Source organism: Anguilla anguilla, chromosome 4 (assembly GCF_013347855.1).
Source record: "Anguilla anguilla isolate fAngAng1 chromosome 4, fAngAng1.pri, whole genome shotgun sequence".
NCBI lineage: Eukaryota > Metazoa > Chordata > Actinopteri > Anguilliformes > Anguillidae > Anguilla > Anguilla anguilla.
Window position 1 is genome coordinate 26,128,234 of NC_049204.1, and position 72,089 is coordinate 26,200,322.

At 41.0% G+C, this 72,089-nt stretch overlaps 5 protein-coding genes and 1 long non-coding RNA gene across 7 annotated transcripts in view; 4 read left to right on the forward strand and 2 right to left on the reverse strand.

Annotated features, from left to right (window-relative positions):
* Window positions 1-655: 655 nt before the first annotated feature.
* On the reverse strand, window positions 656-24,065 carry cdk8 (cyclin-dependent kinase 8). 2 transcript variants are annotated; one of them, XM_035415891.1, is made up of 13 exons: window positions 23,607-24,065; window positions 14,355-14,430; window positions 12,114-12,224; window positions 11,799-11,939; window positions 11,435-11,492; window positions 11,208-11,339; window positions 10,258-10,401; window positions 8,520-8,589; window positions 5,501-5,573; window positions 5,241-5,338; window positions 2,941-3,019; window positions 2,589-2,687; window positions 656-1,500 (listed from the first exon to the last, which is right to left on the reverse strand). In XM_035415891.1, exons 1-13 carry the CDS (start codon window positions 23,732-23,734, stop codon window positions 1,375-1,377), a joined length of 1,335 nt encoding a protein of 444 aa, XP_035271782.1. In that variant the 5' UTR covers window positions 23,735-24,065; the 3' UTR covers window positions 656-1,374. The 2 variants fall into 2 exon arrangements, with proteins under 2 accessions (XP_035271782.1, XP_035271780.1); XM_035415889.1 differs by having other exon boundaries at window positions 2,529-2,687; window positions 23,607-24,064.
* A 3,348-nt stretch (window positions 24,066-27,413) lies between these two features.
* On the forward strand, window positions 27,414-43,485 carry gpr12 (G protein-coupled receptor 12). The gene is made up of 2 exons (XM_035412406.1): window positions 27,414-27,782; window positions 36,695-43,485. Exon 2 carries the CDS (start codon window positions 36,707-36,709, stop codon window positions 37,721-37,723), a length of 1,017 nt encoding a protein of 338 aa, XP_035268297.1. The 5' UTR covers window positions 27,414-27,782; window positions 36,695-36,706; the 3' UTR covers window positions 37,724-43,485.
* Window positions 43,486-48,164: 4,679 nt separating this feature from the next.
* Window positions 48,165-52,111, forward strand: rpl21 (ribosomal protein L21). Its single transcript, XM_035416222.1, has 6 exons — window positions 48,165-48,294; window positions 48,929-49,007; window positions 49,158-49,219; window positions 49,668-49,780; window positions 50,032-50,182; window positions 51,993-52,111. Exons 2-6 carry the CDS (start codon window positions 48,941-48,943, stop codon window positions 52,080-52,082), a joined length of 483 nt encoding a protein of 160 aa, XP_035272113.1. The 5' UTR covers window positions 48,165-48,294; window positions 48,929-48,940; the 3' UTR covers window positions 52,083-52,111.
* A 5,870-nt stretch (window positions 52,112-57,981) lies between these two features.
* LOC118224684 lies at window positions 57,982-59,766 on the reverse strand. Its single transcript, XR_004764682.1, has 2 exons — window positions 59,282-59,766; window positions 57,982-59,116 (listed from the first exon to the last, which is right to left on the reverse strand). It is a non-coding gene; the product is annotated as an uncharacterized LOC118224684 (long non-coding RNA).
* A 477-nt stretch (window positions 59,767-60,243) lies between these two features.
* On the forward strand, window positions 60,244-65,609 carry si:ch211-140b10.6. The gene is made up of 3 exons (XM_035412303.1): window positions 60,244-60,388; window positions 62,171-62,245; window positions 64,876-65,609. Exons 1-3 carry the CDS (start codon window positions 60,363-60,365, stop codon window positions 65,198-65,200), a joined length of 426 nt encoding a protein of 141 aa, XP_035268194.1. The 5' UTR covers window positions 60,244-60,362; the 3' UTR covers window positions 65,201-65,609.
* Window positions 65,610-71,135: 5,526 nt separating this feature from the next.
* Window positions 71,136-72,089, forward strand: part of pdx1 (pancreatic and duodenal homeobox 1) — an 8,334-nt gene continuing 7,380 nt past the window's right edge. Inside the window, exon 1 of the mRNA XM_035413436.1 lies at window positions 71,136-71,635. Within this exon, the coding sequence (XP_035269327.1) occupies window positions 71,257-71,635 (379 nt within the window). The 5' untranslated portion in view covers window positions 71,136-71,256. The remainder of the gene's footprint in view (window positions 71,636-72,089) is intronic.

The following is a 72,089-nucleotide window of genomic DNA, read 5'->3' on the forward strand; positions in this document are numbered from 1 at the left end:
ACTTCCTGGGAAGATTAAAATTTGTTAAAATAAAAAATATTTAGTTCTCATCTGTCAGAAAGACTTACATTGTCATCAAATTAGTTATTAAAATGAATCAAAGGTTATCATGAAAGTTGTATTATCTTGAGACCAGACTGGTATATTGTAAATGTAGACAAGCAGGTGTGAGAGAGTATCTCCAGAGAAAAGGTCACAACTCCCCTTTATACAGTAAACAAATGTGTCACATGACATAGAGGGGCAGGGGTGTCTCAGTGGCACAACGTACTGTGAATATATATATATATATATATATATATATATATAATGAAACCCTGAACCACTGTATTTACTATTTCTCTATTATAATTATAATCACATTTTGGTTTTTTTAATTAATTTTTTCTTTCTGACTGTTAAGTTGTTATACTGAACTATCAAGTCTTAGCTCTGGCGATACAATTCAAGAGACCATTTTGTTATTTTGTTCCTGGAGGTAAGCAGATTGCCCTTGTGTCAGCATAGAGGGAAATGCATCTCATTCTTTCACCCACACAGTCAAGAGACGGACACACTCAGACTTAATCTTACACTCTCTCGCCACATACATACTCACACACACACACAAATGCACACTTGCTCAAACACACCACCAAGCCACATATACCTCCAATTTCGTGAACTGACCATTTCAATTTTTATTGTCAGGATACTTGCTTCATCCATGTAAAACATTTCAGTACAGTACAATGCATGGTATATCTGGGTTTCCTGTGGTTGTTTCTGTGGCTCTATGGCTAGGCCAATAGTGGCACTCCTAACAAAAGAGTGCAGTACTCAGTAATCACCCAGTAATATCAACTCCAACAGGGACTGAGTGCTGTCATCCATACAGGTAGAGGGACAGGGACTCCATCACTGTTGCCCACAAGATAGCAGCTTCATTCTCCATAATGCCGAGGGGCTGAAACAAATTAAACAGGGTGGGGGAGTAGAAGAGGGGGAGGGGTGGGGCAGTAAGTTCAGCTGGAGCAGAGCCCTGGGGGTTGCCCAATCAGGTGTTGTTTTGGAGCAATCCAGGGAACCAACAGAGAGTCACCTTGAGGGAAGCAATCTTCAGTACATTTTGTGACGTTTAAAATTTCAAGTACCAGTTACAAGGGTTGATTTAGTCATAGTCCCTGGGACAACGGAACTTTCCCAGCACTCCTTCTCTCTTTATTTTACTTTTTTTCTCCTCCTTTTTTCTAGTTCTAAAATCCCTGTGATAAGGATCAACATTACGGGGCGGGTTTTCTTGCAGAAGGGGCATGCCGTCCTAGCCCCACCCCACCCTCAAAGGAGCAGATCCTTCTCATTATTCCTGGGTGCTGTGTCCTGGTGGAAAGGGCCTCAATATCTGTGTGTCTGATGGGAGAACTGTGGGGGCTGCTGGGAGGTAGACGAGTACACCATGCTGCTCTGGGGCAGTGCTGTGCTTGGTCCGGGGTTCTGGTAGGCAGCATGTGGATTGGAGCGCTGCAACAGAGAGAGCAACCAATCAGGACTTGGTAACCAAACCAATGGATGAATAAGCACGCAGAAACCAACTAGCCAATTATGCCAGGAATAATACATGATGAGGTGGTCAGCTATCGAGAAATAATGACCAACGTGGGGGCAAAGAATCGCAGGGTGAATAATTTGACAAATAATCAATAAAAAATATATAGAAAAGTGATTTTATTCGTTCAAACAAATTGAAATGAATATAAAACGAATTTTCAATTGTGTCCGCATAGACAATATAGGACTATCTGGTAGAATTGGCTAATGGGGGTATTTGAGTCAGATACGAGGCAAGTTAGCAATAGTAACAGACTCTTCTTGACATCGATGACATAACACTAACTGGAACAGCTATACACAGAACCGCTGCATTGATAGCAGAAAGATTACTTTTTTTTCCTGTTTTTGCTCAGTCTCTGTATTTTTGGCTAACAGCCACTCTCCTCACACCATCAGTGTCATCAATATTTATTTCTGCCTCGGCATCTGATTCAGCCTCACACCTCATTACATCGCTAACACTTGATTTTGCTTCATCATTGTAAATCTTTGTATGACTTTGTACAAATTCATATGACTGGGCTGTAGCTAACGTTACCTAACGTTACCTAACTGAATATACTGTATAGCTAGTATAGTCAGACAGTAGCCTAATAACTGTAATATCATTTAGATTCAGTTTGCAACACAAGCATGTATACGGCACACTTATTGATTTTCTAAAAGTGACAATAGTCAAATTGACCATAGTGGCACTTCTTTCTGCAGAGTGATATGAAATGAGTTCCATGTTAAAGCACTCCATTACCCATAGCAGCCGTCATTATACTGAAATATTTGACCGCAGAATGCCTGAAATGACCAATTAGAATCGTGCATTGAACAATGCCGTGTAATAATGAATGATAGAACTGGTCAACCTGACATACGAAACTGTAGCGTGGACAAGAATGTGTGTGTGAGTGATTGTGTGTATGAGTATGTGTGTTTGCCCAAACCTGGTAGTCTGAGGTCATGATGAGGCCACTTGAGGTAGTGGTGGGAGGAACCACTCGCACCTTCTTCAGGGGTGGGCCTTGGGCGTGGCTGTTGTCAGGGTTCCCTGTATGCCCTGCCCCATTGGTGTGGTTGTTCCCTGCCTGCTGCTGCTGGTTCTTCTTCAAGGGAGTAAGCATGAACATTCATCAACAGCCCAATGTAGAAACGCAAATACAAAGACACTGGAACACACACATGTACATGCACATGCATATGCATACAAACACTAACTCACTCGCACACTTGTGCACACACACATTCACAGTTCTCAGCTTGTAAACATGGATACAAAAGCACAGGCACACACCTAAATGCGCACATGCAAGCACACACACAAAAATCCATACTCATGCACAAACATACGACTCTTACTTTGTCTGCTTTCTCCTCTGGCTCCTCTTCTGTCAGGAACTCACGCTTAGGATATGGTATCTGACAGCCCGCAAAGACACTATGCAGAAAGGCAAAGGGGGAGGGGGTTAATTCAGATTGTATTTGTCTGTTCTTTGGTATTTAAGTGTTTGGAATGTATTAGTCAAATCAATTCAAATAAACCTTTATTTATACAGCAGCTTTACTGCAACTTTGCAATCCACAGTGATTCACAAAAATTAAGACAAGTGGAAAGATCAATAACAACAGTGTAAAAGAAATGTTGGTAGAACAAAAATTCTAATAAAACTATAATAAAAAATTAAATATATAATAAAAACACCCTCACGGTAGCCTAAAAGGTTTTAAATGTCAACCAATTGTGATGCCCTCATACGCTCAGGCAGAGTTTTCCAAAGGCAAGGACAATAAACACTGAGGCTGCCTTCCCATATTTCTTGGTTCTGGCCTTTGGCACAACAAAAAGGCCACTGCCAGTGAACTGGGGGATCTGCTAGGAACATACTCACAGATTGCAAATTAAAGAAAAAGCCTGCATAAATGAGTGGAGAAGCATAACGAATGCAGATGCTTCCATACAGGTGTACTGCATGATACAATTAAGCAATTAACATTCTATCATGCTCTGTGGCACGTATAAAAATTCTGAGCAGGCCCAGTTGACCTCGATTTTGGATCACGACGACAAGAAGAAACGATCTAAGTAACTTTGAAAGACGGTTCATTATTGGGGCATGGATGACTAAAGTGACATCTGCATTTTGGTCTATGGGAAAGACATCAGTAAATAGGCATGGAAATTGTGATTGAAAGCACACATTCGATGACCGTGATGTTCGTGCATTAGTGAGATATGTAAGGAAAAACAGAAGAGCAACCCTTCTTCAGGTGACTGAGAATGTCAATGCAGGGCTTGATCAGACTGTGTCAGCAAGAACAGTCTGTCGACAACTACATAGAAATGGATATTATAGTAGGGTTGCAGTGTATAAAACCCTCATTACAAAGATGAAAGAACATTCGAGAGTTCAGTGGTGCGAAAACCATAGGCACTGGTCTACAGAGATGTGGACAAAAAGAGATATGGTCAGATAAGTCATCCTTCACCATATTCTTGAAGTGAGTGAATGCATCTGTGGCATACACCAAGAGAGTGGTACAGGCCTGAAGGTATGACCCCTACAGTGAGGGAGTCCAGTGGCTGTTATGCTGTGGGAGGCATTTTCCTTTCCACTTGTCCATATAAAGGAAAGGGATTGCAAATCAATACAACGTTATTCTGCGTGATCACCTTTATCTTATGATGAAACATTTCTATCCTGATGGGAGTGGTCTCTTCCGGGATGACAATGCCCCCATCCATAGGGCACGAGGGGTCACTGAATGGTTTAATAAGCATGAAAATGATCTGAATCATATGCTATGGCCTTCACAGTCACCAGATCTCAACCCAATTGAACACCTATGGAAGATTCTGGACCGACGTGTTCAACAGGGCTCTCCACCACCATCATCAAAACAGCAAATGAGGGAATATCTTTTAGAATAATTGTGTTCCATCCCACCAGTAGAGTTCCAGAGACTTGTGGAATCTATGCCAAGGCATATTTAAGCTGTTCAGGCAGCTTATGGTGGCCCAACACCTTACCAAGACACGTTATGTTGGTTTTTCCTTTAATTTGTTACCCGTCTGTACCACAAAAGCATATCCGATATGTAGTCAGGTGAGTTGAGCTCATTGAGTGAAGACTCTTACAATCCATTTTAAACCTAACAGGCATTACGTATGTATTGTTGTGTCATGCTGCTGTACACTAATGGCGTAGTACTGCATGAACATGCTGTACATTTATGGTGTAATAATGCATTTATGTGATGTATGCTTATGGTGTTTCAAAGCATTGATTTGCTGCATGCGTATGGTGTAATAACGTGTTGATATTGCTGTACGTTTAAGGTAGTGGTTCCCAAAGTAGGGGGTGCAGAGAGACAACATGGGGGCATGGTAAGGGAAGGGGGAAAAAAAGGCAATTTAAAACCAAAAGAAAATTGCATCCAAGCAGAACCAAAATTTCCTATTACCAAAGGGGGGCCTGACTGAATAAGTTTGGGAAGCACAAGTTTAAGGTATGTTAATGTGTGAACGTGCTGCACTCCTAAGGCAAAATAATGTATGAATTTGTTGTATGCTTCCGTTGTAGCAATGTGTTGATGTGCTGCATGATTATGGTGAGGTGCTGTGGTGCAGTGTGGTGGTGTGTCAGGCAGCCGGTACTCACTCAGAAGTGGGGAGTGGTTCCTCCAGAAAGTAGGGGTCCTGCATGGCCTGCTCTGATGTGATCCTGCGAATGGGGTCCATGGTGAGCAGCTTCTGCAGCTGGGACAATATTCACATAACATCATCATAACATCACTGCATTAAATACACATTCTTGGAAGAGGACAGGCATGTAATTGGTAAGAAGCAATTGGGATGTTTATTAGTATAGTTTATTAAGTATAAGTCCAGTTAATGCTGGTGTTTGGTGTGGAAACTCACCAGGTGGAATGCTTTGCTGTCTGGTTTGACTTTGTGTTTCTCCATGTACTTTGTGAGGCTGCAGTTGGTGTACCTGATGGGAACATTTAAAAACCCTGCAGAATGAGTCTCTCTCTCTCACATGCACACAAAGCATGCGTGTGCGCGCAGGCACGCACACAGAAAAACACACAAACAAAAACACTGGGGAGGGGGCAGTTTCTCCTGTATACTTGGACAATGGTTACTAGCAGCCACACCACCTTGTCGCATTTTTGAATTTTCATGTAAAACTGCTAATGCTACGCAGGGCAGGGCTTGGGTAGAAATTGTATGGATTGGTAGGCAGGTACAATGAAGTTCTTACAGGAAGAGGTGTTGGCAGAGAAAAGGGAGGCACACTGCCCTCTGGATTAAAGAAAAAGAAAAATCCAGTGCAGTTATGGGCATTGTGCTGGACTCTGCCTTGTGCCCTGATGTTGGACCACTACTTGTTTTATGCCATCTCCTACCATGCCACTTCCAATCTCCCTCCTCTGAAAACTAGCTATACATCACTGCTACTGTATGCATCTATCTGCATTCCTTCCAGCAGTTAGAGCCGCACATACTATTCTCCAGCCCAAGAACCAGCACTATCAATGTTTGTCTGTTAACCTAGAAATATTACAATTGTGAGGAAAACCATAAGACAACCATAAGTTAAAACATTATTACTGATGTTTAAAATTGAACTTGACATCACCGCTTGCATTAAAAGTAGACCCTGGAATGGGACATAAAACCAAAATGAGCAGGGTGACTACATCACAGATTGCTATAAACCATTGGTAACCGAAAGCTGTGAATCACCCCTTTCGCATTTCACTCTGTGGCAGCAGTAAAAGACCCGGCGTAACGTTATCTATGATTTTTGTCATTTCTTGTAAAATATTATTATTCTTGAGAACTTCTGAGAATTGCTAAGGCATATATTTGCAGATTGACATAGCTGATACTGATTTCTAGACCAAGTCAGAAGAGGAGAACGACAGCATTGATTCTCTCTCTTTATCTTTATCTACTGAACACAGATAAGATTTCTTCGTCGATCTGCATGTGTTACTACTCAAAATATTTTAGTTATATACGTTATTTTTGAAATTGAGTGAGTTTAAATAGGTTTATAATGCGGATATTTCACACTGTAACGTAAGCGTTCGTTGGTAGCTTCAGCAGGGTTTGTGTTTCATGCACCGCATGTGATGTGATCTGGAACATTGCCAGAACGTGGTGGACGATTTAATATTGTCCCATCCCCATACAAGAAAACATTACATACTGTACAGAGTACAGAAAAACATACGAGAGCTAATGATTACACATTTAGTTACTATAAGGGGCTCCATTTTTCACAAGCAATTTTGAAATACAGTATTTTAAACAATTTTAAATTTATTCATTTATCCATCCATCCATTTTCTAACTGCTTGATCCAGATCAGGGACATGGCACCAAGGCAAGCAGAGCAGCCCAGACGTCCCTCTCCCCGGCAACTTCCGCCCACCCATCCCGGTGGATCCTAAAACAATCCCAGGCCAGCCAGGGGATATAATCGCTCCAGTGTGCCCTAGGTCTGCCCCTGGTTCTCCTTATCTGCCGCCGTGCCCACTGCACCTCCAAAGGCGCCCAGGAGGCATCCTTCTCAGATGCCCGAACCACCTCAACTGACTCCTTTCAATGCAGAGGTGCAGCGGCTCTACTTTGAGATCCTCCCAGACAACTGAGCTCCTCACTCTGGCAAGAAGATTAAGCCCTGACACCCTATGGAGGAACCCCATTTCAGCTGCTTGTATTTGCGATCTCACTCTTTCAGTCACTACCCATAGCTGGGGGACGGGTATAACGGAAGATTTGCCTTTCGGCTCAGCTCCTTCACCACCACCGTTCGATACAACGCCCGTATTACTGCGGCCACTGCACCTAGACAGTGGTCAATCTCAGAATTCCTTTTTCTCCTCTCTCGTTAATAAGATGCCGAGATACTTGAACTCCTCCACATGGGGTAGTTGCTCCCCCTTACTAGAAGCCATGGCCACAGACTTGGAGGTGCTCCTCATCCCAACCACGTCACACTCAGCTGCAAACCGTTCAAGTGCGCATCGAAGGTCTAGTATACAGTCTACAGTATAATTGGGCTAAGAGGACGACATCATCCACAAACAACTGAGATGTCCCCGAACTGGACACACTCCATACCTCGGCTGTGCCTTGAAATTCTGTCCATGAATACCACAAACTGGAGGGGAGACAAAGCGCACCCTTGGCGGAGTCCGACACCCACTTTGAACGAACTTTACTTAATGCCGAGAATGCAAACACAGCTTTCGCTCCGTGTATACAGGGACCGACTGGAACACAACAGCGACCCTGGCACTCCACACTCCTGCAGCACCTACCACATGACACCCCAGGGCAAACAGTCATATGCCTTCTCCAAATCCACAAAAAACACGTAGACTGAATAGGCAAACTCCCATGCCCCCTCAAATATCTGTGAGAGGGTAAAAAGCTGGTCTGCTGTACCGTGGCCTGGACGAAACCCGCTTTGTTCCTCCTGTATCTGCAGTACAACTATTGGTCATGGCCTCCTTTCCAGCACCTTGGCATAGACTTTCCCAGGGAGGCTGAGGAATGCGATTCTCCCATAACACACTCTCCTGTCTTTATTTATTGTTATTTTTATTCTTTAAATCAGTCCAAAATGGACAAATCAGCTTTTTAGCCCTCAAAAAATATCGGCAACAGCCTTAAAAAATCCATATCGGTCAACCTCTACTAATCATCCTCCATAAATCTGATATGCAACACAATCTCTTGCATTTTTACCCTCTTTGATTCTGTTGGTTAACTGCAAATAAGATTAGAGTCCTCAATTGACCCATCAGGTTAAATAAATAAAATTAGAACCAGGAGGACATTGACCAGGATTAGGAACAGGATCAAGATTAAAAATCCCCTCCTCCAAATCCACTGTTCAGCACTGTAGCAAGAGACCTACGTGTTTCTCCTGAAATCTTTCATCAGGGTTGAGTGCTCTGGCATCTTCTTTATGTCCTCCCAGTCTTTATCTAATATACAAAAAGGGAATGAGGAAAAGAGTGAGGGAGTGAGGAGAAAAGGGGGACAGAGAGAAAAAAGAAAGAAAGAAAAGACTGGAAAGAAACACTGGAACATGAAAGACTTCATCTACACCTGTAAAACATCTATGATCTATGATCTATGATTAATGCCTTCATTAAAATTTTCATTTGGAAAGAAGATCTGATTGTGGAAGGTGATCATTTGCGAACATGCATACACGAAAAGACGACACACTCATTTGACATGAAGACTTTCAGAAAACAGTATATAGAAACTGGAGAGGGTAGGAGGGGCCAGGCAGTGAAGTCAAGGACATAATGGGAAACAGCCTCTACTGCACATGTTAAGTGGAAAAGTGCTTTCTGCCCATTGAACTGATTTTACAACCTAAGAAAACCTCATTGGACAATTTTTTGTAATCATAAATTTCACACAATAAAATGTCCAGAGTTCAACTCCTGAGTCCACTCTTGACTTAACACTGAATATTTTACTGTGCATTATGTGTAGCGGTTTAAAACACCTTGTAACCTCAATGGCCATGTTCATTCAGACGCTGGTGTCAAACAGTAACATTAAGTATTTATTGCTTTAATCTGTCATTGATTCAAGGTGCAGCAAGCTAACCAGATCTAACTGAAGACATTAGCGGGATAATTAGCAAGAAAATGTTTTTGTTATTATTGTTGGTTGTTACTCACTAGCTAGACATTAGACAGCTGACTATCTTACAGAGCTAGGTTACTGCAAAAAAATTTTTTATTCAGACTGGAAAATGATAACTCGAAACACAACATTAAACCCAGTCAACATTTAACAAATACAACTGTCTGTCAAAAAATAGGTGGCGCCCACAAGTGGCCAATTGTGGGACGCGGGAGTGGTGTCAGGCTAATCTAAGCTAACTTATCTAGCAAACAAACTTAGCCAACAAACTTAGCGTAACTTAGCAGTTGACACTAGCTAAAAGTTACTGCAGCAACCATTACACTGTGCAAGAGGGACAAAATGACCTAATTCACGTGATGTGTCATGTTAGCCAGTGAGAGAAAAAACTATTTGGAAAAAGCACCGTTTTGAGAAGTTCTGTGGCAATAGCAACCAGGGTCAGGGTAAAGCTATCCTACTGAGCACCAGTAATGTTAGCAAAACTGCAGATAACAAGCTAATGTTAGCTAACCAAAAGTAGATTTGCCAGAAAAAAATCTACATTTTCATATGAAATGTAACTATCATTAATCGAGTTTCAAAATACCATCACCAAAAGTTTTACTTTGTCTTCAGTCTGATATTTCTTTCACTTTTATGGGGAGCTCCAATGTTTTGCACTCAAAGCACAGTCATGTACAGAACAGGCTTACTTCCAGGGCTGCACAGCTTAGGTTGGCTGAGTTTCTGCTTTCCTGTCTTGTCTATGATCTTCATTCCACATGAGTAATTAAACTGTACACGTCTTCCTTAAGCAGGAGCAATTGACGTGTGAAAGTCTTCATATGAAATGAGTATGTTTTCATTCCATGTGTGCATGTTTCCAGAGCAAACCCTCATTCTGAAAGCATGCATTCACTCCAAATGTGAATCCTAATAAAGGCATCCATCACCCCCATACTATCTTTGATTACACCTGTCAATGAACTTGGCTCTGATGGCCATACCTGCAGGAAATCCCATGACATTGAATATGCGGTCCAGCTGGTCATGGTGGTAAGGATTGCTGGTCTTTATGTCCTCCTGTCGACAGTGGAATATGGGCTCAGATGTCAGGAGCTCCGCAAAAATACAGCCAATCGCCCAGATATCTGCGGACAAAGAGTTTGATTTTTTTTTTTTTTTTAAACAAAAAAAAAAACGTTTTGTACTTTAACAAAATAGAGAACATCTGATTAGGGATGAGTATGTGTACTGGATTGATAAAAATACATCGTATTATTGGATTCTAAAGACTTTCCAAAAATACACTGGCAGGTATTTTTTACATAGTCTTTAAAAACTGGAGAAATACCAGAGGACTGCAAGCAAGGTAATATAATACCAATATACAAGAAAGGGGACCGTACTGCTCCAGGAAACTACAGGCCTGTCAGTTTAACTAGCATCCCATGTAAAATACTGGAATCTATCATTAGAGACAAGTTGGAATTGTTTCTTGAAAATACCAACATCCTAAGGGATAGACAGCATGTTTTTTGCAAGGGAAGGTCATGCCTGACAAACCTTTTGGTATGCTTCCAAGTGTTATGACTATAACAAAGCTTATGATATTATACACTTAGATTTCCAAAAAGCATTCAATAATGCACCATAAAAAACAAATGAGCAAAAAAGTCAGTAGGCATTGCAGGATGTGTGTAGGCATTGTGGGATTCAGAATTCGCTTTGGATTTGGCTGAATCTTGAAGCACTGGATTTGGTATCTGAACGAAACCTAAGACTGAAGATTCGGTGCATCCCTACTTCCAACATACATATCCTCCCATTCTTTCAAAACCCCAAAACCCTACCTCAATACAACTCCCCATACACACACACACACACACACACACACACACACACACACTCAATGGTCTAAACATATCTCTGACATTTCCCCCATCACTCCACTCACCGATGGCTTTGGTGTAGTGTCTGGCACCCAGCAGCAGCTCCGGGGCTCTGTACCAGAAGGTCACCACCACAGGGTCCAGGTCTGCTAATGGCTTCAGTGGCGAGTTAAAGAGCCGAGCAAAGCCCATGTCCGCTGCAGAAGAAACAGAAAGTCAGCACAGAGAGACAGGAAGACAGGACAGAATTGTACAGGGGAAGAACGGGAGTAGTGTGGTTATGGTTGAGTACCTATCTTGACACGCCCCCTCTCTGGCCCTTCCCCCATTACTAGAATGTTGGCAGGCTTCTATGGAGAAAAATAACATGTACAACATGTTACAGCAGTTACTCATCTCACAAAATCACACACAGACAGCATCTGGTACACACAAAATCACACACAGACAGTATCTTACACACAAATATATATGCATGCATACACACACAACCAGACAGACAAACACACATACACGCACACACACACACACAAACAGACAGACAGACACACACACACACACACACACACACACACAGGTTCCTGTTAGTGAGGGTGTGTGTGGCATTCCTCACTCACACTGTGACCGTGAGCACAACATGAGGTAGCATGTCTTACTAGGTCACGGTGCAGGACCCAGTTGGCATGCAGGTAATGGATGCCATCCAGGATTTGGTACAGCAGAGATTTCACCATCCCCCTTGGGAGCTGCAGGGGCTTCTTATTGGCCTTGGAGGCTCTGTGGAATTTTATAATATGCTGCAGAGACAAGCATGACACAGTCAGGATTCAGTGTGTGTGTGTGTGTGTGTGTGTGTCTGTGTGTGTCTGTGTGTTTTTCTGTCTGTGTGTATGTGTAGTGTACAGGGTGTCAGCGTATGCAAGCATGCGCATGTATGTGTGAATAGCGTACATTGTATGTATGCGTCTCACCCATAGATCGTGTTCAGCGTAATCGAACAGCAGCCACACCTTGCGGTCAGCATGTGACAGAAAAACCTTCTGCAGTGAGATCACATTTGGATGTTTCAATTCCCGTAGCAGCTGAAACAAAAAACATAAATTTAATATCCATACTACAGATGCAGTATCCCAACCATATAGAAGTACACCCAAGACGCATCAACATTATTTGGATTAATGTTAGCTAGCATTTAGCAAGCATCAGCATTCACCCTACTAACGTTAGCTCAGATAGCTAATGAAAACCAGCTCTTCATTTTTCTCTTTACATAAATTCTGATTAAAAAAAGAAGGCTAGAGGAGGAGGAGGGATAAACTGTGCCACATATAGGTTGCCATAACATTACCATTATAGTAACAGATACGGTTAACAGTTAGGCCGACTTTAACTGAAATTGAGGAAAATCATTGTGTTTAGAAATGAGGGCATTTTGGATATCAGGCACCAATGACTTTAAAGCACTTAACTCAAGTCTAGAATTTATATGACATTATATTATCCTCCAAATAATTCTGATAACATTTTTTCTGTAACCGAGACCATTGCAAAAATTGTTTTAGTTTGGGAACCTTTTGCATTCTGGTAATTTTCTCTCTCGGTCGCCAGTACAGCTTGACAGGAAAAGTGCCGTACAGATTTATTTTTCATCTGGAGATACAGCCAAAGTAAAAATAAATGAATAAATAAAATTGCCCTAAACTGTGGGAAACACTGCGACAAGTAGGTTAAGCTTGACTGCTAAGTGGCTGAATGAAGATTTTCTAATGAGAAGGGTAGTGTAGCATTCACAGGAGTGCTCTGGTTCCCACACTGGGGCAGCGATCCTTTTAGCTTTTCAAAACATGCTTCAACAGTTGAATATAACCAAGGAGATGGTGATTAGGGATAATGCATGTCACATGAAAAAGGCTCTGGAGGTGTGTGGAGTTGCTACCAAGCGCTGCATGGCACACAGCTTGTCGTGAACAAGGGTGTATCGTGCCAACGAACCATCTCCGACTGCATGTCTAACAAGAGAAAGATAGTTGAGAAATTCTAAAACTGGTGAATCCCTAAACCGTATTGTTTTTAAGTCACTCTGTTGTAGATTCTGCCGCATGCATTGGGTCACCGTCCTGTTGGAACATAAATCTTAACCTAAATGCAGATCTTGTGCACACTGAAACAGGTTCTCAAGGATTTGCTTGTATCTGGCTCCATTCCTCTTGCCCTTGGTGGCAACAAGCTTCCCAGTTCTCTCTGCTGAAAAGCAACCGCATAGCATGATGCTGCCTTCACCATGCCTGTAGGGTGCTATGTGGGTGGTGGGCCGAGCTTAGGTTATGCCAAATATAGCGCTTTGCTTTCAGATCAAAGAACTCAACTTTAGTCTCATCAGACCACAAAATCGTCTTCCAGAAGGTCTCAGGGTCTGTCACAAGGCTTCTGGCAAACTCCAGCACGTGAATTAGGCCTAATGTTGGAATTTCCCAGAAGTGACTTCTCCATCTAGTCACTCTCTCAAAGAAGCCAAATCTATGAAGTGCTTAAGAGATTGGGGATCTCTGGGCAGTTTCTCCCATTTCAGCCAATGAGCCTTGCAGCGCTGCAATTGTCAGTGTTGCGGTTGATCTCTTGGTGGCTTCTCTAACAATTGCCCTTTTCATCCCATTGCTCAGTTTTGATAGGATGGACTGATCTTGATAGTGTCTGGATTGTGCCACACCTTCTCCATTTTGATACAACGGACTTTGTTGTGCTCGAAGGATGGGTCAAAGCTTTATTAATCTCATTACAGCTTTCTCCAGCTTTCTGCCTTATAAAAACTGGTCTCAAAGTTCCATGAACCGATTCTTGATCTTTATGACAGTGTGACTAATCTGATCTGCTATTTCAGCTGACCTCCAAAGTCAGTGATATTTATTTTGAAATCATACAACTGAACACAGGTGGATTTGAAACCAACAGATGGACCTCATTAAAACCAAATATACATTTTCAGGTCTTTCTTTGTAATATAATTTGAAGACATCTAACACTATTTCATCTTGACATTATATAATTGTTTATATAGGAGTAGAAAAATACCATTTTTATATTCTCTCATTTAACTTGGCTACACACGTAAAGAGAAATAATCAATGGGGCATGAAAACTTTCCGAAAGCACTGTACACATGCAAAAATGTGAACATACACAAACACACATTCACACAAGAAACACACACTCACTGCGATTTCTCTGCAGGCTGACATTGAGATGCCTGTCCCTTCAATCTGTTTCAGAGCGTAGTCCTTATTATCCTTCCTGTTTAACAAAGAGGGAAAGCAATCAAATATACAATGCATTACATTTATGTGGCAGACGCTTTTATCCAAAGTGGCGTACAATAAGTTCATACCGAAGGTCATTGAAACAACTACAAAACACAAGTCCGATTAGGTACAATACTCATTATGTAACAGTAAGCGTAGGCTAGGCCAGAGAGTAATGTTAAGTCAAACTAGGAGGCATGACAACAAGCTACAACATCAGAATAACGATACAACTGCAATATAAGGGCTGGATGGAGATACATGTAACATGAAAGTGGTACATGAGATATATGTGTAACATGAAAACGCTACAGGAACAAAGTGGTAGGATATAAGTGATAAGAGTGATCCTAGATTGGGAGTGTCCTGCAAAATGGTGAGTGTTAGTCCAGGTATAGTCTGAAGAGATGAGTCTTCAGACCATATCAGAAGATGGATGAATACAAACAATTCACGTGTGGTTAAAGTGCAGATTCATAACTTTTATTAAAGGCTATGTTTATACATTTAAGCCGCTTTTCCACCACATGGTACCGGCTCAACTCGACTCGACTCTACTCGCTTTTGGTACCAGGTACTTAGTTTTCCACTGCAGATAGTACCCCCGTCAATGTAGCTGGTCGTCATAGCGACGCCACGTGAAACTGCCGTGACATCACCTTCAACGCAACACACAAAGGAACAATGGAGGATATCGAAGGGATGGTGTTCTTGATTCTCGGTATGTGGCTGTTTGTCACAGCAAGGAGACTAATTTTGTTTCAGAAGAGGCTGAAGGCAGCAAGACAAAAGACTGCTGAAAAAAACAGGAGAGTTTGGGAAATCCTACATCAGAGCTCAGACGACGAGACGACGCGTCGATTCTAGCAACGATTCCCTCTGACCAATCAGTGGTCTGCAGTGTTTTCACGTCACCTTTTGGTATCGCCTCAGCTCGCGTGGAACCTTGACGGCGGTGATACCAAAAAAGTACCAGGTACCAGGTATTATCCACAACTTTTGCCCGATGGAAAACCAAAAAAGTCGAGTAGAGTTCAGTTGAGCCAGTACCATGCGGTGGAAAAGTGGCTTTAGAAATGTAGAAATTACAGGACTTTTTATACATAAACCCCCCGCAAACACCATAATGTTTGGGACAAATGGCATCACAGGTATTTCTGATCAATCAGGTGTATTAAATTGCTTCTTTAGTACTGCTATAAGAACACTTTTAGTATCTAGTCTTGATTCTAGGCTTTTGATAGCCTTTGAAGTCTATTATTGGCATTGGTCAACATAAGGACCAGAGTTGTGTTAATGAAAGTCACAGAAGGCATTATAAGGCCGAGAAATAAGAAAACAAAAACAGTACAAGACATAGACCAGGCTTACCAAAATCAACTGTTCATTAAGAAGAAAGAGACCACTGGTGAGCTCAGTAATCACAAAAGGGCCTGGTAGGCCAAGGAAGTCCTCTACAATTGATCACTGAAGAATTCTCACCATAAAGAAGGAAAACGCAAAAAACACCTGACCAATAGATCACAAACACTCTTCATGAGGCAGGTATGGATGTTTCATTGGCTAATGTCCGCAGAGGACTTCATGAACAGAACTCCAAACCACTGAAAGATGCAAACCACTAGTTAACCACAAAAACAGGAAGACCAGTACCTAAAAGAGCCAGCAGAGTTCTGTAAAAGGGTGTTGTGGACAGATGAGACCAAGATTCACATGCTTCTGAGTGACGACAAGAGCAAAGTGTGATGTAACTGCTGATAGCAGCCACAGTATTCAGAAGAATCTTATCTGCAAATGACTCCGAACGCATTGGACAGTGCTCCATCTCACAGAAATACAGTGACCCCAAACATATTGCGAAAGCAACAAAGGAGTTTTTCATTGCCTAAAACTGGAAGATTCTTGATTCATCAAAATATGTATTTATTTGGCAAAACATTAAGTGTCACAAATATTCACACCCGTTTCACTTTATGCACCCTCCCTTTGCACAAGGTCATCTTCAGTAGTGTTTTATGAGATTAGTGAACATACTGGGGGGAGGAATCCTTCACCATCCCCCCATACAGAATCTTTCATTCACATCCTTCAAAATACAAAATTTCAATCAGGTTCAAATTTAGAGATACAGATGGCCATTGTTTAACAGTGATGTGGTGTTCAGTAACCATTTTTTGGTTTATTGAAAAATATTAGCAAAAGCAGCTGTATGAAAGAAACCATACAGGGAATGAGTAATTTGCTCAAGAAAGTAATCTGCTCATTTACACCAACAAAGCTGCGCAGGCGGGGCAGGAGAGACGGCCCACTGTGCAAGCTCTGGAGAGGGAATAGCATCATGGAGCAGGGGTAAAACAGCACTCACCCAAGGGAGATACAGTTGCCATCATGAGAAAGTCCTCATGGCACTCTTCAACACCCTGGAGCAGGAGAGATGCAAAAAGCACCAGACCCCCGGGAATCCAACACCAACAATCATATTTGTCAAAGAGGGACAGAAGCCATCAACTACAAAAAGAACCAGGAATAACTTGCCGCAAAAATGCTCACAAATTGGATATGAAGGTGGACCTGGGGGAAGAAAAGCTGCAGTTTCCTTCGGGTAGTTTAAACAGGGCAGGAAAATTAACCTGATGTAGTTCCATGGGAAGATGTCCCTGCAGCCTGATCATGGCCGCAGGGACAAGTGTTAGCAGGTATGGCTGTTCACAGTTGAGATTATGACTGCAGAGGATTCCCTGCACAGCCACTGTGGTGAACAGTGCGGGCGGAAAAGAAGACATCTCTTCGTAGTTTAGGGAGGCAGGAGAAAGAGCCTCTTGCAGGTTGTGGATTTGAAGGGAGAAATTGATGTGGAAGCCAAAAGGAGATGGGCAGTGATGTGGCCACAATTGCTGACCTGCTAACTGGAGGAGATTAAAAATCAAAACGTCCAAATAAAGTTGGACACCATCTGATGACATCAACTCCTGGCCAAGGCAACAGCTAGGAAACCTGTGCTGTTGTTGTAGCATCCTGTGATGTAGGCTATGTAATTATCAATTTTCTGGGTACCCAGTGACTCCCAGGAAAGACTGGATGGCGACCGAGGAAGGTCAGCGATTCGGGAGAGATGACCTCCAGGAAAGGCTGGCATGGGAATGAGGCCTACAAGCTCATGCACAGTACTTGCTAGACTAGGGTACCAAGTAAGCTACAGAAAGTCCATGAGCAATACCCCCAGAAATTCACTTACAACCTGACAAGAAAACGCTTTGGTTCAGAGGAGAAGGTCAACATCAAAACAGCCTAATAGAAAAAAATGGGCGATCCGCTGCCTTCGGAGGGAAATCAAGACATTCAACAAGCAGTTCTAATGAATAGGAATGTCCCGTTTCGACCCTATTTTAAGGATTAGTTGTCTGCTAGGACACACCTCATCTGAATTTGATCCTCTGTGACACTACAACACTTAATATGCATATAAATTCAAACCAGTAGCGAAACTTCTCCTCCGTAGTTTCTGACTGTGTCTGTACTCCATTAACGCCAACTGTATGAACATGCAGTCACTCCCGTGAACAAGCACTGCCCAATTCGCCACCACGTTGCCTGAACGTAGCCTAACCAGTTTATTTTTTAAACAAAGCAGAAGATGCAGCGACATTATTGCTGTTTCGATTTGAATTTCTTTTTTACATTAAAATGCAGTGTTTTTTCTGCACAGAGAATTCCAAGGTGGCTTACTTGACAAAAATGTGACTGTATGAACAATAAAGCCCTTTTCAAAAGCATTGCGCATACTGCTTTACTATCATTTGAATATGCAGAAGAACTTCAGAGTGGCACTGTAGCTTACTAATAAACCTCGGGGACAAAGTGATGACGAGGAAGCAGGCTTCTGTGCTGCCATAAAGCTCAGTGAAGCTAGTGACAGTAATATGGCTGGGTGTTTGTCACGGAAGTCAGGCACACCAGGAGTATGGTATTTTTTAATATATCGGTCAATGTTTTTTGATTGAAATGTCTTGAACTCACAAGGCCTGAATATACTGCCACCATCATATTCACTAGAGGAAATATATTTACCTCAAGTGTACATTGACATTGTTAAGGATGTGTATAGTGGCTTGCAGTCCATACAGTCAATTTTTTGATTGTCATCAATCAGTGGTTAAAGTGGCTGTGTCTATATGCGCTTCCCAATGCGATTTCCCCCAACTCTGGACAGGGGCACGCAGATGATGTTCAGTTAGCCTCCCATGAAGAGAGAGTAATAAAGAGCATGCTCTCAAACTGACTCTTTTCTTGAGTGGTCAGATTTGGCGGTGAAGGGCTCTAAGTGTGTTGTATTGTATGAGAGGAGTGTGGACAACCGTTGGTAACCCTGAAAATCTGATAAAAACCCTGTGTTCACTGTAGCATCAAATCAGATTTGTGTATATTCTCTTCATGAGACATACACAAACCTTGAAAATAAGTTTAATATAGCCAGTGAATGGAAGGAGCAGGTTAATGACATCATATCCGAGTTGGCAGCATATTATTGATTTTTCCCCATTACCACTGATTATGAAGTTAGCAGCAATATGACAGGTGGCTCTGCATAAAATTCAACACCTTTTCTCTAATGTTCATATTCCATGCAACATACTAAACAAGCTAACAAATAAAACAGCATGTTTAGTGAGGAAATGTTTTGGCCTAAACCCTCGAGACATTATTTTTCATGCTAAACGAGAGGGAGGGTTGAGAGTGCCAAATGTAGAATGGATCTACACTGCAACAAGGCGCTCCCCTTTTGGATGCTGAGCAGTGACCTTCAAACTGTCAGAAAGCTTACTAGAGCCTCATTCTTTCGTGATATGAAGCACCACAATGTTCCTGTAGCTAGCGAATCTGACCCAGGATTTCCGGGCTTCCCGGAGAAATTCCAATGGCAAGATGGATCCACACGCTGCTGGCTTTGGGGCCTGGTCAGTTTGGCCTGACCTAAATGACCTCTGTGTTCAGACAGGAGTTACTGTGAAGTGGGTACACGCTGACTCTGGTACTGTTGCAGTTACAGAGGGCATTATAACTGACCAGCTCACTAGCGTAAGAACAACTGTTGAGTACTGGGACTCAGAGCACCGATTAACATCTCCTAATGCCCGGAGGCTCCTTGTGGACTTACAACGACTCAAACAACAACACTGGACTGGTTTACATTTACATTTCAATCTGCCTTTAACATCCATGGTCTTTCTTTACTGATCTGTCTTTACTGAAACAGTATGCCTGCTCTTCTTAAATTAGCCTAAACAAAATAAATCGCCTTGAGACCTTTACAGCATACGGGTTTCAGTGAGTGTAGCAGAGACAGGCTGACCAGATGTCCAACATTATTTGAAAACGTGTCCTCCGATTAGTCATTTGGTTAATTTTTAAGGTTTTTAAAAATAAAAAAATAAAAAACCCACATACTACTAATTGGTGATACGCGACCAGCAATAGGTTTACATAGAGGTTTGCAACATTCTATTTAACAAATCCACGCACACACCCTCACACAAACACGTGACCTCTTCATTGGCTCATGACCAACCTTCTCACAAAATCCTGTGCAAATCTGTGCAGGTACCAAGGAGGTTAAAAAATAACGTAGTAAAAATAATGCCGAAATTAGATAGCGGCATCTCATCCAATCAGCAGTGTCAATACTGTGTCTGCGCGCAGGTGTGGTTCGACTTCAGTATTTTTGGACGAGCAGACCAAACTACAGAGACCAACAGACCCACAGAGTGGTTTATGCTAGCTGCTGCTGGCAGCTTAAAAAAAAAATTAAAAAAAACTTTAAATCTGCAAAAAACCGGCAAATAAAATCCACCACCAATGCATTAAGCCCATCGCCAATTCCCAATGTGTTCGTCCAATTACCCTAAGTATGGAGCTATACCAGCTACATCATCCTTCTCTCTTCTTAATCATCACAGAACTAGTGCTAATGATACTAAAAGCTGAACACACGGACGGCATTCCAATGAAAAAGTGCAGCATTGTGGAACACCCCAGGCAAGACTAACAGTACCTTTAGAGCAAGGGTAATAAGATGGTTGAATAACTGCTGGAACATGAATTTGTTTCCACTATTCCCTATTTTCATGAGACAGTTCGCAGAGGTACAGTGATATGGTGCTGAACAGCAAGATCAGCATTTCTGTCTCCAAAGCACAAAAACTACCAAACACTGAAAAATGTGACAAAAACAATGAACACCCAACACCATAAATATACGGACACTAAATCTAAATGGCATAAAAATGCTGATAATATATAACCAACATATAGCCTAAACAAGATAAAGAAGCTAACCAACTTAGAAAATAATCGACAAAGTCTAAACATTAAGACACATGCACAGAACATTTAACATACAGAGACGTATCTAAACCAAGAAAAACTAAGTTCCAAAAACACAATCAATAACAGCAATAACCTAGTATCCAACACAAGAAACACAAACAACATGACTTATCAGACTGACAAAATCTGAACAATGCAAAAAAAATTACATGAAGAAAATGCAATGCACAAGTAGCCTAACTTTAACAAGAGCAACACAATCAATTTTGCTATGTAACATTAATAGTACAAGTTCTACCTCAGCTACTGGTACACTAGACTACCATTAAGCAAGTTAAGGTAAGTTAACAAATGTTTGCTAGCCTGTTGAATGTAAGCAAAAAAAAAAGCTCTTTCGCAGATACATATAGGCTACCTCATTCCATGTTCAGCAGGGGTTCCCAAACTCGGTCCTGGGGGCCCCCTGGTTATGCTGGTTTTCATTCCAAGTTCCAACTTGTCACAATCCCAGAATTTTAACAAACTGTTATTTTTGCTTAATTAGGTACTTTCATATTTCACATACTAAGCCACATTACGTCAGAAATAGCAACAGTAAGCATTCCATACTTAATAAAAATCCCATGTTCATACGGTAGGCTACTTATTGTGTTATATTGCAAACAACTGCATAAAAAGAAAAAAAAACTTCAAACTTCAAATTAAAGACTGAGGTGAATCAAAGGGCACCTAATTGGTGAAAGGGTGGACACCTGGTCACTAAAATAAACTATTTGGAAGAAAAAGAAGAATTCAAAAACAAAAGGCAATTGACTGAGTCAAGCCTGCATTAAGTTAATAATTTCAAGAAAAAGTACATGCATACATTATACATGCATTCAACAACCTAATTAGAAGAGTATCGGTTTACCGCTTTCATGTTATCAAAAAAAGTGACCTCTTCATGTAACTGCTTGCAATGTAGCACAATATCAACACAGGAATTTTATTATTTGTGGAATGCAAAGGTATTTCAGACCAAATATGGTTTAAGAGGGTTGATAATCCCAATAAAGAGGAAAAGCACCTAATTGAGGAAAAATTAGCAGCTAGTTAAAATTATGAGATTGCGATTGTGGTTGGAATGAAAACCAGCATACACAGCAGGACCCCAGGACCGGGTTTGGGAATCGCTGATCTCTGGCCAGTTACAAGCACGCCATACTGCAGAAACATATGCCCCTATTATTTAGAGCTAGTGCTGTATACACTCTGCTATCGACATCACATTTTTTATTAAAAAATAATTTAATCTAGGCCCAGTTATGTAGGCCAACACCTCAATCTACATCCATTGCCATTTCTTCTCCATTTAGTCCACATCCTCTAGAGCAGTGGTCTCCAACCCTGGTCCTGGAGAGCTACAGCATCTGCTGGTTTTGGTTTTCACCTTAAAATCAGCACCCAGTTGAGACCCAAGACACTAGGTGAGTTGGGTTAACTGTGTAATCAACTGCTCTAATTGATTCATGAAGTGCAGAGTCACCATGAAAACCAGCAGACCCTGTAGCTCTCCAGGACCAGGGTTGGAGACCACTGCTCTAGAGTATGTCCTGAGTCAGTTATACTCAGCGAGGAGGAGGTACATCTGTCTATAGCAGGTCCTAGCGCATGCAGGTACACCCACACCCTGTAGAGAGGCCCTGCATGTTGCAATCCAGAACTCAGTTAATAGCAACAACCACCACCACATATAGCATATATCTTCATGAAATGGGTCTACAGAACAGCATGTAGGTGTTCATGTCGGTGATTCCAAAACTATGTCCTGGGGACCCACTGTGCATCCGTTACACCCAAATGCTTGATCAATAAAGACAGTTTAAAATGGTCCAAGTGTCTTCTATAATTTCCCCCAAAACTTAGTTTTACATAATGCAGGTTTGGTGTGTCATTTTCTTAGTTTTTAAACTCTTTCATTGTCATTGGTTTAGCTTAAGTAATTGAGTGTCCACTCTTTCAGCAAGGAGTGCCCAAATGCTCCTGCCAGCCTGTAACTGAATTGCTTAAAAATGTAATCACTTTCTACAGGGCTCGTTCCTCATATAGCACATTATAGAGAAAGAAAACATTAGCTGATTATACTGATTCATTGTCCCTAGATGGGACCATGGAACATTTATTCATAGTGAGCACAGCTAGTTCTCATATAGCATGGCCTTAACGAGAGCATGTAGTATTAACTTTCAAATTAACAACAATTATCAGCTTGCTACAATTCAGAGCTAGCTGTAATGGTTGGAATGAAAACCAGCATAACAATGGGTCCATCGAGCCAAGTTTGGGAACCACAGATGTATGCACCATGTAAAGCTTGACAAGTAGGGGCGTGAGTTTATGGCATTATTTTGTTTTTACTTCGTCACACCATTGTGATTAAACCCCTTTCCTGTTATAGCTGGGTCTTGGCAGCAACTGCATCGTAGTTTGTGCCGCGCGACCACCACGGCGTCCCGAGACCGCGACTCCGTGCTTCGCAAAGGACAAACAACAGCGAAGCGAGCTCTCAAGCCTGCTTCTACACGGAATTCAACTGCCATCGCGCAGCAGCTAGACTGATGTCAGCGACACAGGCAGCTTTGTCATGCTCTTCAAGAGCAGAGGCCGGGACACGGCGTAATGCCGTTTAGAATTCCCATCGAATTTCGACCTGTGGTCATTATACTGTGCTCGGTCATTTAGTTACCTCTGATAATACAAGATGGAGAGAATGCGGTCATAAGAGACGTGCAAATGTAGCTTATTTAGTTTTATTAGGGATCATATGAGGGTTCGAAGGCCGTAGCTAGCTTGCTATGAACTCACCCGTCTTTTCTCTTGGCTTTGTACACATGACCGTAGGTCCCTCTCCCAACTTTGCAGCCCTCGTATTCAAACAAGTCTTCCACCCGTTCCCTCTCTCCGGTCAGCTTCACTTTAAAATCATAATCCATTTTCACTGTTGGTTTTTTATATATTTATATTTTCTTTCTTTTCAAAGCTCCGCTTGGGAGGACATTAGACAGCCCTGCGTAGGTGCTATGCGCTGCCGGCCCTCGCGTCGCTTCCACCTCACCCTAGAGTCCACATTTACTGCCGTAGTTAGTCGATGTCGGAGAGAAGCACAGTTGTTTGTCGTCGGTAAGAGACCGGGTGGGAACTAGACGTCTTCCCTCTTTCAACCCTGCACCTCCACAACTGCGCCTCACTCCCTCTCTCTGCCGGTGTCTCACCAGAGAGATAAGCATCCGCGTACGGCAGTGTCGTAAAGCGTCGCACAACTGGTGTACAGTCCGCACCATAGACGGTCCGTACAAAACACCCTGTACTGAAACCATAGAGCGTAGGCTACATAGCAACTGCAGAGGCAGAACGAGCCAGAAGTTGCAGTAACCAGACTAGTTAGGTAAAAACACAAGAGATTAATGTATTGCTGCTAAAATGAGCTGATGTGGCGAATGTAAATTCGTATCATATATGTTTTCTTATACAATTTTATTAGAAGCAGTTACACCAAGTACATTCTGCGTTAAAATTTCCATATAGCTGGCTGTCATGCGAGCTCAGGAGTGAAACTGAAATAATCCGATTTTGCGTGGATCTTGTAGTCTAATTTACTGTAAAACATCTGTTCTATTTTGAACAGGACAGCGCTGCCACCACCTTCGGTAAACCAATATGGTCCTGGTCCTTGGGTGAGAGGATGGCTAGTTACCACACAAGACATTATGCAAACACAACTTTACATTTTTTGCAAGACTTTCATTTAGCAAGGGCAAAGATAACAGACCAACTTTGGAGGCTGCTATTTGAATTAAATGGAAATGATGTCCCGTGTTGATCACTACAAACAAACTAGACGGCTAGATAATCGAAGTTCACAGCAATACAGGGAAACATGCGAATTCATAGCGCTTTGCTAGGAGGCGACACTACAGCATTGATTTGCACCCTTACAATCTATGGTTGCTCCGCATACCAGCAGACTACACTACCCACATACCCCCAAAACCGGAAACCACCAAGGAACGACCGCGTCCAATCTACGTAGACCAGGGGACCAGAGATTGCCATTCTCCGTGAAGCTCTTAAACTCCAGTGGTTACTCGAGGTATTGCATTTAGAAAGCCTCTGGTGCCAAAAAGCACATTTCCAAAATGAAGTCCATTCAAAACTACTTATTTACCCTGGCCAAATTAAAGTTATGCAAAACCACTGTTACATTACATTACAGGCATTTAGCAGACGCTCTTATCCAAAGCAACTTGCATTGCATCCAATTAAACAGCTGGATATATACTGGAGCAATGCAGGTTAAGTACCTTGCTCAAGGGTACAACGGCAGTGTCTTACCAGGGAAAAAAACCTGCGCCCTTTAGGTTAAAATTGGTTTTTTTATTTTTTATTTTTTACTAATGAAGCATGTTAACATTTAACGGTGAACATGACTGTCCATTGCATCCATGTATCCAGACACCTGTCCATAACCCGACTTGACCAGAGATGCAGTGGTACAACAATGTAGCTTTACTGCCATGTGCAGGACTTATCATAAATTCTGGCAGTGCATTTAAATGAATTTGCTGTGGCTGTGCCTATTTACATAACTAGCCTTGTAAATACTATGCTCAACTGAAAAAGTGGCCACGCAGAATTTTGCAACACTGACGGTAATTTGTGGCATACTTAGTAAATATGGCCCTAAGTGTCAAGTTTACACATTTAGCCAAATAGTGTTCAATGCCATCGATGGCATGAAAGAAGCCAAATGATTTGGTGCGTGTGCAAATGTGTGAACTCACCCAAATTGACAGCTGATAACATGTCCTAAAAAAGTGAATGTCAGATATACAGAATGTATAGCAGTTAATCACTTTGGTGAGTCAAAAAAGGCAATGCACTAATGTGTGTAATTTCAATGGATTTAGTACCATTGTAACATAGTGGCTGTGAGATCCAAATCAGGGGTGTCCAATTTATCCTCTTATATTACAGTAATTACTTTAATCAGGTGTCATAGTGCTTGGCTAAAACAAAAATCTGCACCTGCACCAGTCCTTTCTGGATAAAATTAGACTCCTCCGCTCCAAATTAATCAATAGCCACAATAGTGCTTTAGCTCCCCAGCGCTGAGAGTATGATCATTTCAAGCTGAAAAAAATAGAATTGAAAGTTTTTTCTGAAATGATAACACAGAGATGGGTCAAGCCACACCAAAGGAACACAACAGAATATTTATTGTGGGAGTCAAGAAAAGCCTCTATTACATCAACTTACTCAAATTAGATACATCTATTCTTTCTCTAAATGAGTAGGGTGACATGCTTGAGGTTAATTTTTCTTTGGTTGAAGAGTCAAAAATAGTTTGTTATTTGGTTTCTGGAAAGATATTAAAATATAACATGTATGTTCACACAATTGAAAGAAGAGTTCTATTTTTATGCATCTTGTGATTTTTATGTATTGCAGACTATCCAGTTACCAGAGATACTCCGAGCCTACCCTGGTTTCGCTCATAGCCATCCTTTCAGATTGCATCTTTCCTGATTCTCTGGCCCCCTGTCTATATTCCAATGCACACACACAACAAGCATTGTTTATCCTGATTAATTTTCCTGTTGAACTCAATGGAAAAAATATTCAGTAACAGGAGAAACAATGCTTGTAGTATCTACTGCATATCTGGCAGAAGCATGGTGGTTTGAGGCTCATTTAATACCTTGGACCCTTGATGACTTAAAGCCATTTAGCCAACAAATGTGTTCTATACTGTATCAGCATAATTTACAGCTGAATCTAGTCCCACCCCCCAATTCCCATAGAGATCCATTCAAATGCAAAGAGTTTTTGTATCGCTTGTAGGACAACCTGAAAATAAGATATCCAGACTCTGATGATGTTGGTAGGTCACAGGCATCAGGAAGCTATGGCATGCAAATGATATGCAACCAAATACAAAACATGACTCTTTTATTTGACATTATGTTATTTTGAATACTGTATATGTGAATTTCCCTATTTCTAGCTTTTCCCCAAATAGTTCACTGCAGCAAAAGTAAACAAGCAAATTGTGGCACAGGAGGGTTTCAGGAGTGCATTTGTTTAATTCTTGCTAATTTTCTGACCAATGATTTGTTGTTAAGACCAATAAAAGCTTAATATTTAGCCATTTTGGGCTTGGCCCATTTTCTTTGCCCAGGAGTGTATATAGAACCCAAAAGGACCCTTATTTGTATATACTGTAGAACTGAGTTCATATTTTATCAGCACATATTGTAAGTATCATGCTACACTGCACAATCATTACTGAAACTAGGTAATCTCAGATTTTAAAATATGGGACCTTTAAACTCTGAAGCAACAAAATGTGAAAACAGAAAGGGCTGGAATATTTAAGCAAGCCACTATCTTGCAGTTCACTGTAGAGGGGCATTGTAATCAACATGAATGGGTTGGATAGAAGCCAGCAAGGATGTTCATCTGAATGAAATCGAGTGTTAATATTTTGTCAATTTTAAGTAGGAATTGTAAGCACAGATTCACGTTGGCTTGTACAGGCTACACATCATCATTGGTAATTTCAATATCAGAAACACCCCACCCACCCTCGCTCCAGTGTGCAGCATGGGGGTCGCTCTTCTTGACTCTGTCCTTGAGACGCTGGCGCACGCGAGCGTCACCACCACCTTGTCTACCGGCAGGGGATCAGAACTTGCTTCTCAGTCTGGTGGCTTCTATATATTTCTTTCGGTCAGCATCCTCCCACCCCTCTACCCCTCTGCCCCTCCCACAGTCGCAGTCGGCAGTGATGTTCGTGCAGTCGGCGTAGCACTCTCCCTGTACTCCTTATTACAAAGGACTCGTGAACTGTAGCCTACGGCCGCATTATCCCTCTCTCCCTCCGCCCGCTGGCCGCCTGCGTGCACCTGAGAACAACCCTGGCAAGAGCATGGCGAAAGAGCAAGGTCCCGGGTTCAACTGACCCTCCCGTGAGAAACCAAGGTAAACGGAAATATTAATAATTCTCGGCTGAATTAATGAACGTGCCAGATTATTTTTTAGTGCAAATGTGGCAGCTTTAATGATAATACTGGGGATGAATCACGTTTGCGGTTAATGCTAAATGATAAAGATGAGGCGGTAGAGGACGTGTTGCTGCCGAGACGAGCGAGGTATTTTGTTGCGTTATTTTCGGTATGGCGCTGGTGGCAGAGAGGAGGCGGCTATCGTGCGCTGCCTCTGAAATTGGGAGAATTAACACCGAGTCTTTGAGTAAACGTAAATGCTTTCTATATATTGGAGAGAGGGGCTAGTTAAAATGATCTGTTGTCTAAGCCTCATGTAAGCCTCACTCGGGATATATATATTCTTATCGTTAAAGCTGTTGTTTTTTATTTTTCGCTATATGATTTCTTAAATTATGATTGAGTATGATGATGCTGATTACGTTGATAATGTGCATGACTGCATCCATTAATGCTATTAATGTTATGTCATTATTTGCAATATTATCGGCTCACTGGCTTGGGATGCTCTGATTTTTTTTTTGCACAGCTGTATGTGGATCTGTCCATTTGCTCATCATGTTTTGCCTCCTGTGGCTTTTTAAGGCATGTCTGCTTCTGCGGTGTGTGGATCAGTGACGTAGCCCTAGGTATTCATTTTGGGGGGGGGGGGGGGGGCAATTAGCCCGCCTCCGTCAATCGCGCCCACACACACGCGCACACACCTTCCCAAGTCCACTCTATCATGATATTAATTTAGATAAAATGATAAAATTCCACGTTACTACATAGGCTACTGAAATTTAATATTATGCCCATTGCCTAGTGTAGCAAAAGTAGGATATCAGCTAGATCCTTTTTATTTGGTTTGAGGTAACAATTGTGGTTGGGGATTAACCTAATGCATAGCCTGGTCTGAATAAATGCATAGTAAACCCACTGACAATGATCTGTCACTTCTAAATAACAAGCCCATATTTATTTGTTAACAACTTGCAACAGTTGTTTTATAAGTGTTTTATAATTATTTTATACACATGATAATTGCATTTTCTTGGGAAAATGTGTGTGTGACAGCTGAAGTGAGACAGCTGTAGGCTAATCAGATAAAGTTAGGCGCCCATTTCAGTTGTTCTATTACAGTTATAGACTGCAGTATAGACTGTAAAAAGGTATTAATTCAATATTGTGATATGTTGTATTGTTACAATTTTAATTTTAAAGGAAAGAGAGAGGAAAGAGGTCATTCTACAAGAGAGAGGTACAATCAGTGGATCATGAGTATATGGAGACAATAAAGGCAGGCCAGAAACCAAAATTGTGTTTTTTTATGCCAGGACATGGGGTGTATCCAAGTCCACCTTGAAAAAAAGGATTGGTTAGTGGGTACACTTATGCATATTCCAATATACTTTTGGCTGGACTGCAACAAATTTGAAGACAATACCATGTCATCAAAAATGAGCATTCTGCATTGTTTTTTCTAAGCTATGTCTAGGCGGGTTTCCAAAAAGGCCATTTGGAGACTCCAAAAGGACACTTGGTAACCAAATGATATTATGGGTCTTTAGAGGTATAAAATACTATGTAGTGTATACTATATGCTAGTGGAAGACTATTACAGAAACTATCTTGCTTTCCCCCTGCCTGTCACCCCCACACCCTCCACACAAACTCTTTGCTGTCTCAATGCCACCTCTGGCAGCTGCAGGTCTGGAAGATAACTACATTAGCTATATAGTTAACTAATCCATTCATTGTAGTCCATTGATTTAAGTTTTCATCAAATACCCCACCCCCATTAAAGGACAATGTTTTGAAAAACATAGCTAAGAAAATGGTGGGTGTATAAATGACTACAATACACAGAACTTGCTATCTGATGAGCTCCGACATGTTATTAGCCTGATTTTCAAGCACCTATTATCGAAATAGCAAAATGTTTGCACCTGTATATAAAAAGAGCTAGGCGAAATATTGGTCCCACTCTGTACCTAGTTATCTAGAAACAAAATGTCTGTTATCTTCCAGAAGCTGTTGTTTCAGTACCTTTGCTTTTTTCTGTGCCCGGCAAATATATTCAAGTTAGCCCAGTTATAGCATTGGCCGCTAAGGAGACGTGTATTGACCACCCATTGAGATTAGTGCAGCGGCCTTTCTTTTATTCCAGATAGTGTCCACACTAAGACCATAATGTAAGCATGAATTCAACTCTATGGCACTTTAGCTTCCAAAAATAGGTCAATGATCTCATCTACTTGCCAGTTTTGTAACATAACATTTTCACCTGTGCCTTGTGGAAACATCTGAAGCTGACTACACGTATACATTACAAAATATTTACAGCAACACTCAGCCCATTGTTTCTTCTCATCCATCTTAATTAAATGGGTTGAACAATCAATAGACATGTTAAAAAGACATAAAAACATAATTCAGTCATTGCATTAATGGAATTTCAGTATTATAATGGGGGCAGCATGATCATTATAATGGAACTTGTCTTTAGTTGAGATCATATTGTGGAAGTGCCCCTTGTATATTAATATGTTAATATGACTTATTAAATAAGTTAATATGAGAAAACGTGGTCCCAATCTGCATTTCTAGTGATCTGAACATATTCATAGTTGTAATCCAAGTTGCAGGAAGCAAAACAGGTGTTAGGAAAGTTAGGTTTTCTAGTTGTCAACTATTTTAGCCAGTTAGATAGCCATGATTCCAGTTCACAAGATATTGGCGATTAGCACACAATACTTATCTGCTTTTAAAATTGTAGGAGAGTTCATGCATGTTGTCACTGGCTAGATTGTTTACCATTTTTGTCATGTGGTGGCTAACCAAATTTTCATTCTCAGAAATAAATAGTTTATCAATCAAGATGTGATATTGTTGTGTGTATTATTGACGTAGTATGCTAATTTTGGGTCAGGGATAGCTCCTGTATGTGTTATCTGTAGGCTATAGCAGATAGAGACGACATGTACCAGGGCTGGTTAGGGACAGCCACCATTGGGGGGAGAGAAAAGAAGAGCAGAAGAGCAGGGTAGAGAGGTGCTGCCACACGGTCCTGTATGCATTTTCTGAACACTGATACAGAACAAGTTACAACTTATTCAGTTGTTATAGTTTATACAGTCAACTAATTTATTTGAAAATGTTTGTTTGCTGAGATGACTTGGTGTATTGTTAGGTTATGGTTATCACTTTAGTGTAAGAGATGAAGAAATACTGGAAAAATCTCAGGGACACATATGTCCAGAAAAAGAGGGAGGAGAAAGAGAGCAGCAGGATTGGCCAGGCTGGAGGGAAACTGAAGAAAAGGCCAAAGTTAATGGATGCCATGGCTTTCCTTGAACAATCTACTGAATTTCAAAGGTGTGAAAGCTATTACAGGCTAAATGGATCCACTACCTACAGTGCTGAACAGAAATCATATGCAAATGACTATGGATGGTAACTGTCATAATTGTGAAAGCTCGCAGTTAGGCTACAACCTAAGTGTTCAAAACGAACTTTAAATCAATAAAAATGGACAGACAGTAGTAGCCTGTTTTATTATTTTAGTAATACAATTTGAGCATGCTGTTTGTCACATTCTGTTAAAGGCAGAAAGCATGCTCTTTAATTCCCCTCCTGAACTCTCCTTTTGTTTTATTGTAGTGAGAGTTCAGGAGGGAAAAGGTGGCTTTGTTGGCTAGAGACAAGACAAGTGTTAGGGCTAAGACATGACTACGCTGTGCCTTTCTTATCGCTAAACACAGTAACAGAGTGGCATTGCAAGTCTGTTAATTTCTTCTGCTTTTAAATAGAATGCACAGCAGTGAAGATGAGCAGGTGGAGGAGATGCAGGAGTCTGAGACAGGGCCAGGAGTCCAGTTAGATATGTCTGACAGTGAGGGAGAGAGTGTGGCTACTGTAGCTGTCTGGTTCACAGCCTAGATCCTGGCAGGAGATGACCCACAGCAGGGGTCTGCTAGAGGCATGCTTAGAGAGGAAGGAGGCCAAGGAGATAGAGCGAGCCAAGGAAAGGAAATGAAAGATAGAACCTTACTTCCTTTGAGTTTGGCACCAAGCATTCATAGACTCCCTTTGGAAAGGCAGTCAAATTTAAAATGCAGGAGTTTTATTCTCAGCAGCCCCAAATACTTACACGAGAATTTAATTTAAATAACAAGCACAATCATCGAGGTCAACGATTGGCTGAAAGTTACACCTCAGACTTGTGTCTTTACTGCTTCCTGATTACAAAGTCCAATCAGAGCCAGCCAGAGATGTTTTGGCCAATGGGATGCAGCCAAGGAAACGTGTTCCTTGCGCGAAAACTAGAAACAGAGGGTGCTTGTTATTGAGGTCGGCGTATGCCTAAATGAGACGCTCTTGAACTTGATATTATGCGCAAATTTGAATTGGCTTGTATTAGAATAATGCAGTAATTTTAGATAAAATAAAAGGCGTAGTAATTTTCAAAAGGCTGAATTACCTATATCTAGCAACTTTCAAGTCTCATAGAGTGTTTTTCCACACCATTTCAACATGAATAGCAGTGAATGACGTCTGTCTGGACAAAATGTAAACAAACACAATATCTCAAGAAAATGCATTAAAAATACATAAAAGTAAGTTAAATACACAAAGTGTAAGACTGTATTAAAAACAGAACTCTTACTAAGATGTGACCAACAACAACTGATTATTATTTATAGAACATACCTGATTCTACTAATCAAGGTTCTTAGCGAAGACTCTAGTGGCTGATTAGTAGAATCAGGATTGTTCCTGCTTGGTGAAACAAAAGCCGACACCCACACTGATCCTTTATGGATAAGATTGGGGACCCCTTCTCTAAAACCTGAAAGCACCTAATCAAGAAAAATTAAGAGCTTGTTAAAATTTTGGGATTGAAATTGTGGCTGGAACGAAAACCAGCCTTCACAGGGGCCCACAGGACCGAGTTTGAGTTAAGTAATAATAATAGTAAATAATAATAAATAATAATTGAACAAATGAACAAATAATTTCTTACATAGTAATAGCCTAGATCAGTGCATAGAAGCTATAGGTAGGACCACCAGTTTGTCTCCACTACGTCACCTGCAAGGAATTAAACTTGTATTTCAGTTGTCATCCTCCGGAGGTCCCCATAGGCACTCCAATGGCCCAGTCAAGAAACTTATTGTAGAGTTGTAAACTTATTTATTAAAAAAAACAATTAGTTGATCTCATATGGGGAGAGTCAGGCAGGAATCTAGGATCGAGTATCACTGCAGTAACTAACACGCTCCTGCCTGTACTGCATTTAAAATACTGCAGCATGTCCATGGTAGTAAGGAATCAAGCTGAATTTTACATTAGTGTCACTTGTAAACAGCACTGTCAATTGTTGTATGTGCTTAATTAGTGTCAATTACTTTATCAACCTAGATGATTGAGGTGGTGCAATTTGGATAATCATTTGAGAAGTGGTTTGACAAATAGGCCATCATGACCTCTAGCTGGCTAAGGACTGAAGTACAAAGCGAGAAAACAAGGGAAGACAAACTGGTGGCCCTGGCTATAGGTTACCTCAGTCATTTAAAACAATTAAAAAAAATTAGCTGTCTATGTGGATCTTTTACAGAGTGACAGCATTGCTAGACTAGCTGTCAGGGAATTGGCTAGCATGCAGTGTTCTTTTATAGGCAGCTTTATCAACACTTAGCTAAATTAATCTGGGATGAGGAATAACTCTAGTGTAATAACATTCTACACAGAGACGTCAATCAAGGTTATGCTTTAATACATGGTATCATGGAGAGAACACAGAATCTGCAGTTCTCTGAAGAATGCACATTTTATTCAGCAAGCTTTATAACTTACAGTTCTTGAAAAGATGAGAAACAACAATAAATCTTTCTCTAAGGGAACTAATTAAAAATGGGAGGTAACATATTTATATTGTCATCAATCATACGCTGTATTCTCTAGGCTTTAAGTTGCCAGCTGCGGGCTCATTTGAACTGGAAATATGTCAATAAATTTGGCACATTTGGCATCTGTGCCAAAGACCTCCTTTTCTGCCACTGAATATTTCTGCTCAGTAGAGGTCAAGGTGCAGGAAGCAAAAGGTACAGTATGTTTAATATTGAATGGGTGTAGCTGCATGAAAACCCCTTTGGTGCTATAGTCTGGGGCATCTGTGGGATCGTAGGCAGTGACTGGTCAAACAGGGCAAGTGCTGAGCTGTCAGTGATAAGTAATTTGACTCGCTGGAAACTTTTCTGTGCATCAGTAGTCCATGTGAATGTAGGCTTTACATAGCAGGTTTCTCATTGGTCCACGATGGTGGTATGGTTCGGAATAAACCTGGCGTACCACACCGTCAGGCCAAGGAAAGACCTGAGGGATGCAGTGTCACTGGGAGCTGGAGCATCATGATCACAGATGGCGGTGATGTGGTCATCACTCGACTGCAGACCATCCTTGTAGAAACTCTGCTTTTCTTGGTAGAAGTTTAATTTGTCTTTGTTCATTTGTTTTTGTTCCTACAGCCTGTGTAGGGCAGCTTTTCAAGCATGTTTTACTTTATGTTCGGTACAGGCAGAGTACACAATGTCATCCCGATATGACTAGACTCCAGGTAAACCTTTCAGCGCAGCTAACATCCATCTATCCATTATCTATACCCGCTTATGCCTGGTCAGGGTTGTGTGAGGTGCTGGAGCCTATCCCAGAATGCATTGGGTGAGAGGCAGGAATACACCTTAGACAGTTGTGCAACCAACAACAGTTTTTGAAATGCTGTTGGAACAGAGGTTATAACCCAAAAGATACTCGTTTGTATCTGAAAAATCCATTGTGGGTTCAAAAGGCCATCTGGGTCTTGTTTCACAAACCAGGACAAACGAGGTAACTGCACTGAGAAAAATCTGGAACCGTCCCAAATATGTAATACAGATTGAAGTAAAAAGAGCTGTTCAGGGTTTTACTCAGTCCAGGTCTGTGCTGGCCTAATGCAGAGAAATCTGGTTGTATACAATGGCAAGGTCAATAGTTGAAAACATGGTTGCCCCTCTCACCTCGGAGAACATATGTGGATTGAGATATCTCTGATTATGGCTTTGTTGGGCCCCCTGAGGTCGACACATCTGCACTCCTCCTGATGACTTTTGTTGTTTTGGCATGTGTTGACTCTCTCGATGATGTCTGCATCAAGTAGCCATTTCAGCTCTGGCGAAACAGCTTCTCTTACCGAAAATGGTAACCATCTAAGTTTCTGTTGTACAAGCTTTACATCATCATGTGCTTCCACCTTATGCACAAAGTTGGTAGCACAGCCGGTACGTGCAGGTGGAGTGTTTACTTCCATGATGGACTGTTTGGCTGAGGTCAGCACTTTATTAACAGAAATGCACATTTTCAATGCCACTATGAAATCCATGCCCACTAATGGTGTGCCTGTCTGAACAGTGTAAAAGGAAGCTGGAGCTGAGCGTCCGTCATGGTGCACATGTGTATCCAGGCAACCAAGAACAGTGATACTGTCTTTTTATTAGGTCACCAGACGCACATCAGTAGGTTTCAGTGCTATGTCAAGAAAGGATTTCTGATACACCTCCTCTGGCAGTATTGCAACTGATGATCCAGTATCTACAACCAGATTTACTGACTTTTGCATAGTGGCTGGGCCTATGTCAACATCACAGATTATTTTATTTGGAACAGGGCTTGTTATGTATAGTACAGTGAGCTCAAGCACTTAAATCTGCCTGACATGCTTTTGACTAGAATGACATACCTTAGCAAAGTGCTCCATTTCCCTACTTGATTTTCAGATCATATTGACAGCAGGGAATTTGGATGAATAAGCAAAGTGCTTTTCTGAGTCACACCCATAGCATTTTCAGACTGTGTAGGATTTGCACCATTTGCATGTTTGACATGAAACGGTCTTTTCACTTAGAAATGCTAAATCATCCTACTTTGTTAAAACACTGTCTGATTGTGGTGGTAATCCTGCTAAATTGATATTCAAATTCATTCATTTTTTTCCTATCACAGTATTTTAAATTCCCATCAGTCCGGTTTCTGGCCTGATCACAGTACTTTGACTGCAACCTGTAAATCAGTAAATTACATTTTCTGTTTCCTGGACAGGAAAGAGCATTTGCCTTGTTTGTTGACTTGTTAAACGCCTTTGATACGGTAGACCACAAAATTCTTTTAGATAGGCTCAAATCCTTTGGTTTTGATGAAAATGCTTGTAAGTGGTTGGCAGAACACAAGCCATTATGCTTGATGGGCATCGGTCTGCTTTTCTGGAGATCACAAAGCGTGTGCCACAACTGTTTGTTAACCCAGACACTACGTCAGCTACGTCACTGGTGTGGATGTATGTTTTTGTGTGAATTAAAAGGCAATTGCAACGTTTTAGGAGGTTTGGGTGATTTAAAAAAGAAAAAGGTTTTTTTCTTTTTTTTTTTACATTGATGGCACAGTCAGTATGTAAACAAAAGTTCATTAATTATGGCAGAGCCACTCTTCTAATTTCACCATGAGACATCAATGAACATGCCTGCAAGCAAGCTCAATTTTTTGCTGTTTCAAACTCATTTTACTTTGAACTTCCTTTCTTGCATTTGTAACAGCTGCATTGTCTTACAAATTTGTGACTGTTAGTAAATAGTTTATGTATGTGTGCCTTATTTTGGCATGTGTGTTACTGGAGCATGTGTATTTGTGTTTGAGCAAGAGGGTTTGTGAGTGTGTGTACTAAAAAATGTATCTGTTTTTCAGATACGTAACAGAAAGTGTTCATTTTGTGTTCATTTTTCTTTATTCATTTTAAGTTTTTAACCACAGTCATGTTAGAACCTTAGTGCATATGAGGAGTGTGTATGTAATCTGAATCTGCTGTCACTCTCTTCTCAGACGGGGGGCACTATGAGTGAGGAGTCGCCAGTAACCCCCAGCTGGATGACTCCTGACCCCATCTGGGCCAGCACGGGGGCAGTAACTGAGAACATCACCGCAGCAACGTTCTCCCCGGCAGCTGTATCCCCCCAGTCCCCCGAGTGGCTGGTGAACCCCTGGGATGTGGTGCTGTGCACATCAGGAGCGCTGATTGCCTGTGAGAATGGCCTAGTGGTGCTGGTCATCTGGCATAACCCTGCCCTGCGTGCCCCCATGTTCCTGCTCATCGGCAGCCTGGCACTGGCTGACCTCCTGGCTGGCCTGGGCCTCGTCCTGCACTTCTTCTTTGCCTACCTGCTGCACTCCGATCCCACCCAGCTGCTGACAGTGGGGTTGGTGGTAGCATCCTTCTCTGCTTCCATCTTCAGCCTGCTGGCCATCACAATTGATCGTTACCTGTCTCTGTACTATGCCCTCACCTACAACTCTGAGCGCACACTAACCTTCACCTACACCATGCTGGTGCTGCTGTGGGGCGTGTCGCTCTGCCTGGGCTTGTTGCCTGTCACTGGCGTCAATTGCCTGGGAGCAGAGTCTACCTGCAGCGTGGTGCGGCCACTGACCAAGAACAATGTAGCGGTGCTATCGGTCTCCTTCCTGCTGCTGTTCGGCCTAATGCTACAGCTCTACGTGCAGATCTGTAAAATAGTCCTGCACCACGCCCACCAGATTGCACTGCAACACCATTTCCTCACGGCTACGCCCCACTACGTCACCACCCGCAAGGGAGTGTCCACCCTGGCCCTCATCCTGGGCACCTTTGCAGCCTGTTGGATGCCCTTCACCGTCTATTCCCTGGTGGGAGACTATACCTACCCACCCCTCTACACCTATGCCACCCTAGTACCTGCCACCTACAACTCCATCATTAACCCGCTCATCTATGCCTTTCGCAACCAGGAGATTCAGCGGGCGCTGTGGCTGGTCTGCTGTGGATGTGTTCCTGCTAGTGTGGCCCAGCGTGCTCGCACGCCTAGTGACGTCTGATCCAAGTCCAGCTCTAGGCCCCTGCCAGATTTGGCCAGAGAGCTGGCCAGGGTGATCACACTGATACCGAAGAAAGGGAGAGGAGCGAGACAGCATTTGCACCTACTTTGCTGTGTACCCACACAAGGATGAGGGATAAGGGCTGTTCTTCTGGCTAAGCGTCTTCCCCATCCCCACACATGCAACACTTACTCCCACACACCTCCCCCTAACAGACCCTAACTGTAAGGGAGGGAGATGAGCTTTATTGTCTGTATATATTCTGTACATAATTGGCATCTTAGGCTTTTTTGTTCAGCTCTTGCAGTCAGGTATTTCTCCTCTGGCATGCTGAATGAAAAGTGGGGCTGATGGGGGCACCTGGTGCTGCAGGCAGGGTGTGTGCACCCTTCTCATCTCCTGCGTTCAGTACAGTACGTGCTCTGAAAGCTAAGAACCCCATGCTAAAAATAGCCAGCACTCTGCTCTGCACTTCTCATCCCTCCAAAGAGAGGTGCATTGCCCTTCCTGCATGTCTTTACCATTTGAATCACGATCCTCATGTGAGTCCCAATGTATAACATTCAGGAAACTGCTAATTAACACTGGACTAATGTGAGGAAAAAGCATAAAATCCCTTTTTATAATATAAATGTTACACGGCGGTGTGACACCCCTGTGAGGGAGATGTGGCTGTTCCGTGAGTGGACTGTTGGAAAAATAAATTTACGAACACCTTCCCTCTCACGGGTTCCGGGCAAAAACAATAAACTAAAATATCAAAGACAAAAGAAAGTAAAATGGAGCAACAGCTTTTCAGCTCGCCGCTCCTAGCTGGCCAGCTTCTCAGTGGCGGTTAACTTTCTTTGTCACGTGCTCCGACAAACAAAACTGAAACTCGCTCTCTCGGTGTGTACTCCGAGTCTCAGCCCCAAACTGTGGAGAGATTAGTTAACGCAGCCCAGGTGCATGTGCTCTCTCCACCAGTCGGCGTTACCGAGACCAGTCCACTTCCCTGGCGGACCAATGCGGCAATAAATTTGTGCTTATATATGGCGGTTTAGCTACTCACTCCCCCAAAAAACTTGCTTTGTAAAGCTATTTAAGAATACTTAATTGTAGTTTTAGAAACGCAGCTAGTGTAATTGAAGACCAGACAAAAACAGGTGCAAATATTCATGTATTCATCTCTCACATCTGTGATTATTTCAGTGGCGTTCCAAATAGATGCTTTACTGTCTAAAACAATTAACCATTTCTTTCTGTGCATAAAGTGTTTTGTAAAAAGCAGGATTTTATGCATTGAAATTCAGAGATAGGGTGTACTGAATGTATTTTTAATGGGTTTCAGGAATGCGACTTTAGATTTTTGGAACTATTTAGGACACTGAATCCATTGTCTCAAATGCTGCAAAACCCCTGAATGGAGCTGCAAGAGACACGCAATACCCACAGGCTGCACCGTATTCTCACTCTTGCTATGGTTACCAAATTAATAGTTTCACAGTTGGCAGTATCTGGAATGCCTCCCCCAAAAACAAAATGTATATTTTTATTTGTTTTTTTGATGTGTTCTTCAAAGAGCCACTGAGTCAAATGATAGGTAGCAAATTTGCAACAGTAAAATAACATGCTGTCATTTACTGTGACCAAAAAAGGCAGAATGTCAGTACCACCGTGCCTCCATCATGGTGAAGGCACACAGTTAACATTTGCAGTACCCCACCCTACAGCAACCCACACTGTATACCTGGCAACCTTTCATTTTTCAGTTCAATTTGCTCTGTACATTTTCTTAAATGTAATAAAAAGACACTGCCTTATAAGGATATACCCATGAAACTTCCAAATATTAATAGGGGATTTATTACATTACAGGCATTTAACAGATGCAGTTATCCAGAGCAACTTACACAACTTTTTACATTGCATTTACATTGTATCCATTTATACAGCTGGATATATACTAAAGCAATGCAGGTTAAGTACCTTGCTCAAGAGTACAATGTCCGACCTGAGAATTGAACCTGTGACCTTTTATTTTAACACTACACTGCCCGTATCAGTACGTTTCATAATTAATTACTGTTAAAATAAATTAACAGTAAAGATACGACTGAACTAAACAAGAGTGGCACAACTTTTTCGCACCAGAAGAATATCTGGAAAAGTCGTATTTATGAACAACTTGATAAATGTTTTTTATAAAATCAAGGAAAACCTGAAATGTGAATAACTATTTGTAATACTCAGGTCCTGGTGGCTGGGACTAAATTATTTAAATAAACCAAGTATATTCAGAACTTGTTAATATTTAGAACCAGGCAAGATTCAGAAATAGCTGTAATTCAGAATACATTCAGATTCATCCATTCAGCCCAGACACCAGCTATTCCAGTCACTAGCCACACCCCTGCTTCTTGATGGTGGGGAGGGTGGGGTTAACTAGTCTCATCCTCATGGCAAAGGCCAGTTAGCAATAACTATGTGCTGAGTTTGAAATGGACTACAGGATTATCTAACAGCAATAACACCAAAAAATATATACCCCACCCTCTTGCCCTCTCTGTAGAAATAAAGCCCAAGAGCCTTTGCATTCCTAACATCAGAACAATCAGTTCTGCCAGATCCAGAATCTAACACACCACCTGCAAAGTGTGAGGCCGACCCAGAGCTTGGGATTTGGCCGGACCAAGACGTGGAGCTCATAGCGTAGAATCCCGCCATGAGAAGAAAACCCCATATTCTGCTCCCATGAAGGAACATCCCATTATATTCTGCACTATGGATGTACAGTCTGTTTACTTCTGCAAGGGGGAGATAATAACAACAGGCAGCAGATTTCAGCTTGCTACTTTTCACTTCTGTGTGTTTATGTTGGCATGTGCATGCACAGCATTGTTATTATATGGAAGATGTTTGAGTACATGCAAAACATATTGGGAGTTGAGTAGTCATTGGGATCTGTGGAGAATCTGGGTGTGCCTCAAGATTTTTTCCACTCTGTATTAAGCCGATTGGTTAGATATTGCCGCTGTAGAACCCTTCGGCCAATGACTAAAGCCAAGCCAGTGACTGAAACTGGGACCCAATCCCTTGATCCACCATTTTCTGAATGCTAGGTTGACTTCCTGTTGCGCTGAGGAACCTTCCTGTTTCCCCAGAGGAAGGGCTGGGGGTCTTCCAGTTATCCTGAAGAAAGTGGACACCTCCCCCTACCTATCCACCTGGAAAATATTACCTGAATTAACTCACTGCCCTGAATGGTGCATGCGTGATTGCATTTTAGCCTGGTGGGTCTGTGAGTGTGTGGGTTGGGCGGGTCAAGGTGAGGAGAGAACCATCACTTCATGTGTAGAATGTGATGTCACACCTCAGATCGTTCAACAAGAATCTATTTTGTAATATTTTTTTAAATATAGTTTATATTTTTTCCAGCTTGCCTATTAAATTTTGATATTGTAAATGGACACCGAATATACCTTCTGAATGTGAAGTACTGATTATGGAATATTTGTTCCTGTTGATGTGATACTGAGGCCCATTGTCCAATGTAGGTCCTCTCTTCTGTCGAGTTGCAGAGCTGGAAGGGTGTGAGGTTGTCATATATCACTACTCACCAGCAGGGCTTCACTGTCTTTAGCCCACAATGCCCTGCTCTTAGCCAGTAGGTTGTGCAATATTGAGCAGGGTTGTGCATAATTCAGAATTTTTGGATTTGCTCCCATTTAATTCATGAGTTGGAATTTCAGTTGAGTTGGCCACACCTCACAGGAAGTTATAGTGGAATTTGAATTGAAATGACATGAAGTGGAATCAGTCATGCAACAAGAGAACTTCATTACATCTAACATAGTTTACCACAAAATACCAAAAATTATATAATTCATTTCTAGAAATGATTCCCATCTATTTTTGTGTATAATCACAAGTAATAGTTTTTCATTTCTGTACCTATTAAGATTAATGCTGTTTTAAACAGTTGTGTTGTAGACCTCATAGAGAATTCTGTTACATATTTTAAGCCACAATCCCTTTCATTTCCAATTGAATGTTTTACAGACACTTAAGGCATTACTTATTTGCATATTAAGTTCATATGGCATTGTGTGTATTCTTTCATTAGAATGGACATAATCTAGGTAGTCTCAATAAATAAGAAGTTATACCACAATATGATGGATTTGATAAAATAATTTTTGGCCTGAATGCATTTTATTAATCATTTTTATTACATTTAGTAGATAAGTTCCATTCTGTTCTAATATGTAGGATTTACTATCAGGGTGCCAAAGGTATCAATAGAAGTAACTATTTAAAAAAACCACTGAGGCAGTGGGTGATCGCATCCATGCAAGATGAATGTTTCGTACCTTTATGTTTTAGCAGCATTGTGTATGAATTTAATTGAATTTAATTGAGTTTTAATTTCACTTCCTTAATTTAAAATTGAATTGCAATTCATCATCCTGTTTGCTGCCATCAGTTCAAATTCAAGAATTGTTTTGGAGTTAAAGAGGGATTCACAATCTAATTCTGAATGGTGCACAACCCTGGTATTGAAAGGGGACCACTTATTTTGGTCTCCATGGTTACTCCTCAGACATACAGGATGGCCAAGATTGCCTGACCTGAACACAGGTCATCTGAGGAACTTTTTTTTTTCCTTAAATCATAGAACATGCCCTTACAAAAAAATAATGTGTTCAAAAACCTCATGTGAACACCAAACATGTGAACTATAAAAATAATCCCACTTATAAAGTGAGAGTGGGAAAAGGTAACCTATGCTATTTCCAGTCACATGTTTTGTTTTCACATGTCAAAAATGTAGTTCACATTTGAAAAAGTCAAGTCCCATTTAAAAATGTAGAATTTCACAGTTTCATGTCCCAGGTTTTGTTATCGCATGTGGAAATTTACATTCACGTGAGAAAATCCAATCACACAAAAATGTCCAGTGCATGTGACATTTTCTTGTGATTTTCACATGTGAAAACGTTATTTGTTCTTAAGGCTACATGTTTTCTTCTTTATAAAGTAAGGAAGTACTTCCTGTCCAGGCTGCATGCGCCTCGTATTCCTCAAACAACGGTACCCCAGCCTGACTCACACAAGAACAGCAGAGAGGTAACCACCTCAGTCAGGTGCTTTGGTTGGAGTCCTGGGTCTGTGTGCTCTGTAACTCTCTTAGCACAGAAAAATCTACATTTCAATGCGTCTTCTTACTCCAACACAGAAGAAAATTGTCCCACAAAGTCATGCATGTGTGTACGCTTTCACGCATATACATACATGCATACACCCTGTGGGACTGCACTGCCTGAATGACTGTAACTGCCTATGAATTTCACACCCCACTTCCTGGGTTGGGGCTTCCTGAGCAGGCAGAGCCATGTGCTGCTGTGAGCTCCTTGTACAGAGCATGCCCAGTGAGTGTGTTTGTGTGTGTATGTTTTTGGGGATGGGGGGTGGATGGGGGGGGGGGCGCTTCAGTAGCATTGTGTATAAGTGTGTTAAACTGTGAAATGCACTTTACTTTTCAACCAGAAATGGCACAACCGATTACGTATCTGCAAAATAAACTATACGCGATAATCAATGTGTACTAATCAATGTGCACTAATTAACCAAGACATTGTATGACATTGTGCTGATCAGTGATGTATATTTTTTGTGCTCATTGTCATCATTATTATCTCTCTAGTTGACTTGAGAGATCTGGTTAATTTTGTATCAAATAATGTGCTGTGCATTATCAATAAACCTTTTTTTTCCACAAACTCAGTCGTGTTTCAGTTTCTGAGCTATTCACCTTCCATTGAGACTCAAGCTATAATTTCTATGAATTCCATGGAAACCAGCATCTAAGGTGTTCAATTTCCATGGAGACAGATACCAAAGATACACAGTTTCCATGGAGACTGCTACCACAGTTTTATTGTTTCCATGGGCAGTCAGAACGATGCAGACAGTCACTTGACTGATGGAATAGCAGAAACAGTGTGTTCCAGGTATTTAAGGGTGTTATCTGAGCTCACAGTCATACAGACTTCACTGCAGAGACGGACTGTGATGCAAGGTTAGAGGTCACATGGGACAGTTCACATAAGCATAAACTCCCACATATGCACAGTACATCCTGGTTTGTCCTATTGGTAAACTGTCTCCTATTTTAACATTCTGCAGAGAAGGAAAAGGAGTACACTCTGGAATAAACAGTGATGACCCAAAAAACCTGCCAACTTCTGAACCCCACACCTTCAACCCTGACCCACCTCTTGACATTCACCTTATAACACATTCAGTTATCCACATCTTGCTCATTCAACCCATTCACTCATCTGTCCTAATTTTCTCTCACATTCATGTATCTGCTCTCCTTCCCTTAGAACACATTTTCAGTGCTTTCTGGAAGCATCAACAAGGATCTTGGCTTATTTAATCATTCCTGTCAGCTCTCTCTCTACACTGACCTCATTATCAGGTCTCTCTCCACACTATCTCAGCTCAACTCTCCCCCTCCACACTGATATTAGGTCATATGTTAATCCATGCTGATCTCAGGTCAGGTCATCCGAGAGGTAGACTTCACATGTTTTTCTCCAGGCACATTATTGTAATACGCAGTAATATACTGTGTGTACCCTCTAAATCACTCTTATCTATTGAAATGGACTTCAATCATTGTCTAATCAAACAGAAACAAAAGGACCTCATGTCAGAATAAACAGAATAAAGAATGTTTATAACCAAGGCCGAACTTGACCTGCCTCAACCCCAATGTACCCCTTGTCCTGCTCGTGGTATTATGTATTGAGAGATCTCATATATAAAACAGGTTAAACTATACATGTCCTGGATTTTAAAAAACTCCTTGACCACAAGTGTGCAAAATCTAAGGGTGGATATGCAGAACTACTAAAAAATCTATGAAGCAAAAATAAGCAGTGCACCCAGTGCCTCCAAATCTATCCAAAATGTCTGAATTATCCAGTAAATCACAACATAATACGAAATATCTAAGGGTCCAGAAACATATCCAAAATCTCTCCAAAAATGAATAATTATGTCCATTATAAAGCATATAAATGTGCCCCTTACGAAGGTTTAAGATGAAACATTGATATCAGATTAAAAAATAATGCAAAAACATTGTCATACAATGTGGTAAAGTACCTAAATGTGTGATCATTAACTAACGTATGGTTTTCTGGTCTCTCTTACTGTATGTAATGTTTTCTTGTATGGGGATGGTACGACATTAAAAGAATATTCAACTGTCAATCACGTTTTGACAATGTTCCAGCTTTCACGTCACATCCAGTGTATGAAACACAAACCATCAATTTCAAAATGAACGTATATAACCGAAATATTTTGAGCAGTAACACTTCCTTATGGACAATGAAATCTTATCTGTATTCAGTAGATAGAGACAAAGACAAAGAATCATTCTCCTCTTCTGACCTAGTCAAGAAAACAGTATATCAGCTAGGTCTATCAGCGAACATATGCCTAAGCCATGCTCAGAAGTTTGCAAGAATAATCATATTTTCCAAGAAATTATGAAACTCATCGATAATGTTTCACTGGGTGCAGTGTCTTTTACTGCTACCATAAAGTGAATGCATAAGGTGGCGATAATGAGACAAAACATTCAGTTACGCTGAGCTATAAAACGCTATTCCAAAAGTACAATTAGACATATTATACATCATTAGAAAGCTTATTCTGTCACCTATTGGATAAATGAATTGTCAATCAAGCCAGATTGTACTACAAAGGACGACAACACCGTAAACAACATGTTTGGTATTACACACAGCTATTTTGGAAGGTACCCAGGCGTCACAATGAGCGTATATTTCTCAAACGGATTGACCAAGACAATATATGACCATTAAGTCTCGAAAGGGACATCTCTATGCATAAGACTAATGGTGAAGTTGTATATTTATTCCATATTTAGTCTAAGATATTGACAGTAGAATGACATGGTATCGTTCTAGAAAAATTCCATGTTTATTTCAATGTTCAGTGAGCAGCGTTTTTCACAGCATATCTTTGGCTATTGACGGAATACACATTTTTAGAGGTGAAAGAATGTTTTTATGAATGCCCAGGTAGACACTATTGTTCAGTGTGTCATGGGTGGGGTGTGTAGTTGCAGATAAGACTGCAGGAAGGGGGTGCTTGATAAATGGATGACCAGTGGCACTTAGAAACTTAGTTGTCCTGAATCGTCTACTAATAAAGCTAGAACATAGAGTTTGTGTTTTCAACTCATAGTTTGGTTGCAGGAGCACTGAATGTCTGAGTTAAGCAATCTCAGGATGCCAGTGTCATGGCTACTAGGGGATTGCACCAACAAGTTAACAGTAAGTCTGTTAATAAATATGACAATTTGAATGTGTGTGTCAAATAAAAGTGAACATTTGTGTGAATTGTTGAGCTGTGTATGTGTGTGGGTGTGTGTGTGTGTGTGTGTGTGTGAGAGAGAGAGAGAGAGAGAGAGAGTACTTGTACTTGAATGTATTATGGTTCAGTCAGACCACTCATTCTCTGCCAGTTCTTCTTTTAATAACATGCTTATACAATAAAAGATGGGAAAACTAGTAACATTAGGTAGGTAGCTAGCAACCAAATGTTACTAGCATCCCCATCTCCTATAGGTAGTTTCGCCATCTTTTTTGGCTACCACTCTATCCAAATATTTTATCCTTAGTTTGACTAACAAATTAGGTCAAACTTTAATTGATTTTATTCTTATCAATTAAAATGTAGGTGTATTTTATTTTGTAGTTATATAAATACAGAAATATAAATGAGTTTCTCACAAAGATTATATAGATGCAAAAGCAACAGTTGAAATGTTTTATTTTTAGTTACCTGGCAAGGCAGCGTAATGAGTGAGAGCTGAGTCCGAGGTGGGATTTGAACCCCACCTATCGCTGATCCAAAAGTGTCACTGGTAGATGTGTTACCCGCTGCACTTCTATTGAAGAAGACACAGATAATGCTAAGTTTTGCTCTTTTAAATGAATGCACTTCTACATATGTCATTTTGCATGTGCATTTGTTGTTTTTATTGGCTGGTGTACCTCAAATGTCCAATGGGGAGATATATTATTTGTGGGCTTGGAGCATTTGTGATAATGTAATCAGGCAGGAAAAAGTTTGGGGCTTTGTTATGTGGACATGTGAAGTTGTTTGTGAATTCTGTCTGTTGAAATGGGCTCAGAAGGTACAGAAATTGATGTTTTTAAGGGCTGAGAGTCTGTGGTTATTAGGGGCCAAGCACCGAAGGTACAGGGCACCTATTGTAATCGTTAGTATTATTATACTTTCCGCAATGGGAGTCTATGGCAGCCCATAGAACCCATTGATGGTTTTTTATGAAATTTGGCACATTGATAAAGGATAGTCCAATATATCCAGGCAGGTGGCATTAGAGAGCTCATTTTCTGTTTAGGCATAACCACTATGCTGATTTTTTCCAAACTCAGCACATTAGTATAGGGGCACTCCAAATGGACAGGGAGCAAATATGAAGCCGATTGGCCATAAGGTGGCGCTATCATGAGCTAATAGGTGTTTTTTTTTTGTTGATAATTTTGAACAAGCATATCTTCTGCCCCATTTGAGCTACAGTCGTTAAATCTTGGACATATCTGCAACTCGTCAAGGGTAACAAGGACCCATAAGCTCTGCCCATTAGATCTTCCGCAAATTAGACTTTTTTGAAAAATGCTTCAAATGCTTTCTGCCATGGAAGTCTATGGCAGCCACTACAACCGACTGGTCGGTTTTCACAAAACTTTGCAGAATGGTAGAGGATTATGCTGTTCACCCTGCGTTGGACTGGTGTCTTGTTCAGGGGTTTTTCTGATTGCTTATCTGCCTGGTGCCCCTGTAGTGCTTGGCCCCTTCATTGCTGCTTGCAGCTATATTTGTAGTCATTTCTGTAGGGAATCCTGAAAAAGTTCCAAACTTTCAGTGCTGTATAGGTAATAGTAAATATATAAAAATAAATTTAAATATATAATAATAATATGGGGGCATGCCGCCCCACCAAGGCGTAACTTAGCGGGACGACATACGTGCCATCCCAATGGTGATGGATTCACAATCACTGAATGTACCCCTCGATTGTATTCTAATCTGAAGGCACATAACGTTTGACCACAGGCCATTTTCTTCATTCAGACGTCCGTTCCATATCTTTCAGTTCGGTGGTTGAAACGCACCCCGACCACGATGATGGATGGACGTTTTTATATAAAAGTTTTAATGTTACTACAAAATGTATCTGCTTTAAAAGTTTTTTAACAATTCCTTTTCAGCTTGCTCTCCATCTACAGTATTCTCAACCAACGGATTCGTTATAAACAAACAACGACCCGTACTTTTCCTGATCCATTAATTGTTCTTGCAATCTATTTTAATTGTTTTAACTTCATTTCCTTAGTCTATTTTTCAGCATTTTGAGCCAGGCGATTTGAAAGGACTCCTGGATTTACCATAGAGGGAGGAGTTCGGGGGCTTGATCTCTCTTTCCGGCCGACTCACCATCTTGTGTGTAACACAGGGTACGCGCTCCGTCTTTATAGTCTTTCAATTCCGTGCAGTTATTTTCCTTAACGCTTTAAATATTGTACTATTTCATGCTAATAACACACCGCAGTATCGCAAAAGATGATACCTGCAAGTGCTGAAATATGAGTAAAACTGAGATTACAGAGATTAATTATTACAGCCAACCTATCGCTGCATGGCCCTGCATGCGCGCTACAGATATGATGGTCAACAGCCGTTTGAATTTCGTTAATATTATAATAGTTAATTGATAGATGGCAATGTTTTTTGGTATTTGCGTACTAGGCAATGAGCCAATTACTGACCCCGGATGACCACAGGGGTCTCCTGGTGAGGGGATAATTTATTGGAAGCGAAGCTTTCTATTTGTAGCAGTAATCTCATTTTAGCCTACATATTACAGTAAATATAGCGGCAGTACATGAATTGCAATTTAGAATGCATTTTCCTTATATTTTCTGGAACCGTTCAGGTACATTACTTTGTGGTAAGGCAAAAAAGGCAGTGCCATGCTGATAATTTGAATGTGCATTCTCTGAGTTAAGCTTTCACCTCAGAGGATGTCAAGAATGTTTGAAAATACTGCAGATTGGGTGGTGTGTTTACCAGTTTTCTATTGCCCTTCAGTAAACCGGCACCATGACCAACACCAGAGGCAAGAGAAGGGGCACACGGTACATGTTTGCCCGACCCTTCCGTAAGCATGGTGAGTATCAGCACCATACGGTTGCTCTACTACACCTACAGTTAAGGTGCCTGATAAATGTGTTTGTGCTGGAGTATTAACCCAGACTTGGGTGTGGAATAAGCTATGCTGAAAATGTATGGGTTAACAGTGATCCTCTTCGTTCCACAGGCCCTGTTCCCCTGTCTACTTACATGCGTATCTTCAAGAAAGGAGATATTGTCGACATTAAGGTTTGCTTGTTTTTGCCTGTTTCTCCCAAAATGATCTTTTTTTGGGGAGTTTGGTGGGTGCTCTGATGTGTCCAACTATTGTCTTGTTGAACACACTTACACTGCCACAGAAAAATGTGTGCGTGGAAACAAAAAAAAATCTTTGGTATTTCTAATCGGAAAGTGTTCAAATATGTTGAACAAGGACCTTGTTGACTGACAACATTTATACGAAAAATACTTTATCTCTTCTTTGAAGGGGGTTATGGGAACAAATATGAAGCACACTTCAATGAAAGCTTATGATTTGTATCCTCCTAAGTATGCAGCAACATTTTGGGATGCACTCTCACTCTTGGTTCTTGATACAGCACTTGATATGCCTACTACAAACCTCCTAACTATGTCTTATATTATTATAGATCATATACAGATGCGTTTCAGACAACAGCCTATTTGTATTCCACAGGGAACAGGAACCATCCAAAAAGGAATGCCTCACAAATGCTACCATGGCAAGACTGGGCGTGTGTACAATGTTACCCAGCATGCCCTGGGCATCATTGTCAACAAACAGGTCAAGTATGTACACAGAGTAGAGCAGTGATTAGGCAGTTGTTGTCCTGCATGATGTGTTGTTTGATCCCCACTTTCACTTTGCCACAAGGGCAATCCAGTGTTCTTGATGGTCATTCATGTGGGGCAGAATGTCCATCCTTTCACAGCCTAGGCAACCTGAACCAGGGTCTGCACTGGGGCCTGTCTAAGGAGACATATGACCTTGTTGCATTGCTGTGTTCTATGTTGGTGTGACAAGTGAGCTCTCCCTGCAGAGGCAAGATCCTGGCCAAGAGAATCAATGTGCGCATTGAGCACATCAAGCACTCAAAGAGCCGGGACAGTTTCCTGCAGCGTGTCAAGGAGAATGAGAAGAGGAAGATTGAGGCCAAGCAGGCAGGCACCTGGGTGGAGCTGAAACGTCAGGTAAGCTGATCTCACCTGAACTCACAGCCACAGACCTGTATGTGGTCACATTACCCTGTGATCTCTTACACGCTCACAGCTTTACTCAACGTTCACCTGTACTTGTACTCACAGCCATGCACATGTTCATGGCTGCATTCAAAAAGTTAAAAAAAAAATTAACTGCAGTGTGTGGCATGATGCTTATTTGCTGGTTAAAAAAAATATTCTACCGCACTTTAAAAATTTATTTATTTATTTATTTGTTTATTTATATATTTTTTGCTGAGTAAGAAAGAAATTTGCCAGGCTAAACGGTCTGTTTAGAAATGGCCTCAGCTGTGATGTCACAACTGACCTGTGAACCTCCAACCACTTAAAAATATTTAATTAACATTAAAACCCGCCCTTGTTTAGCTTTGTCTCGTAACGTAATGTACACAGTTGTGATTTAGCAATTAGCATCAATTGCCTGCCTTCTCCTGAAGCAATTAACATCATAATCTTGTCAGCTTAAAGCATGTATAGTGTGTATGTAATAATATTTGTCTTGGGTTAGGGTTAGGTTAGCATACATGTCAATCTACTTGCCTAGTATTGAACTGTTTCTGCTACATTCACAAGTGACGGCCTGCTGCTACACGATTCTGACCACCACTGCCAGCAGTGCTTAAAATGATTGATTTCTTATCAATAATCTGGCTGTCATCGCTATTGTGTGCAGCACTGCACTGACAGGAGCTTAGTGGCACATTCCTCAATCATAGCACCTTATCACAAGATTCAACGTCACGCGCCATCCTGCTTCACACAATCGCATTTATAAAATAAGTGCAGGATCTCTATTTTAAGAATGTCCTGGAAAATGCATTTAAAGTGCACAGGTGCGTAAAATCATGCATACAGCCATGCAGTCTCCATAGACGAACATGGTGTGGAAGAACTTGACAGACCTACATGTTTCAAAATGTAGTGGAAAGTCTTCCCAGAAGAATGGAGGCTGTTATAGCAGAAAGGGGGTGACCAACTCCATATTAATGCCCATCATTTTGGAATGCGATGTTCAACAAGCGCATATGGGTGTGATGTTTGGGTGTCCATACTTTTGAGCATGTAGTGTATTGCTAACAGTTAGCTGCTTCATAGGAAACAAGCTAGTTTAATGGCTAAATTATGGGAGTAAATGTATGTGCAGAAATTTGTGCTGGCAGAAACAGAATTTGAATTGCATAATTTGAATTTGCATTTTCCTATTTTAAATTGTAAAAGTCTTCATTGCATTCAGTTTTCATTTATTTTCTAGTTAAATATTCTAACTCAATGTAATTGCAAAATCAGTTCTTAAAATTCAATTTCAGTTTTCTGTTACGCATCCAAATACAATTCGAGATTCTGTCAAACTGCAAACAGCAGTTGGCACCTTAAATGGTGATATTTTTTCTATCTGCATTTGGTATTGTGTGGTGCATGAAGCATATAATGCAGCTTGACACCAACAATTTTTAACCATGATGACCAAAGGCAGAACTTCCTTGTATACTGCCTAAAGGTCCAGGAATCTAGCCACAATAAGACTTCTGGTTTTAGGCTGCTGGTTTGAATTTGCAATTTTTTTATACCAAAATAAAAGTTCTTCTGCTATTGTAAGAGATTAGAATTCTGACCACAGTGACGCCTAATGTTACATTTGCGTATCTTGAACTATGGCAGATGGGTTTGCTTTTTGAATGCACCCCACCACTGGTACGCCCGTACATGCCCACTTTTATCTGCGCTTGCAGCCATAGCTGCAGTTACTTTTCTCATGTTTGTTTGGTGTCTCTGTTTGCAGCCTGCTGCCCCCCGCCCCGCCCACTTTGTCAGCTCCAAGAACAACGAACCCCAGCTGCTAGAGCCAATCCCATACGAGTTCATGGCTTAATATAAACCAATAAAGTCCTTTCACTCACACTGCTGTGTTAATACCTCTGTCTGCACACACACCTCTGATTTTCTGCCTATAAACTGACTGCTTTACCTGTCTGGTCTGCCTGAGGGTTTGCATGTGAGAGGTGGTGGTGTAATGGTAGCAGTAACACTGCTGAAGCACTTAAGCCCTACTTCTGTGTAATAAGATTTACATTGTTTGGGTTCAGAGTATCTCTGCTCTTTTCATATTGGTTGTTGTAACCTTAACCTTTTCCTAGTGTATTCTACAGAGGCAAGCTGATGCAGAACGGAATAAAATGGTACTGCAGTAGTTGGGTAAATGGACTGCATTTATATAGCACCTTTATCCAAAGCGCTTTACAATTGATGCCTCTCATTCGCCAGAGCAGTTAAGGGTTAGGTGTCTTGCTCAAGGACACTTCGACACGCCCAGGGCGGGGTTTGAACGGCAACCCTCCGACTGCCAGACAACCGGTCTTACCTCCTGAGCTGTCGCCCCAGATTGGGGTAGATTAACTTGACTGCAAAAGGGTCAAGTTGATCAAGCCAGCTAAATTCATCCATGACCCCGAACTGGTAAAATATTGGAAGTTGGGTGCCACCCACTGCTATTACACTGCTTTGTTGTCAACTTCATCCTGTAAAAGTGTGGAAATTACATGAAAACTTGAAGGCACTAGCTTCCATAGCCTGTGACTTGTATTGTTTTGTCCAATGGCTGCACAAGTGCCTGACTATGAATGAATATCTAGTGAAAAATAAGGATTAAAGCCAACAGTTGCCTTCAGAATAACTTAGTCTTTGCAATGGTTTCAGTTTCTGGACTGTGATGTAGGATATAGGACCATTCTTTGAGATGGAAAGCCATCAGTTTTTTAAGAGATGAAGTATGTAGAAACTTTTTATGCTGGGCTCTAGAATTCTCCATAAAGGTTCAATTATTTTTATTGTGGAGGCTGAGAAAAGCATTTGACTTCATCCAGCTATCTGTGAAATCGCTTGAATTTGTTAATAGTATGTGTGGGGGCATCATAAGCGAACAGTGTTTTCACCATACCTGGTGATGTAAAACTGCTTCATATTTTGCCCATTATATGACCGTGGCGAGCAGTTATTAGACCAATGACTCCCACAAGATGGCTGTCCATGCCATCACAGATCCACCACCATATGTAACCATTAGCAATGGACGTGGAATTAAGGTTTTGTTTGTCCCCAAACATAAACCTATCTATGAGGACAATAAAAGCTGATTTAGGGATTCGGGTTTGTGCATCTTACACCTGGGGACTCATGGCTACATTGTCATTTTGATATTACTACTAATAGCCTACTAAAGTGGTATTCGTTGTATTTTTGTCTTTCCATGACGAAGAGTAATCACATGAAAAATGAATAGACCAACATAAAACAGGCGAATAGCTATATTTAGTTTGCTCATAAATTTTCAGATGATGCTATGGTGCTGATTAAGGTGTGAAGAAGATGGTAAACTTGTCAATTGCAAAGATGATTGTAGGCTATATGAATATAAAATACATAGACTAATTCGCCACATCGCCAAAAGTGCTTCAACAAAGTACTGAGTAAAGAGTTATGTAAATGTGATATTTCAGTTTTTTATTTTTAATAAATTTGCAAAAATGTCTAAAAACCTGTTTTCACTTTGTCATTATGAGGAATTGTGTGTAGATTGATGAGAATAAAAATGAATTTAATCAATTTCATAATAAGGCTGTAACGTAACAAAATGTGGAAAAAGTGTATTGTGTTGGTAGATCATTATGCTTTAGATCACTGGGCCCTTCTGCCCACATTTTTTCTGTCTAGGTGTTTGATCAACATATCTGAAGACAACACAAACCAACACTTATTTCTGCATATGGCAATGGAATAAAAACAATCAGCCTCAAAGAGGAAAAATTAACAGCATATACATCATATACCAAATTAATAATATATAAAAGATTTTATGTTATACATAATATACAAAACCTGTTTTAATTTTTTAAATGCTCTATTCCTTGTTTCCTAATCCCTTCAATACAGCCATCCAGTTAATGCAAGGTGCCCCATGAAAGCTCTCCACAAATTCTACCATAGGAGTTCATTCTGGGCACTAGAGGTCACTGTGGACTAAAGAATAATGCTTACCCTTTGCTCATCAGTGTTAAACATACCTTCAACCCATGGTTTGCTTGAATACTTTCACGCTTATGCCATTTAGCTTCACTGATTTGCAAAGTAGTATTAGTTTTCTTCACAGAGGAAAGGTGAGGTAATGTATAGGAAAGCGTAGATTAAGCAAGTCTGAGTCTCCCATCAGTTGGCCTGTCTCCGTAGGACTGATCCATGTTATGTCAAAGCTTAAATACTTACTGATATTTCCATTAAATGGTACCATTCAACATATCCACATTTTTAATTTGGAGGCATTTTGCCATGTGAGCCACCAATCTTAAACCAAGTGTAGATGATTCAATATTTGATCAACCATTTGTGAAGGCCACCCACAGAGCTTTTTTTTTTTTTAAACCAGATTTAGATGCTTTTTTAAATATTTGTCATTAGGCAAATACTTATTTCCAAGGATGTTCCCATGAGACTTGTGGCACTGCATATAACTGCTATTTTCTAAATATGAACTAAATTATGGAAAAGATTCAGTTCAGTTACAAGCTTCCTTTTAAGATCCTTGATGCCCCCAGGTTTGTGCTTATGGACTGCCCTCTTTAATTCAGTTCTGATTTTTGGTAGGGTTTAAGTCTAGGGACTGAAACAGCCATTGCAAAATGTTGATTTTGTTTTCGCAGAACCACTTCTGCATTGATTTGGAGTAGGATTGGTGTAATTTTCTTGTTTACGTTTGGCAAACGCTTGAATTTATTGGTTGCCCTCAGTAAGGACTTTCTTCTTGCAGCCCTTCCAAAGTTGGTTGGTAAGCAGGTGGCATTTTATGACTGATCTGAGATGCATGCGACAGCTAAACTCTTGAAATGTGATCCTCGGGTTCTTCTTTGCCCCCTTGCCATCTTCCTCACTGTTAATGGGTAGAAGATGCATTCTCTTCCTGGAATGTTTCCAACTGTTGCAGATGTTTGCATTTTTATCACCCTAACAGTGCTATGTTTAAATGTTTATATAGTTTTTGGTCAACAATTCATGTTTTCGGTGGGCAGAAAACCATGTGTCTTTTGACAATTTTTTAGCTTTCCCCACGGTGATGGATGATAAAGGGATATTTTTACCTTGTGTGTTACCTCATTTTTATACCCTAAAGAAAAATCATGAAACAAGTGATAGAAGGCCACCCACCATTCACACTGCAGCCATAAGCCGCGTACGCAGAGGAGGCAGAGGGCGGAGGAGACCCAATCATATGGCTGCACAGAAAGCGGGCTACAGGCACCCTTGACGACTAGCAGGAGTCACTCAAGCAATGAAGACTGCTATCCCCAGCGACTGTATTCCTCCCACATCCTTGGGCAACACAAAGCCAACTGTGCACCAACCCTGCAGGGCTGACAGCCACAGTCAGTACTGATATGGGTCAGAATCAATCCGAGACAGTGGTGCCCACTCATGCGCCCCAAGTTACCAAGCAGCCCAATTGTCTGTATGGTTTATTTTACATGGCCTTTTCCCCTCATTTTCATCAAGGGGGCAAATAATTGTGAACCTGACTATACAGTGCAATCTGTAAGTATTTAAAGCTGTAGTAAGTGACTTTTTTAGAAAGATATCGGGGACAGCTGTGCTTCATTGGCCGCGATCATAGACTGAAATCCGGCACCATACACTGTTGGTACTCTTAAATTCTACATTGTAAAACCAGGAATTCGGCCTTAATTTTTGTATTCAAAACAAAGTGGTTTTACGACATAAACCAATCAAAGAGATGGACCAGTTCATGTCATGAACCAATCAACAATGAGATTGACCTTGCATGTTCATGTAACAGCATTTTTTCTACAGTAGACATGGCTAGATGCATTGAAAAAGAAAGTTTCACTGATGGGGTTGACTTACTCAGGCACTGTGTAATGCCAAAAAGAGGAAAATTGGATAGAGCTCACTCTAAAACTAAAATAAACATCAGTCCACAAATGAGAAAGTGGCGAGGGCTTTGGGAGTGGGTGGAGTTCAAGATGGACGCGGAGCTTGCATTGCTTCTCCTGGACATATAAGTGCAAATTTCAACATTAATTTACCTGGCCTTTCTGCTTATCAGCCAATTCAACGAATTTAGCCACAGAAGTAGCAAGGCAGCTATTACTGATAATGTTCCTTCATTTGATGGCTAGTTCTTTGAAGAATTAAATGTTTGCTCACATTATTTGTGTGGTAGGTGAAGTTAGGCAGCTTAGAAGCTAGGCTAGTTTGGTAAGCTAATGTTATCTGTTGGATGGATCACGTTAGCTTGAACTGGTTAGAATCCAACTTGCTAGTAGCTAGTATCAGTTGTTGTCTCTATGACCAGACCCCCAAAGGGTCCTGTATCAGGGCTAAGGCTGCCCCAACATGCTTTGCTACACAAATGTTTGACTTAGCAGCCTAATATACATTTAGAATAGTGTGACATGAAGTTATTTTGAAAAATACAATAAGTAGCCACTGTAGGTAGTAACCTACAGAACTACACGGTCTGTGCAGAGTGTTAGAAAGGTTTGGGTGTATTGTAGCCCTGATTCGGTGCTTATTTGTCAGAAAGGTCCTATTGTGAAATGTCCAGCAGATTATTAATTCGGGCTAGGTGTATGGGGTAGAGGATAGCCTTGTTCAACTAGTTACATGTATAAAAAAATATATATATTTTTTTAACATTACCCATCACAAACCATCAGGTTGATAGCTAACTTTAGATTAGCTAGTGAACTTAGCAAAGCCATTACTTCATTAGCTACCAAATTCGGGTAACTAAATTGTGCATCACCCTTTGGGGCTGCCCACCACAGTAAACCCTGGCAAGGTCCAGATTCAATATCAGACCATGGGTCCCATCCATGCACTAGAAAAGTTAAAAGAATGAGCCTCCCAGAAACCCCCCATTTTGGTTTTTAAGATGTGCTTGTGAATGATGTTTGTGAGTGTGTGTGCGTCTGTGCCTACATGTGTATACATTACATTACATTTAGTCAATAAGTCTATATGTGCAAGTTTGAATGTTTTTATATGTGTATGTGAGTGCGCATGTGAATGTGTGTGAGTGTATTTTTAAGTGCATACATGAGTGTGTGTGTGAATGTGACTCTATTTGTGTGTGGATTAGGAGTTCCTGGTCCTCAATGACTGTGCTGTCTGGCTGTTTAAACAGAGAAACTCAATGCCTGACTTAATGTCTGACAAACATGTTATCTCAGTCTTACAGGATACTTTACACAATATTTACTTCAATTAGGGCTAGTTTACCCATGCACACAGGAACAAAGATAGGAACAGCTGCTTGTTCTGTATGAGAGAGCGCGTGGGGGGGGGGGGGGGGGGGGGGGGGGGGGGGGCTGTCTGTCAGGGTTAGGAGGCAATGTGTGTTCGTTGTTCCACTTATGTGAGTTTGTGAGTGTGAGATAAAATTTGTCTTCTAAAAAAACACACCTCTGAATGTTCTGAATGTACTGGCGCGTGTGTGTTTATAAAAAGTGTTTTAACTGTAACTGCAAGTACAAGTGAATACAATGAAAAGGATTCATATATGTGTGGTTAGAATGTCTCTGGTCCTGTGCCTTATTCTCTCTTTGCTATGACTGATCCTCCTCTAAAACTGATCCTGCTCTCTGTGAGTGATGATCTTATTCCTTAAGCATCAAAGATAGGGATGCATTGGTTATTGAAGACAGTAAATGCACTGACAGTTCACAAACAGGAAGGATAGAAGTACCATCCCACACTAGACGTACCAAAAAGTGTATGCTGACATTTATTTTTACATTAAAATCATCATTAAACATATGACTCAAGAAACCAAGTGTTAACTGTGCATTCAACCACTTTGATCAATTAAAGACTGGATAGCTATGAAAATGAACCTACCAGGTTTGAGGATACCTGTCAAAGCATCCCACACTAATGGTGAAATTCATCCTACAGACATTCACATCTCTTCCAAGTTAAAACAGAGACAGGGGCTTGTCCTATTTCTACATTACCAATTGGCCCTATGTTTGCTGTTTCCATCAGGAGAGGCACGGACCTGGTTAATATGTAACCAGCACTGTCAATACGACCATATCGGAGTGCTGGGCTGTCTTATGGGCCCAATCTCTGGGTGTCAAAAGGCTGTGATTAAGGGCTCATACATGACTGGCCCTGGCCTCTCTTCGGCCATCCTGTCACCCTGGGGGTGGGGAAGTTGTAATCTGTAACCCCCTGTGAGGGCATGGCATGGAGGGAGTTTGGTGTAGTTGGTGGTTGTTGTCATAGATTATTTTGGTTATACATTTGCCCATTGTCACACAATTGAATAGGTCATGTGCAACTCGAACGCTCAGAACAGCATGGATCTTCAGCTTGTGATGTCTCCCAAGCTACGTTAAGCACATACATAGCACTGAGGCCTTAATCATGCCCCTGGCACCAAACAGACATCAAGCAGCACATGCTCCATTTACCTGTGATCCCAGCCTGTATTCTGGACTGGACTATCAGTGAGAGTCACAACTGAGAGACAGTGGAGTTGTCCCCATTGCTAAAACAACTGAAATACTATTGTAGCATGCCTGCTTTCGAATGGGAGGTTGGATTTAAACGTTCACACAATACAAAGGTCAGACTGCAGGGATGTCTGCCTTATGAACGCTCACACACACACACACAATCACTCAGAGCATAACATCACTGCAGAACAAAATGCCACAATACAGGGCACATAGATTCCAAATATCAGAATCATATGAACCTCTGAACTCAGTAGACCACATGCAGTGTCTTCTATAGTCTGAAACTTCACATGTTGGGTGGACGTCCAGATCATGATTGGGTAAACCTGGTCCTGGATCAGCTTGATGGAACTCAGGTCAACTGGATAAAGATCTAGACCAGGGGCATCATTTATAAAATAGTCTTACAATCAAATTGTATCTTAAAACAGTGGCTTACGCAGAAAACCATGACTAAGTAGTTATTTATAAAAACCCACTTTGACGTGGATATGATCGTATGTCTATATAAAGTTCATACTAGATGTAAGTTCAATACCTGCTGGTTATGTGAAGGTACTGCATGTTTGAGGGCTGCACGCAAACCTCCAAAGATACAAGTCCAAGAACATTTTTATAAATGAGGCCCCTGGACGCAGTATGCTGGTCCAAGACCCCAGGTCTTGCTGAGAGCAGACAATGCCTGGTGTGTTTTTAAAGTACATATTGAATAAAATCCACTTGGGGTCAGTGTTGGGCGTTAGGTTTCCAAGTGCCGATGTCAAAATGAGAGGAGAATAGCGGGTTGCCCAGTTCTAGCTGCTGCCTCTTCCTCCTGCATTAGCATACACCTGTACGCTACAGCAACATTCGGTCAACATCTGGATGGTACAGCACCGCTACCTGCCATTCCGATAGAGTCAAAATCCAGTTTATGTACGACCTCAAATAATTATTTCAATTCCTTAGTTGGTTTATTTGAAAATCCTGTGTTTATGTTCGCTTTCTACAGCTACATTCTCCCACTTCCCAGGCTATCACATAATATCGGTGCGCACTTAGACACACTGCCTGACTGAAAATCGAACTTCCTAAAGTAGTAATTATGGAGAGGAGAAAAAACACTTCCCGAAGAGCTTTATTATTTAATGATAAACAGCGATATTGTCTCATTTATCTTTGAAATAATTTAGCCAGTGCGTGAGGTGGGTGATAGCCTCGCGAGCCAGTCTCTTTTTTCACTTTCGCTTCGCTTCTGATAGCCTAACATTTTCATGGAATCTCTTTCTATACATTGATGAAAATAACTTGGCTGACTGACAGGCTAACTTGATCTTAAAATTCATTGAACGACATTAACCAGGCCTACCGAATGTCACATAATTATCGTCATCGTACATTTAACGTCTCAAAACCTATACTTTTTTAATTAACAATTTAAATCGTCACAAAAAATTTAAAGGAACCTATACGTCTGTTCTAGATTACATTGTTTTATTCGGGTGGGCATTTCTCGTGTAGATTCTAAGCGGGCTATGGGAAAGACAGCAGCGTGGAAGGGTCCTGACTGGGGTCCTGTGTAATAGAAGCCTTGACGACTGTCAGTCATTCTGTTGTTGTTGGAGGACTACACTAAAATTATGACTGAGGAGCAGGATTTAGAAAGGTCAGTTGTCGTGCGGTCGTATCTCAGTATGTATTAATACCCGTAATTACATGTATATGGTCTAATTAGTTGGATAATGCTTTCCATACATTAGACGACTTCTAGACAATTAAAGTCTGACACACTCACATTTAACAACGATTTGTCCTAAATCATGGGTTTTTTTAATCCTAGAGGTGCACACGCCTTAAATTTCTACATAGACTGGGAATCGTGCAGCTGAACACATTATAAGATTCCAATATGATTATTTAGGAGATTTTTTATTTTAGCCCTAATCTTCCTGACCGGACCCGATTAGTTTCACTTGGGGAGGTCAGATACTGTCATTCTTACCGGCTTAATTAACATCTGGAACGTGATTTTTATCGGGCACTCGAATAATAATTCCAGCTGAAAAAAACTGGGTTTTTTTTTTGCGAACACCGAAGTACTCTGTTAATTCTGTCTGATTTAAAATACGTTTTCATTGCACAAAAATGCCAAGTTACTTACACATACAAAGCACTGTCTATAAGTCATTCATTCAAATGTAGGCCTGCCATCAAAAGTATTGATATCAAAATTGTGCCAAGTTACATGCTACAATATTGCCTGTCTTAGCTCGACAAATTAAACAAGCTGTATTCCAAAGCAATGCTACCCGTTTCCTAAATTCTTTTAAGTAGCTTGGCCCTGTGTGCACAAGCATACAGTGTATGAATGAGGCAAACATATGTGGGGATAGGTTTGTAAGATTATATATTTATTTAATAGGCTGACGTGTAATTTTTTATCTGTATGTAAACCCCCCCCCCTTCTGTAGTGTGAATGATTGTATGTTTCTTGGTATAAATGTCTGTTTATAGATGTGAATGTAACATGCTGCCGGGGAAATATTGCCATGGGGAAAATTAAGCATTCCATGTATGTGTGTATGTATGTACAGTATTATTTAACAATCACTATTTATTGAAGGTGCAAATATACAAGGACTTGTACATTTTGTAAAATGAACTTTTATTGGAAACAGCACTAAGCATGCGTAACTATGTAGTATTTATGGTTTGGACAGTCTTACCGTTATTAGCCAGTTGACTAAAGCATTGCAAGCTTAGTAGTTAGCTAGAGCAAAGCACTGTCAGCTAAGTAGCTGTTTGTGCCTGCATTTTTGTGTGCCAGTGTATGAATATGTGTGTTTAGACATGTATGAATCCGGTAAAAGACTAGGCTGTACTAGGTACTGTACAGTACTAGGGCTAATGGACGTCACTACCCAGAGTGCATTGTGACGGTAATAACAATGGCAAACTACGGGTCGATTTTTATTTTATTTTACTTTAAATAACTAAAACCTTTTATATGGTTTTTATGACATGTTTATATAACTGAAGGCATTTAGACCATTTTAAGGCCTAAGTGTCTTAACAGGCGGGGTTCCCTTTAAATTGAGGAAGTAGAAGACTGAAGGAACACAAGACATGACCACTGGGCTACTGTAGAGAATTGTGTTGCCCAAAGTCAGACTCAGTCCACAGCCCTTCCATCTTCCTGTAGTTCAGAATTGGCAGGACCTGAAGGTGGCTTTTAGACTATATCATCCCAGATGGAGAGGCTCCCTGTCTCAAATGGTTGAATACAGGCAGGTACTGATGTGGGAGAGAGCATTCATCAATACCATAATGGATGGATCTGCCCATGTTCTGCCAATCACCTGACTTATTGTAGACCAGTGCAAAGGTTATGCAGTCTACAATAAAAGGTACTAAGTAATTGGCTGTTTCCCAACCTCCCCTTCCCCAGGAAAGCAGTGGAGGAGCTGCTCAGGGAAGCTGCCCGAGCCAGGGTACGAGCAGAGACTATGGGTCCTGCTGGATGGTGAGTTTCAGCTCTTTCAGTGATATATAACAAACCTGCTACAGGCATGTTGAAACTATTCAGGCAGGATTAAGTTATTTTGATGCAGCTTAAGCTGTTTTTTGTGTATGGCAATACCATGTTCTCTTCCCAATGTTCAAAACACTCCAGTCAGACCTAACATTGGAATCTTTTCCTATTTTGTGTGGCATTTCAATATTTCGCAGTAAAACTCGAGTTCTATAGATGACATGATGTCATGTGGTGATATTGTCATAACATGAACAATGAAGTTAATAGCAGAGTGTGTCTTCAACTTGCTATAGCACCAACTGTAAGTATCAGATATTCATTTCAGCCCATGACAAGACAGGGGCTTTGCTTTGAATCCCCGCTAATTAACTTTGTGCAATACTCCTACTGAGAAAATTCATTTCAAGAGTACATACCTGGATTTCTGCTGTGCTAGCAGCCTCAGTAGTCTAGAACAGCGTTTCCCAACCTTTTTCCTTCTGCGGCACACTTTCTAAATTTACAGAATCTCATGGCACATCACTCTCAAAAGCATAAAAAATAAACACCTTGCAGCCCCCCTCCACACACGCACGCACGTAGGCCTAAATGTTCTTTTGGGGTTTTAATTAAACTATATGCATTTTAATGACATTTATTTTGGCTTTTATGAATGGGATTTGTTCATTTAAGTTTTTTTAAATTCATTTGAACATTAAAAGTTTTTTTAAAGGATTTGGAAACACTGGTCTAGAATGTGCCATTGTAAGTTTATGGGGAACTTAGTGCATGGCCACTACCTCCAACTTTAGCTAACATTCTCACAAAAGGGGATGGCAAAATTAGTTCTAGGTAATGTAGGAATATAACACACTTGAGCAAATCTGGAAGAAGTCTGACAGGATAGCAAGTAAAAAATCACAAATAGTGATAAAGTAAAATATATTACAAACATCATATATAAATGTATTACAAACCCTCGATTGAATTTCATATCACTGCTGCACTTTTATTAATGGTTTATATGTTTTAGCCAGGAGTTTTACTTTAAGACCCTGGCACTCTGTAAAGAGTGTTACACTTTACATCAGTTCCCTGTCTCCCTCTCTCTACTGATAAAATACAACGTCTTCCAAAAGTATGGAATGGAAGAGTGAAATGTGTTATTTTTGCTGTATACTGAAGGCATTTGGATTTGAGATTTGAGACAAAAGTACAGATAATCAGGTTTTATTTCATATTTACATGCATAGATATTTTACCGCAAATCCTGGCCGGGGCCTTTCTGTGTGGAGTTTGCACGTTCTCCCTGTGTCCGTGTGGATTTCCTCCGTGTACTCTGGTTTCCTCCCACAGTCCTTCCAAAGACATGGTTAGGTTAGGTTAGGTTAGGTTCATTGGAGAGTGTAAATCGCCCTTAGGTATGAGTGTGAGTGAATGGTGTGTGAGCCCTGCGATGGACTGGCGAACTGTCCAGGGTGTATTCCTGCCTCTCACCCAATGCATGGTGGTAAAGAGTCCAGCACCTTCTTTGACCCTGACCAGGAAGATAATGGATGGCTGGATATGTTTAACCATTTTACAGAAACAGATATTTTTGTGTTGAGTCTCTCCCCATTTTCAGCTGTGCAAAAAGTAAGAACTTAAAAGTAAATAAAAGCAATGTAGTCAAATATTTGGTTAACACAATAACTGCATCAAGTCTACAATCCATTCTAAGGAGTTCTAAAGCTTTAAATAGAGCACCCCCTAAACGGAAGAGGATTGGCCAGATTTGGCTTCTGTGCAAAGCAGTTCCTCTTTGGACGGTACTGAAGTCTCCTTGACAGTTGTCTGTGCAGACCCAGGTGTGGGCACTGCTGTCATTGCGATTTCTAATAGATGGTTTAAGTTGCTTAAGAACTTTCACACAAAACCTTCCTTTTAAAACTAATCTAAAAGGCACCAATAGTACACCCTTAAATTACATAACATTTATTTAGCAGACGCTTTTATCCAAAGTGACGTAAAAAAAGAATACTTTACCCTCACATATCCTTTCACACTTTTAATAATGACCATTTCCATTAAAATTTAATGTAAGTCAAATCAACATATGAATAAAAGCAAAAACCACAAACCCAAAATAAACGCCTCAAACGTGAACGATTAAGAAATGTAAAATTGAATAAAAAATGACCGACACCCCAAAACGGCGCCATTGAGGGGTTTGTTAAACCCTTTCCGATTTTAGTTAACCATTGATTGATCTCATCGATCATCCATAAATAAAATCTTGATATAAATCTAATTATATATCTCAGTCTGCCATAGCAGGAGGTCAAGCCCCCAAACAACCCCCCCCCCCCCCCCGACCCAAACTTCTACATACTGTACAAGCTTGCTTATGCTAGCCTGAGAGTTGACTGTCATATGGACTGCGGCCCATGTATCACTATGTTGTGCAGAATTTAACGTGTTCTGTTAGGGCAGTGTTGCATGAAGAGTTGTCTGCTTACCTGAGATCTGGACTGGACTGGACTCTGGAAAAATCATAATTGTTGTTTTTTAAAGATTAAACTGCTGGGTCTGTTTCTGACAGTATTTTTCTACCCCTTTCAGTCTTTTTCTCATTCTTGCTCTCTCATATTCTCTCTCAGGGCAAAGTGTCCACTGCACAGCACAAACAAACGCTTCCTGCTTAACACTCTTCGAAAAACCACACTGCGGCAGTGCTCGGTTCGCACTGGATCCAGCCAATCAGAGACCAGGAGACGCAGAGATGGGAGGCAGGCTACTGAACCTAGGTTCAGGAGACCACAGCGGGTGCGACCCAATGACGACACTCCCTCCCAGGCCCCAGCTGAAACTCAGCCCACCAGCAAGACCCTCTCACCGAAAAACACACATACACAGACGCACCACAACGACAGACACACACAGACCAACCAAAAGGACACACACACACCTACACACACAGATTGACCAACCATAACGACAAAAGCACATGCACTGACAGATCAACCAAAATGACAAACACATACAGACCAGCCAGGGTAACAAATAAACACACACACACAATACAACAGAGCAAGCCCCCTCCAGCAATAAGTCCCATAAATAACTGCTGTGTCTGACATCTGTGTGTACCTGTGTGTGTATGTAACATGCCTTTGCGTGTGAAAATGTTCATGTACACACATACATATGCATGCGTGAGCCTGACATTTGTTAAACAAGCAGAAACATGCTGTAGACATGGGACTACTATGTATCCTGTTCTTGCAATATTGTTTTGAATGGGTAATGCAGAGAGGCCTTGGCTTTGTTTGGTACTAATGACAGCTTTTTAGTCTTGGCACACAATCTTCAATAAAATATGCTTATATTTGTCCTGTGTCGTCATGGATATTGAACATGTAATTGTAATTGAATACATATTTTCATAAATCTTATTAAATTAACCTCACACCTCAAAATCTACCTTGATTTTGACCTTGGTTTGACATTCATCAGGATGATGCATTCTAATCCCCACCTGTCTGAAGAGATGTCATGTTCATGCAACAGTCAGTTTCCAGCACATCACATTCAGTCATAAAACAGCAGTTAAACTGATAGCAAAACAGTTAAAAACCATTCACAACCATTCTCAAATTGTATATTAAAAATACATTTATAAGACTAATATACATATTTTGATACAGAATGCATTTGTATTTATACTGGGTTCAGCTATTGAGTTTTTACTCTACTGCCACTTGCTGGTAAGTTTGTTATAAAAACCAGCTTTGTATCTGGAGCAAGTACAGATCTTGCAGTGATTTTATTACACCCAATAGCTTCATATAATCTGATGCTCCTGGACCTTCAGAGAACTGTGCTGTCTATCCAGAGAACTGTCTGAACCCTTTAAATTTATGAATATTTAGTTCAAAATGCTTGACAGCACAGCTTTCCATAAATGTCCAATACAAGGAATATATTTTGTGGTACACATGTATTGTGTATTTCCAGTCCTGAAATGTCACACGTTGCCACTCCAAACTAGACCAGTGGTTCCTAAACTCATTCCTGGGGCCCCCCTGTGTATGTATGGTTCTTGTTTTAACCACAATTACAATACAAAAATTAACTTTAACAAGCTTTTAATTGTTCTTAATTAGATGCATTTCATATTTAAAGGGATTATTTACCCTCTTAAGCCATGCATGTCATGATGAATGAAACACCCATGTTCATATTGCGCTTATTGTGCTAGAGTGCTTCCTGCTTTCCTCTGTTATTGCATATTTGTTACACTTAGTTGAAAGAAAACACAAAACACATTTTAAAATTATTTCATTTATTCAATGAAGTTTATCAAACATCAATATCACCCATGTGAAAAAGTAATTGCCCCCCAATTGCCTCAACCAATGAACCAAATTTAACTGATACTTATATTCAATTGATTGAACACAGCCAGGCTTGATTGCAGCTAGCCATGTTAAATCTGAACCTCACACATATTGAACCTTGCTGTCTGAGTGATGTACTCACCAAACAGTTTCTACAAGCACACTATGCCATGATCAAAGGATATTGAAAGTTGGGCTGAAATTCCCCCACAGCGATGTGAATATCTGACTGACATCAGATACAGGAAGTGTTGATGTTAGTTATTGTTGCTAAAGGTAGTGCAACCAGTCACATTTAAGGGGACAACATGAGTGATATAGATGTTTGATATAAAAAGTGATTCAACCCCTAGAAGGTGAAACCCCTAAACAAACTTAGAAAGTGTACTTTCACCACATGTGAATTGTTCAGCTACAAATCTAAATATGTGGAGTACAGAGCCAAATATTAAATAATAAAAAACATCTTTGTCCCAAACATTATGGAGCTCTCTCTCTCTCTGTCTCTCTCTCTATATATGTGTGTATATATACACACACACACACACACACACACACATACATACGTGTGTGTGCATTATTTATTTTTCAGGCTAATGTTAAACTGAGTAAAAGCGTTTATGGCAGTCCAAGTCCTTGTTTGATTGCTTTATTTCTATTCTCTTCCCTTTTTGGCGAGGCAATATGGTATTTACTTTCACTTAAAATCATTACACACATTTCTTCTGTCTAGATATATGCTAAATCGCTTTATCACATTCACGGCTCATAACCACAGCTATACAATTACATCTAGTGCAAACTTGCCTTCAGTTAACAGTTTCCTTTCTCCCCAAAGGTGATCAAATATAAATGCCATTAAGCGGCATTACGCAGACTGATTTGAGCTGAGTGAGTTTACTTGAACATTACAGTGTGAGAAAAGGCCCTAATGACCTGCGATGGAAAGCTACAAGTCGTCTCCAAAGTTATTGGCATGCGTGACAAAGATTAGCAAAACTTGGCTTTACAAACACAAATTTAACATGCTATATTGTATGCTGAAAAACTACATTCTTGGAAAACTATACTATTTTATTCTAATAAAATTGTAGACAAATTATTCTTAATTTCATTTCCCAAAAAGATTGGCGTCAAAATTACTGCCACTCCTGTTTTCAATACTTTTATTCATAAATCCCTTGATTTTAGCTTGTGGACTGTCCTGTTTTTGCAGGAATAAGGTCCTGGGTTTAAATCCCAGCCTGGGCCTGAGTGGTTTTCTGTGCCCTCGTGGGTTTCCTCCAGGTACTCTGGTTTACTCCCACAGTTCAAAGACATGCAGGTAGGCTAACTGGAGACTCTAGAGACATAGGTATGAGTGTGTGAGTGAATAGATTGTGTGAGTGTGCCCTGCGTTCTTTCCACAAGCTTCTCACAATACTTTGCCGGAATTTTTTCCCATTCCTCCTGATAGAACTGGTGTAACTCAATCAGGTTTGTGGGCCTCCTTGCTCGGACATGCCTTTTCAGTTCAGTCCACAAATTTGCTATGGGAAAATAGGCCCTTCTCCCCCACAATATGGCCCTTTTCCCCCACAACATGCCGCCAACCCCATGCTTCACAGCTGGGATGGTGTTCTTCGGATTAAAAGCCTCACCCTTTTTCCTTCCTGACCAGAGAACACTCCTCCAAAAGGCTAGGTCTTCGTCCTGGTGATCACCTGCAAACTTCATTCTGGCCAGTCTTGGAGTAGGGGCTTCTTCATTGCATGACAGCCTTTCAGGCCATGTGATATAGGATTCTCTTAATGGTGGGTGTAGATACTTTGGTACCTGATGCCTCCAACTCCTTCACCAGTTCCTTTGTTGTTGTCTTGGGGTTCAGTTGAACCTTTCAGACCAAAGTTCGTTCAGCCCTGGGAGTTAATTTGTGCCTCCTTCCTGAACGATGCAGTGTCTGTGTGTTTATATTTGCATACAATTGTCTGTACAGATGCTTGTGGTACCTTCAGTTGTTTGGAAATTGCTCCTAAGGAGGAACCGGACTTGTGGAACTCTGAGGTCTTGGCTGAGTTGCTTCGATTTTGCCATGGTATCAAGGGCAAAAAGGCAGTGGCTCTAAAGGTAGGCCCTTAAATACAGCCACAGGTGCCAAATAACTCCCAATTAATTCTTAATTAGGACAATTGGCCAATCAGAAGCTTCTAAAAAGTCGCTTGGTAAAATCCTTCTTTCTTACATTACATTTTTATGAAATGTTCTGTTGCCATCCGTTTAAAATTAATACCGCGATAGGGGATGAATAACGTAATTGCGAAAATAACGTTATTTCCTTAGATAAACATTAGATTGTCTGGCCACCCCTCGTGGTCGTTGATTGATAATTTATGCAAGTGATGTGCTGTAATATGTTGTCACAGAATTGCAGCCTTTGAAAATAGAAAGGAGAAAGTTTTAAAGCTCTTTTTTTAAGTGTTTAACATTTCAATAAAAAATATTCTGAAAGATTTTCAAATGTGATGGTGTATGGTATGTATGGTAGGCTACATTCATATTTCTGCAAAAATAATAATAATAAAAAAAATCGAAAAAGATCCAAACTCAAAAAACATTAATCACTCCACTGAATACCGAATACTGGTAACTTATTTTAGCTGGCAACTGAAGAAAACATAGCTTGAAAACTGTCACATGAGAATCCCCAAACACTGATCTGCAGGGCTCTTCCTACAACTATTTGAGCTACTTTTTCTTAGTCATTGAACATATCCCAAACCCATACTTCAGGCGCTGTCGTGTTGCAGTATACTTTTCTTGATTTTATTGGCATTGGCATTGATTATTTCTAATATTGTTCTGATTTTCCATGTATCCTCCATGACTGGAAAACCGGTCTATTAATTTCCATGTTTTCCGGAAGGTATGTTAACCCCAAGGTAACCACCTGGCTGAATGGATGAGCCACCAGATAGTTAATTTACGATCTAGATAACCAGCAATCAAGCTAACTAGATATTTTGCCAAATGGACTGAACAATGATTGGATGTGGCTTTTTCATTCTTAATCATTTTGCCACCTTCACAGACAGTGGCTTGTCATCCTTACCACTTCAGCTTAATGACTGACTGAACATCCCGCAATGTGAGCCGCGGGTCTGGTACCAACAAAAATGTCCTAATGCTAAGATATCACCACGTCCTCTCATTTCTGACTGGTGCTAATGTTCATTGTGCATCAGTGCACAACCCTGTCCTATGTATGTTATGTCTTCTGAATGATATATTATCTCGCCAAATGACTCGTGAAACTACCAACATGTGGGGTTGGGGAGGGCATCAGGGGTTCCGTGCCGTATTAGAAGAATACTTTTGACTTATATAGCCTATGTTAATTTTAACATTTGAGGGGACACGTGCCTCTTCCGTTTGTAGCCAATGGAGACGATGCCACTCTCCACGAAGGTCGTTGCTTAATGGAGCAAGGAAGTGTACCTGTTATGAGCCACACAACCACCGCGCGAACCGTCTCTGCGAAAATATCACGTAACGGGAAAATGCCACTTAACTTCACCCGAGGCGAACTAATTCCCTTATCCTGACGGGCAGCGCAAAATGAACCGCACAACCTGTTGACAATTAAGTTATTCCGTTCTATCCATTTTTTCTCCAGTCACTCAGGGTTCAATTGGCTTGTTACTGTATTCGATTTTTTTCTGAAATAGCCCAGTTTTCCCAAGCGCGAAATCTAAGGAGGAAGTGAGAGTAGAAAGGAGTCTGTTTGCGAATGTAATTCTCTGTAACGAAAGCAGATTCGTTAAATGGGGTTAAATGAGCCATTTTAAAGGGCACATCCCCCCCCCACAGAAATAGGGGCTACAATTATACGAAGAGTACTCTGTAAATACGTCAGACCTAGAGAGTGAGAGGAATGTTTCAAGTGTGTGATTAGGTTGAAGCTTGATCTTTGATCCTCTTTGAATACTCCCAACTTCCTGATGGCTAGGTTTCCTCGGCAACCGCCTCCCAATCCAAGATTATACCCGGGGTTCAGTTCTTCTGCAGTCTCTGAATTTACAGGCAATTCATCCAGTATTTGCACTTAATGCCAATGACCTGAAAAGAAATGGCTATTGTCAATAGTTCAAATAAAGTAGAAAGTTTCATTTGCCGCAAATAGTCCTCTTTCCCAGATTTCTCTTGATATGATATCCGGAAATCAGGATTCGGCTGCTGTCTGCATTTGGTCCTCGCTGTTCTGTAGAAACTATCAGAGAGATTGGTGTTTAGTCGTTCAGTGGCATTAGTCAGACCATCCATGGATTCCCGTGCTGGCCTGCCTGTCTTTTCATTGGGGGATCGCAGATATAACCGCATGCAAACACTGGTGTTTGCTGAAGGAATTGATTGGCACATAGTCAATTATTTTCAATTATTGTCGAATCGTGGCGCTGCTGAGGGAGAAACAAGAAACTTACTGTGGTTCTGTAGCAAAATAAAAAAATAAGCCTATGGGCAAATGCAACTGGGGTCACGTGACATCAAAGACACACCTATGGGCCCTTAGCCGCACCAGCCAGAGGTCTCAGCAGGTACAGCAGGAGTTTCTGTCGGCAGCACAGAGACACATGTGCACCCGCAGAGTTCCAGTCATCGGCAGCCATGAACAGGGAAGAGAATTACTACACTCATGGGACATTTTACCATAGACCCCATGGCGATAATTATAACCACAGCCCGCCACCCTGCCTTTACATGGGCCGACAGCCTCAGTCCGTGTACGCCACGCCAACTCTCGGCGCGCTGGACCACTCGCCCCTTCCTGACATCGTTCCATACGAAATGCCTCTGATTCGGGAAGACCCGGAGGCGCCGCAGACGCACCATTCACAGGCGTCGCAGCCGCCCATCCAGCAGGCCGGTGCATACGGAGACCCGACAAATCTGGCGATGCTCAGCGAAAGGAGCCGGTACCAGCTGCCCTTCCCTTGGATGAAATCAACCAAGTCTCATGCGCACGCCTGGAGAGGACAGTGGGCAGGTAATTTGCGAGACTGGTTCACATACTCTGGTGATGTGTAGGCCAGTGATGGGACATGCTGTGATTTTTTTTCGAAATCACAAGTTAAGGTCAAAGACGCACGCTATAATGCCAACCGGAAACGGCAACAGAAACAAACACAGCTGTAGCCTACTGCATCTGCTGCATTTTTTTAAATTATTTTTTTTTACTACTGCTACCACAATAAATATTTCGCCACGCACGGTCTAGCGCTGCTCTACAAATTCAAATGCTACTAAAGTGATCATTGATCACTGCTATTTTAAATATTTCGGTGCAATATAAAACTAATTTCGACCAACCTCAGTTTAGAACTGCGGAGCAAGGCAATGCGAATAACAGATTTTAATAATCATTTCATCCATGCTTTTAGTGCGTTTTAGGCTAAAATGTCAGCACAGGCAAATTTACATAGCCGGAAACCTTTATCAGG

Coding starts and splice junctions, on each gene's coding strand:
- cdk8 (XM_035415889.1), bottom strand. CDS start 23,734: ATGGATTATGATTTTAAAGTGAAGCTGACCGGAGAGAGGGAACGGGTG. Junction 8,590..10,257: donor TGTCATGGGATTTCCTGCAG/GTATGGCCATCA, acceptor TTTGTATATTAG/ATAAAGACTGGGAGGACATA. Junction 3,020..5,240: donor GAACCACTCCCCACTTCTGA/GTGAGTACCGGC, acceptor CTTTCTGCATAG/TGTCTTTGCGGGCTGTCAGA.
- gpr12 (XM_035412406.1), top strand. CDS start 36,707: ATGAGTGAGGAGTCGCCAGTAACCCCCAGCTGGATGACTCCTGACCCC.
- rpl21 (XM_035416222.1), top strand. CDS start 48,941: ATGACCAACACCAGAGGCAAGAGAAGGGGCACACGGTACATGTTTGCC. Junction 49,781..50,031: donor ATTGTCAACAAACAGGTCAA/GTATGTACACAG, acceptor CTCTCCCTGCAG/AGGCAAGATCCTGGCCAAGA. Junction 50,183..51,992: donor GGGTGGAGCTGAAACGTCAG/GTAAGCTGATCT, acceptor CTCTGTTTGCAG/CCTGCTGCCCCCCGCCCCGC.
- si:ch211-140b10.6 (XM_035412303.1), top strand. CDS start 60,363: ATGACTGAGGAGCAGGATTTAGAAAG. Junction 60,389..62,170: donor GAGGAGCAGGATTTAGAAAG/GTCAGTTGTCGT, acceptor CCCCTTCCCCAG/GAAAGCAGTGGAGGAGCTGC. Junction 62,246..64,875: donor ACTATGGGTCCTGCTGGATG/GTGAGTTTCAGC, acceptor ATTCTCTCTCAG/GGCAAAGTGTCCACTGCACA.